At 45.0% G+C, this 72,089-nt stretch overlaps 1 non-coding gene across 1 annotated transcript; it reads right to left on the reverse strand.

The window, feature by feature from the left end:
• Positions 1–35,513: 35,513 nt before the first annotated feature.
• On the reverse strand, positions 35,514–35,675 carry LOC138462660 (U1 spliceosomal RNA). The gene has a single exon (XR_011265259.1). It is a non-coding gene; the product is annotated as a U1 spliceosomal RNA (small nuclear RNA).
• Between the last annotated feature and the right edge of the window lie 36,414 nt (positions 35,676–72,089).

The following is a 72,089-nucleotide window of genomic DNA, read 5'->3' on the forward strand; positions in this document are numbered from 1 at the left end:
ACATCACACTAATGTCATGGAACATCCTTGGTTTTAACAACCCTATCAAGGCATGCAAGGTTATTGCTTACATAAACAGGCAGGCCCCCAGAGTGGTGATGTTATAGGAGATTCGCGCCCAGGGGCCCACTAATGACTCATTCGCTAAAGCATGGGGAACACAACGATTGTACACTAATTATTTGTCTGAGTCCCGCAGCGTGCTAACACTGATCCATAGATCCATACTATTTAAGGAGACCAAACATTGCATAAATACACAGGGCAGATATGTCATCCTCTGGGGTGTCTTGGCGGGGGTAACCACAACTTTGGTGAGCACTTATGGCCCAAATACTGATTACCCACAATTCTATGGTCAGATTCTGGAGATCCTGCTCCGAGACCAGCACTCACACATCATATGGGGTGGGGACTTCAACCTGATCCTGGATTGCGTCAAGGACAGATCCAGGTCCACACAAAGGGACCTCTCTGCCGCAGCGCGAATGCTCCTAAGCGTGGCAGGACACTTGGGTTCGACGAATGCATGGCGGAATCGTAACCCTACCACTCGGGAATACACATTCTACTCAACAGTCCACGATGTGCATTCTGGGATAAATTTTGGGCTGGTTCCCACTTCGCACATGGGACGAGTAGTTGAATCTAAAATTCGTCCTCATACTATTTCTGACCACTCTTCTGTCGTCCTGACCCTGGAATGGAATCCACGTCCAACCTTGCGTCCGCTCTGGCGCATGCCCCCCACATGCCTGGCAGATCCAGCCTTTCTTGAAGCGCTTTACAATGGATCGGTTGAATTCTTCCTCCGAAACAGATGGTGTGGGAGGCCAATAAGGTATGGGTTAGGGGTGAGATCATCTCCACTGCCTCTGGCACACTTAGGGCAACAAGGTAGGAAATGGGTGTGGTGAAGGCCAATTTAAAAAAATTGTAAGACGTGTACAACAATACTCATGACCATGCCCTACTGGGATGCATTAAGGGGAACCTATTGAAGTTCAGGGAACTGGCTGATAGAGAGGTCCGGTTGCTACAATATCCAGTGTCGTTGAGTAGGTACGGTGAGGCCGTCAGGCCGGGTCGCCACCTGGCAAATGCGATCAGGAGTGACTCCGGAGTACAACATATCACTGGTATAATTGGTGCGGATGATACTACTCTGCATACTTCAAAAGAGGTGAATTCCGAATTCCATAGGTTCTACAAATCGCTGTACACAAACTCAGATGATTGCACGATAGCAGAACTTGAATCGTACCTGGACGAGATACCACTCTCGGTGATCTCTGATGAGGCCTGCATGGCCATTAATCAGCCGCTGACCACTGAAGATATCATTGAACCTATTAAATTCCTCCCCTCTAACAAGGCACTGGGACTGGATGGTCTTGGGATGGAGCCCTATAAAGAGTTGAGTTCCACCCTCGCCCCCCAGTTGCTCCGAATTTGGGAGGAATCACTACTGACTGGCAAACTTCCTCCATCAATGTCTGAAGCAGTGATCACAGTCCTGCTGAAGCCCAATAGACCAGCCTCAGATATGAGCCTGTATAGGCCACTGTCCCTAATCAACTCAGACACAAAGATTCTGGCCAAGCTGCTAGCCACTAGACTCCTACCACATATGGCAACCCTAGTGCACCCTGACCAATCAGGTTTTATCCCCGGGCAGACGACGGCATTCAACCTGCGCAGACTCTTTGGCGTTATTTCACAGCTCAACCCAAAGGCACAGGCGTTTGCTGCTTTCATGGGTGCCGAAAAAGCCTACGACTCAGTCTCCTGGCAGTTCCTATTCTCTGTACTGCGCCGCATGGGTCTGGGTGAATTTTACATTCAGTGTGTTCGTTTACTATATGCCTCCCTGGCGGCCAGGGTTCGAACTGGGTCTGCATTGTCCCTGATGTTCTTGCTGGAGCGAGGCACGAGACAGGGCTGCCCATTTTCCCCGCTGCTGTTCGCCCTTACTAGCGCCTCAGACACAAACATTGAGGTTTACGAATGACGGGCCCGACACACATTATCTCATATGCAGACGACTCCCTGCTTTATATTAGAAACTCTGCCACAAATCTAGGTCTGATTCTGGACGAGGTCTGTAAATTTGCTATCTGCTCAAGATATCGCATCAATGAGGCTAAGTCAGAGCTATTCTCCTTAAATGAGGCCACCACCCCTGCCCCTGATCTGGAAGGATTCTGATGGGCCCAGAGTAAAATTAAATATTTGGGTATAATAATCATACGCCAGCACCACTCACTGCTACTCGAGAATCACAAACAATATATGCACTCACTCAAGGACAAGCTGAACATATGGGCTAGACTGCCAATCTCACTATACGGTAGACTGTCCCTTCAAAAGATGATTATAGTCCCCATATTATTATACTATTTCACCAATATAGCAACATGGCCGGGGCACATATTCTTTGATAAACGAAGATCCCTCGCGGTGGGTTTCACATGGGGTGCTGATACACCATGACCAGACCATATCATCAGACTTTGAACTATACTATGAAGTGGCACAGGCACACTTCGCCAGACACTGGTACCCCTCACAAGATCGACCACTACATACAGGCCTGGAGGAAAACAGTGTATCCCCTTCTACATTGCGCACAATAATACTAGTTCGTATGACCGTCAATGCCTGGACCAGGATATTTAAGCGACTGAGCGTCGCAGTGCCCTATGCGGGAGCAATCCCCCCTTGGAACTGCCCGGGGCTTCCCACAACATATGACAAAACCATCCGAAACATGTGGGATCCAGAAGGCACACTGACGTTACATGACCTCTTCACGGAGAGCTCATTTGTTACAAATACACACTTTTCTAAGAAGTTGGCCACTAGCTCCATAAAAACACTATAGTACTATAGAATCAGAGCGGCCATCGAGGCACACTGGCCGTAATTTCCGGCAGAACTAGAGGAATTTAAAGTGTTAAATATGGTAGTGGCGGGTGGGAACCCCAGGGGAACCCCAGGGGATTAGTGTCCAGGATATATAAAAAATGCCAAGACAGACTACTCAACCCCTGAAAAGTAAAGAGAAATGGGAGGCGGACACTGGAATCACGCTAGATGAAACACAGTGGACCCGTTGGTGCCGCTTGACTAAGGAGGTATCTTTCAATGCCAGACACAGACTCATGCATTTAAGGTTCTCAACACATTACATTACACTCCTGCGAAAATTGCCAGGTTCGGACCGTCAACGCCAAGCGTGTATGTTAAATGTACTGCAGAAGTGTCTGATGCATATCATATGTACTGGGGCTGCCCTAAGGTAGCCCAATTTTGGCAGGACGTTGCAGCCCTTCTGCAGGAATCTACTGGCGTTCCCCCACATTTGGCACTCCCTAAATACCAGTTTAGGGACATAGGGAAGATATCAATTAAATTGAGACAGCTATTTAATTTGGGCTGCTTGCTGGTCAAAAAAGCATACTGCGCACCTGGAAGTCTAGAACAGCTCCAGACATTAAAATGTGGGTCCAGGAAATGACTTACGCCAACAAATGTGAAGAAGCCTATGTGTCACTTGTTACACCACACTGTAGACCTGAGAACATCTGGGCGCCATTCTGAAAATACTTAAGCACACAAAACAATGTCTAAAGTTGCCTGAATACTGTGTAAGCGTAACCATCTGTATGACTTGTATGACATTATCGTGTAAATGTACTAGACCCCTGGTCGTTCTGTAATTTGCAACCCTGCTGAGACAGTTGTGGAGGATGTATGTTTTGCACTGCAATTGAAAAATTACGTTTAAACAAAAAAGAACCCACACCATTTCAAAGAGACTTATAAAAAATCTCTGGTTACAGGCTGGGCTCAGGGAGACAGATGCTGTGGGGGCATGAAGCGGCCCTCCCACAGGTGGAACAGACACTCCCAAATTGACATTAAAAGACTGATTTCATTTTAGACATTTTTTGCAGCAATCAGAATAAGAATCAATTTTGTTTTGTGCTATTATTTCATGTAATTTCCAGGCGGTTTTAACAAGACTAATTGCATTTCCCTAGGACTTTGGGGACTGAAATGGCCAGTTAATACTAGTTTCGGGCTACTCGGAACATGTGACAATTATGAGATTTGATGGAAGATGAAATTAGGAACACGCTTGATCATTTGCAGAGTCATAACTATTGTACATTTTATGAAAATGACTAAAATGTGCCAAAGGGCCATGCTACCTCGTACGGAGTTGGTGATCGGCTTACCTAATTTCCTATCACCAACTAAAACCACATTTCTAGTTCATATGGCAGGGGCTAGTATAAGTATGAAGTTATGAGGCATGACTAGTTTTTGCAAAAAAGTTGAGCCGAGAACAAAGCAGTTTAATAAATGCAAACAGACAGATGGTGTTCCCTTGAACCAATCATGCCAGGTGGCGCAGAGAGGAATGGTAACCTGTCCTATCTGAGCAGCAGGGATAATTACAGGGTACTCCCCCTAGATTGTAAAGTTTGTGATGTCATTTGTGCTATATAAGGGGGGACTGTACTAGGTCAGGGGACAGACAGACACACCAAAATCCAGGGAGACAGGAGAAGGAGGACGGAGGGAAGGCGGCTGAACCTTACCATCTTTGAGAGTGCAGTGACCAGGCCCCTTGCCCTAGCTGTCCAGAGTGTCCTGAGATCCATCTGGCTGCCCTGAATCCTAAACCAAAGCTTGTTTTGTAAGTAGCATATACCCCAGCCCTAAATTGCATAAGCCCTTAATTTTTTTAGCATTTCATCCCATATTTCTCCCATTGAAAGCCCCATTGAAAACCCCATAAATTACCAGTGTAATTCAGTCACCTTCCCATAGAAGAATCTAGTATTAACCTGTGTATGTTAGTAGATCTCCTTTGAAAAACCTCTCAGTTGTCTGTGTAAATCCTTAGTATTTTTTTTAAGTAAATCAATTAATTTCCTCGTTGAAACTCATGGTTGCAATTCGAAACCAACCATCTTGTCCCTGGTGTTGTATTTAATTATTATAGTCATTAAAGAGTTGCCTCAAAATAATTAGTCTCCTTGTAACTGAAAACCGAATTTGTCCGTGTATTTTGTGCATTACCCAACAAATTCCTAGTTGCATCTGTCCTGTTAAAACCCAAACCGTTGTTCCATTGTGAGCAATCCCTTTTGCGTAGAAGTCTATCTATTATGTGCCTCTGTCCTTGTCATTGAGAACCGATTTTCCTATTTTAAGCTAAACCCCTTCCCCGTGCTGCCTGTCATTGTAAACCCAGTGTAAACAAATTTCCATTTGCCACAGTGTTTTTCCCTTGCATTTGCTTTTTCTCAAAACCGATTTTCCCACTTCAATTCTATTTTTGCCCTGGTGTGCCGATTAGTATTCTCTAAACTTTCCCTATCTCCAAAGTGTAAGCAATCCGAATTTCTTTCTATTCTGTCTCCTAGCAGTTGTGAGTAAGAATCAAAATTCCATTCTGCCGTTTTTGCTCCAAAAACAGATTTTCACTTTCTTTGCTATCTTCCCATTTTGTGGTGGTGGGCTTTACCACAAATCCGATTTTCTCTCTGAAGTCTTACTCCTTGCCTTCCATTCAAAGGGATCAAGATTAATTGATGTTTGGGGGCGAGTGTTGCAGGGGGGAGTGCTAGAACCGTTGCGCTATCACTTTCAACCTGATGGTATTTTCCTGTTTTGTCATTAAAACAAAAATGAGTGTAACAGTCTGTTTCAACCTGATTGTATTTTCCTGTTTATCATTATAACAAAAGTGAGTGTAACAGCCCATTTTCACTTTGTCACTTTCGATAGAATATTTCACTTGTGTTGCCACAGTTTTGGTGGCTGCTGTATATTGATTATTTTCTTTTTTCATTAAATAATAAATTAATAAATATCTTATTGATACACACCGGCCTGCTTCCTAGTCCATTGTGACATGGGGTGTTTGTGGATGTTGGGTGCGAGACGGGTTGGAGGCCTACTCAAAACGAATCCGTAGTATTTTAAAATAAAAAGCGCTTTATTGTACGCCACATTCATTGTCGAGGAAGGAGTCCCTAGCTGGGGCTGGTGCACTTCGCCTTTCAGATATACCGCCAGGATATAGATGGCCTGCTGGTGCAGTACACAGACCTATTCGAAGGAGGGGGCTACCTAAAAGGACAGGAGGTGCGGTTACACATGGATCCAACCATCCGACCAGTGGCGCTGCGCCACCGCCATTTCCCACTTCACATGCAGCAGAAGGTGGAGGCCGAAATTATCAATTTGGAAAAGGCTGGCATCATTGAGAAGGTGGAAGGGCCAACACCTTGAGATTCACCGATTTTCGTGCTGGCCAAACCCAAGTGTCCAGAAGATGTGAGGATTTGTGTGGCTATGTGGCTGCCCATTCGGGCGATTAGGAGGTAGAGGCATCCTATGCCAACACTAGACGACATCTTGGCTGACCTACGGGAAGCCCAGCTATTCTCAACGTTGGGTCTCAAGGCCAGGTACCACCAGGTCCCCCTACATGTAGACTCCAGGGCCATCATGACATTCTATTCACAAATCAGCCTGTTTCGTTACTGCCGGCTAAGCTTTGGGGTGTCGTCAGCTGCAGAGGTCTTTCAGCACACCATAAGGGGAGTGTTGGTGGGTCTAGCAGTCACTGTTAACTTGAGTGACTACGTGCTGGTGTACTCCGCGTCGCCGAAGGAACACATGGCCAGGCTCACAGCAGTGCTAGAGAGGCTGTCCCAGCTGGGACTCACCCTGAACCGCAAGAAGTGCAAATTTATGGGGCCCTGGGTAGAATTCCTTGGCTTCATTTTTCAATATGGTGGACTGTCACCCAACCCCAAGAAGGTAGAAGACATCAAGGCAGCACCCGCCCCAAGATCACCCTCAGAAATCCGCAGCTACCTCGGCATGGTCAACTTTTACGGGAGGTTTATCCCGAATCTCGCCACCCTCACGGAACCCCGCTGCATCCTGACAAAGAAGGACCAGGACTGGAACCGGGGCAAGGCGGAACAATAAGCGTTTGACGCCCCTAAAAATGCCCTCACCTCTGACACCACAATGGTGTACTTTGACCCTACGAAGGAATCACAGGTAATGGTGGATGCCAGCCTGGTGGGGCTAGGGGCGGTGCTCCTAAAGGTGTCTGAATCGGGTGTATGACACCCAATTGCCTTTGCAAGGCACTCACGGACATGCAGCGAAATTATTTGCAGATCGAGCGGGAATTGCTGGCTGTCCTGTGGGGGTGCAGGAATTTCCACATATACATTTAATGGCACCCTGTTACCATTGATCAGGCTTGAACGCTGGCTCCTTGAACTTCAGGAATACGATGTGATGCTGACCTTCCGGGTGGGTGCCGGAAACCCCTCAGACAACCTGTCTCGCCACCCGAGAGGGCCGGCCGAAGGAGAGGAGACACCTGTGGATAGCACTGAGGCCACAGTGGCGATGGTCACGGAGGCGGCAGTCCCCAGGTCGGTGTCAGTATCCGAAGTTGCCGAATCGACCCGACAGGACTCAGGCCTGCAGGAGTTGGCCGATCAGCTATGGTCCGGACGGTGGAAGGACCTTTTAAGCATCACTTAAACCCAAACATCCCAGACGCAAGCCTTTCTTCGAGGGCTGTGGAATGTGAGGAGCGAGCTCACGGTGGGGCCAGAGCGGGTGTTGCTCAGGGGGACGCAACTGGCAATTCCCTCATCCCTCCCGAAGTCAGTGATCGAAATCACCCTTTTGGGCCACCAAGGAGTTACCAGGACGGTGGCGAGGCTCTGTGAGAATGTGTGGTTCCCAGAAATGGAAAGAAAACTGGAAGAGATGGTTGCAGCATGTATCTGGTGCCAAATGGCGAAGTCTCCTGCCAAAGGGCCACCCATCACATCCCCAACACATGCGGATAGCCTGTGGAAAGACCTCAGCATGGATTTTGGAACTGTACTATAGTCTCAGCACTTCCAAGTGTTATTGGATACTTTTTCAAGGTGCCCGGTGTTGCACTCCATGGGCTCCACAGTGACCCAAGCAGTCATACCGATACTGAAAGAGACGTTTGGCACCTTTGGGTTCTCGGAGTCAATTAGGACAGACAACGGGTCCTCATTCCAGAGAGAGGAGCTTGCCACATTCCTGGCAGCCTATGACGTGGAGCACCACTGGATTAAACCGGGCACGGGTCAACAGCGACGACGAGAGTTATATGCGGTTGCTCAACAAAGCCTTCTGCATTACCCTAGAGAGGGGTCAGGCTCTGGAGTTCGCCCTCACAGAGCTCCTCATGGTCTACCGCACGATGCCACACTCATCCACAGCTGTATCCTGGCCGAAGCACTGTTTCAATGCAAAGTCAGATCCACAATCCCGGAGCACGAGGTTCAGTCACAGGGCATGGTGGAACCCACACTGATGAGAGAACGACAGGAGCAATCGAACGCCAGTGAGTCAGCTTGCCATGGCCTAGTGGAACAGACACTGAAAGTCAGCGATCAGGTGTTGGCCAGGGCCAGGAACCCCATGCACAAGATCTGCCTCCCTCATGACCAGATCCACTGGATGGTGGCAGCTCACCAAGGAACAATGGTCACGGCGACCCGTGAGGGCTAATCCCTCACCAGAAACTGCAGATTGTTCGGTCGCATCTAGGGCACACCGACAAGAGGCGATCCAGAGAGCGTGAGGAAGAACTGCCAATGGAGCAGCGACAACTGGAGTGACAACGCACTCGATGCAGACCGTGCAGGCCACGTGATGCCCAGCCCGCCGAGATATCCCCAGTGGGTGGGCCTCCGGCTCCCAGAGAAGCTGAGAGATTATGTGATAGAGTAGATGGTGGTGAATCGCAAGTATAATAAGTGACTATGTTCTGCAATGTTTGTTACCGTTATATGTTCTTGTTTTGGAGGAGAGTTGGAAGGTGGTGTTACAGTGCGTGTATGCACTATGTCGGGTGACCCAGCGCACCGCTGTCAATAAAAGGGGGAGGGCGTCCCGCCTCTGGGCAGTCACTCCCTGTCACACACTAAAGACGTCTCTCGTCTTTCTTTAGCAGACCGGAGCTATACATCCCCCCCGGGCCTAAAACAAGCACCACTTCTTCTCCCCCAGGCGTGGTGTGCAGTGATCCGGGTGGGAGATTTGCCTATCTCGATGTGGCAACACGCCGCTGATGACAGAGGTTGCGCCACACCGCTCCCCCCAGGCGGGAGCTCTGCATTTTTTAGTGCAACTTGCATCACTTCCATAAGTGCAGTGTCGGCAGACGCCATGCCTTCTCCCCCAGGTGGGATCTTCGGCTGCCTCAATGCAACAACGTCCTTGCTGTGCCTTCTCTCCCCCTTGCGGGAGCTCTCTTTGCCGAACGCGCCGGTAGCCGGGCTGCCCAACACACCTGCTGCCTCCTCTCACTCCGGCGGAAGCCTCATCTTCTCAGCAGCCATACATGCCCGAGCTCTCCAGTGGTTGTTAGGGTGTTTTTGGATGTCCCTGTCTGTGCTGCACACTGCCCCTCTCCCTCCTCCCCCAAACCCATCCTTCCGTGCTTTAAGAGTACAATACTCGAGCCCTGCATGAAACTTAGGTCCCCCACCCAGCCCATCTGAGCTTTTGACAAAAGTATGTCCTACCCAGAATGACGAGACCCATAGGTAGACCAAGATACCCCAGAATCGTTATCGAGAGAGAGGGAAAGAATTCCTTTCAGGTACTGGTGCCCCACGGCATACGACAACAATGTACAGGAATACATGAAAACGCGACAATAACTTAGGTACGCTAAAGTACAGTAGCAGCAGAGTTACCAGAAATGTAAATAAACACACCAGATTACACTGCGCAGTTATAACAACACTTTGACGCATAGTGAGCAGGTGGATGATTAGAGACATTAGTGATTTTAAACAGATTTCTTACCTTGTCCTAAGAGCCTCCGATCAGCACCACTTGTCTGGCAGGCATCTTTCCCTGTGTAGATTGATGGATTGTGAAGGTAGATGGGGTTTTGTTGTGGATGGCCTTGTATAAGATGCAGAGAGCCTCATCCCGAGTTTGCCGGTCCGGAAATAAGGGTGCCGGTAGCGACCTACCAGCATCCTTTCCGAGTGGCAAATTACAACTGTGCCTGCCAGGGCTGTTGCGCCCGGCAGGTCTGACCTGCCGAGCGCAATGACCCCGGAATGCAGAGTTGTCACAGAAGCACCGCCCCATTAGCAACGATGCTGGTGGTTCCGTGGACCCATATCCGTCCACGGGAATGGGGACTTCCTTATGCCGCCGCCTGATACCCCGGGCCGCCGGGACTTGTAAGGTCCTGGTGGCACCGGGAAGTCAGTCGGCAGATTCGGTGTTACAAGGACAGCGGCATCTAGCACCTGCGGGTTACCGCCGTCTTCGTAATGAGGCCCAGAGTCCTTTTGAAGAAATACTCAGGGGCATGGGGAGCATGTGGGCTTGGGAGAGAGCTGGGGTGATGTCTGAGTATGTGGGTCCGTGAAGAATGTTCTTCTGTATTTCAGCACAGAGAGTCATGGGTGGACTGCGGTATGGAAATTGTCAATGGGAAGGATGTATTTTATCTTGCATTGCAGTAGGTTGCATGCTTTGGTGATGGCAACTATGTGGTTTGTAAAGGATGGGTGGGAGTCGATGGTGAAGCTTGGGGACTTTACCGATATGGAGAAGGATATGTGTGGGCTGTCTGTGGGGAGTTCTTTGTTCCAAGGGATGAACTTTGGTTTATGCATGAGGGAGCACCTGAGGGATTATTTAGTTTTGGATAGGTTCAGTTTTTATATGTCGGTGGCCATCCATGTAGTAATGGCAGAGAGACAGTTTCTGAAGGTGTAGAAAAGGGTACACATTTAAATCTACAAGTTAGAAAAAAAGTCACTCACTCCCACAATTGTCCACATGCACACAACACAAGATTTATTTACTTGCCAAGTGTTAATTATCACTCGCCAAAGGCTAGTTTCATCCTAAGGGATAGAATGATTAGGATGATGGTTTGGCCAATGGTATTGAAAGGTGCAGAAGGGTTGAAGATGAGTAGAAGGGCTGTCGGTCCTTTGTCAGTGATGTGATATGGTTTAGGTAGTCCAGGATGTGAAGCGTTGCAATCTATGTGTTGTGGCCCAGGCAGAAACCTGATAGGAATGGGTTGAAGAGGTTGTTTGTGGTGATGTGATGTTCGACTTGGCTTGCCACAAAAGTTCCATTATTCTGTCGAGGTATGGCAGCCATTTTATGGGACAGCTGCGTTTGGGGAGCGCGGTGGTGAGTGGTGTTTTTTTCAGCAAGGAGAGATTTGTCATGCTTTGTGTTGGGGAGTATGGTTCTCTGTAAGATACAGGAGTTGATAATGTTGGCCCAGTGTGGAGCCATGGTGGGGATGCAGTTAAATGCAGCAGGAGCGTCGACCAGGAAGTGTGGTAGGATTGTTTTGGCTGTGATGGTGATGAAGGGATCTTGAATAATAGAGTGCAATGTATCCTATTTGTTTTAGAGTTTGGGATTGTGGGTCTGTGGAGTGGAGGTTATGTTTGATATTGTGTGTATTGGAGTTAAAGTAGTCCATACAGAATTGTATACTGAGGTGGATGGCTGCATGTTAAAGTTGTTGGTGGTTTTGACAGTGACTTGATAATGATGAAAGTTTTGTTTGTGAATGGGGTGGACTGAAGGTCTGATGGGTATTGGGCTGGTTTGGTGCAGCATATGGTCATCTTCTATTTGGATCAGCACTCTCTGAGGGGCGTCCTGCGTGACAGGGACAAGGACTTGACCCTGTTGGGTTGGGATAGCCATCCCTCCCAACCTGGGGTAGGCAGCCTACCGGGGCATAAGCAGGAGCTGATACTGTCTGAGTGGTGGGATTGTTAGGGACAGTTTTTCTAAAGTCCAACTAAGGGCTTCATAAAAACCATATCTGAGGTACTATACAACTCCACTCTTAGTATAAGGCTGTATCACCTGAGAACATTTGGTAGTGTAGACAGAGCAGCCAGGCCTATCCTAGGAGGGAGAGAGGGCTGTAGTTTGGTAAGAAGAAATTGTAGCATACATATGGTCCAAATAAACACTGAAACACTACGTATTGCAAAAATATATTTTTTATTTAAATACTTGGGTAAGTAAGTACTATAACATATCATATAAACACAATTATAAAAGCCAACTAAATACTTTTGGTATACAAACCAAAGTATAATCTTATTTAGATAACAATAGGCAGTCAAGGCGAGTCAAACCTAAAATACATTCAGAATGGCATTAATCTATTCTTGGGGAGTAAAACCACAATAGTTAGACTTTTAGAATGCCATAAGTAATTCAAGGGCAGCAGACCCTGTTGGTCAGAATATACAGTGTTATTCAGTTACAGAATCACTTAATTAGAACAACACTCTTACAAGTCTATCTTGCAACATGTGTAGCTTTCTTCTTTCAAGAATGGATACAGTTATACACCAATGTTACCTTTAGATCACAGTTCAGAGGGAGTAACTTAACTTGTATATTACCTAAAGGCCTAAACCTACTCAAAGATACATTTACACACAGTGAAACCATTTTAGAGGTTCAGGGAAAGCACAACCCAGTGTTACAAGTTTAGAATAGCAGTAGCTGTTCAAAGTCAGTATAAACTATTGGTACATACATTTTACGCTATTACTAATCCAGAAATAGATATCCATCATACCACTCGCTAGCTGTGATTCCCAATCTTATGTTTCTTTCATCGGAGGTTGCGCAGGTCTGGGTGAAAAGGGCAAGGGCGACTCCCTATTCGACGTCCTTTTCAGGTCTTGCCACCTTTCTTCTCGGTTTGAACTGCCATCCTGGAATAGCTGCTTCCTCAGGTGTTTAGCTTTGCTCAGTGCGTGCTCTTGTGTTCCGCCTTTTATCCCAGTGGGGAAGGGAAAGGGCAGTCTGGTGTGTGTAGTTGTCAGCAATTTCCTGACTCTGCCTGACCCTTGTGTTGGGACACGTCAGGTAACCGGCTCTGGTATCAGTCTGTTGTCGCTCACGGTGTGAGAAAGTGTTTGTGTTGGAAAAGGGGGGGGTAGAGTTTCTAAGTACCCTACTGGGCAGGATGAGGAAAAGGTGTCACAAGGGAGGGGATACCACGTCTCACCCTGCGGGGTCCCATCCAAATGATCCTCCGGCACTAATCCATCTCCAGGAACGAAATCCAATAGCAATGACCATGTCCTGGCCACCTAGATGACAGATCTCTGGAGACTAGCGGGTGAGACACCTTCAGGTTTCTCACAGATTACACTGCATTGAGAAGCTGAGTTGACCATGAGTCTCACTCCTTCTGCACATTCATATTACTGACAGGAACACCGACTTCCCAGGGCTGAAGGAAGGAGATGCACATGGCCAACACCAACTAGACTGGGCGGCAGAAGCCCAACAAAACACCCATGAGCAAAAAGGGGACGGTGCCATTGTGACCCAGCCACCATGAAAGGGCTTGGGTAGATTGCCTAGAGTTGTCCAGTGAAAAAGGGGAACGATGGGAAGGGGGAGGAGGCAGAGAGCAAGGAATGCCTGGGTATAAAAGACCACACTGAGATGATTGGATGAAAGGTGTTCAGGTGAGGTCAGGAGGAGAGTTGGTGGACTGAGAGACCAGGCAGAAGACAGAAGTTGTAGCAGAGTGTTGAGGAGTTGCTGTAAGTACTGGATGAGAGTGGTGCCAAGCTTTAGAGAGCTGAGTGGTTGTTGTGAGAGTGTATGTTCGAGTGTGTGGTAGTAGAGACAGGTATGTTAGATAGGGGAGAAAGTAGAAGGAGAAGATAGATCATTGAAGGTAAGATTGTTACAGAGAGAGAGAGGGGGTGTGAAAGAGATAGGGAATTGGTGTAGTGCAGTGAGGGAGGTTGTATAACAAGAGCATGCAGTAGAAGGGAGAGAGAGGGGAGTGTGGGAAGATTTAAGGGATATAGAGGCAGAGAGAGGTAAAAGGGAGTAGTATGAGGTAAATGGTGAGAGAGAGGGGAGGAGAAGAGGACGTATAGAGCGATGAGATAGGAGGGGAGAGATAAGTGAAGATAGAGTAGGAGAACTGGAGAGCAAGAAAAGGCGGGCAAGATCACGGAGAAGAGAGAGACAGGTATGAAGGAGAGAGAGGGAGAAGGTACCATTTTAAGCATTATTTAATTCAGTAGAAATTCCTCAGAAAGTCCCGGATGAAGTAAGGCCCTCAGCGATAGAACCAGACAGTATGGACTTACCTATCACTAGTCTTTCATTACGACCTGGGCTAGGGTGGAAGTAGTCCCACATGAGTTTGAGGGGTAGACCAAGGACCTCCATTAGTCCTTCATTCCTGCAGGCAGCCATTAGCCAAATTGTAAAATCTGTTAATAGAACATGTGTAGAAGGAGATAAATATTTCTCTAAATAATAAACAAGTGAATTCATGGGAAATTCATGGGAAATGATGAAGGGGTGTGGGATATATTTACCCCCTCAGCAGTACTTCCCCACATCACCAAGCTGCACTTCAGCAGAACCAGCAAAATGGCTCTGCTGGCTCCTGTGAGCACCATTGCCTCACACCAAAACTGCATTTTGCAATGACAAAAAGATGGCTGCACCACCTTGTCAAGCACATATTGGGCAGTATGGAACAAGGGGGCACACTGAAAAAGCCTGCCAGTATGTTGCTTACATGTACAAAATAAGAGTGAAAAAGCAGCACTGCTTTGCTGCAAGGCAAAGTTCCCATTGAAAAAGGGAATATTTCAAATTGAGAAGGAGGCTGCTCTGACGCTATTTTCATCTGTGTTTCATCAAACTACTTTTATTAATAAGGCCTTGCCATGCCCATCCATATCCACATTGTGCTTCAGCAGAAGAAAGCATGATCCCTGAATCACAGGCTCTGTGCCAGCCAAATCTGAGAAAAGCAACAAAAGGTTTACTTCAGGTGCACGGAAAAACACTTAAACTTTTGCTACAAAATGCCAAAAATCACTTCTTGAAAAGAAATGTTAGCTTTCTGTGCACATGTCAATTTCATGGAGACCTTTGCCTTGTACAGACTGCTGCCTACAAGAACCTAACTATGGCTGCAAAACAATATTGGGAAGTCAGATGGAAAATTTGAAATTGACAGGAAAATGCTAGCAGCTGTCACCACATGTGTCAAAAATGGGCTTTTGCAAACCAAAGCAGTAAATGCCTGTTTTGAAAGTACTATGTTGAACAAAAACGTATCCTTGCCTAGCAATGTGAAAGGGGATTGAGCTGTGAAATACACATATGGGATGGCTTTATTCAGCAGGGTTTCTTATAATTCAGAGCAAACATAAATAAAATGAATTAAACTGTATTGGCAACCTGGCAGAAACCAGCCCAAGACAGGTTTCTGCTGGTGGGGGATGCTAGCAACAGAAGGCCATTCACAGTAGATCCTAACACACAAAGTCATCTTTGCTATCTTTCCAGACTTTGGTCTGTGCTCCAGTCTCATACAATTGCACTTCTGGGACACCAACCTGTGAAGTCATAAACCTTCAATCAAACTGGGAAACCCCCCTCCACAATGGGCTCAACTGACAGTTGGGGGGTAGCTGAAGAGAAGAAAATAGTTCCAGTGAAGGACAAAGGTTGCCCATTTGTTTCACAGACTATTTTTTAAATAAATCTGGTAAGACTTTTATCTTTGCAACAGGACTTCGCAAAAATGTAAAAGTTATACAGTTTAAATATGACTTTCGTGGCTTTCAAATAAGATATCTTGGCTGTCAATAGAATGGATGGGACACGAACGCCAGAAGAATGTGAATCATGGGGGAAGGACATATGATGGAATGTTAAAAATTAACAGAAATAGGCCCCATGATAGTATGTACACCCACCTAAAGGTATAGAATTTTAGGCCGAATGTTTCACATTAAAAATGACCAGCGATTATTAGAAGGGTGAAACAATGTGTTACAGACTGCAGAGTTGGACTGGCATGTTCTGCATAAAATATGTAACCTGCTTATGTAATTGTTAAGATGCCCCAACTATAAAAATTGGCCATTTATGGTAAAACTGGGTTTTGGCAAAATGGGCTGTGGGATGGCTTTTTACCTCATAAAATGCAACCTCATAAACTGGCACTCCTCCTCAAGGAGGCGATTAATTTAGGCTGACCTATCCGAGTCTTGGAGGTAGGACTAGCTCAGTTCTGCCCACCAATAATTCTGTGATGTCACTAGGCTCTATATAAGGGGTGGTTGACAGAACTCTAGAGATTCACTTTATCCTGAATTTCCTGCGCCTCCGTTCATGATCTTCCACATTCATCTTGCCAGACTCCAGATCCCACTGAAAAGCCAAAACATAGCTGATCCTATCCCAGCAAGGCCAAAGCATTTCTGACCATCCTAGCAAGGCCTCAATCCTGAAACCCCACTAGAAATCCCAATACCCAAAGGGAGAAGCTGTGGTATTCTTTTGGGAAGCAATCCTGAAACCAAACTGGCTTGCTGCCCACTAACTGCTTGCCCAGTAACTGCATCCAGCGGTACCTGTGCCATCCAGTGACCCGAATTGCCCAGCTGTACTTGCCATCCGGTGACCAGAATTGCCCCGCTGTTTGCTGTAAGGCGCGCCCTCCGTGTGGTGACCGGACCCAGTTGGCTGTTCCAAAATTCCAAACCCAAGCGTGGAATGTGAGTATCTCCTCATCCCAGAGAAACACATAGGGCTTCATTACAAGATGGGCGGAATTTGATTAACAGCACTGGTAATGGTGCTGGCGCCGTTAACCCATTCCGCCCTATTACGAGGTTCCCTCGAGGGACCCGCTCTGGACACTTGGTTTTACCAGATGTCCATAGCGTGTCCCGTGAGGGGACCAGGGAGCTAACAATGGGCCCGTTCTTAACGGGCCCGTTGTTAGCTCCCTCCTCATTCCCATTGAGCCCTATGGGTGCTCAAATGGGAATGGGGAAATACCGGGTCGGGTTCCCTGAAGGAGTTAATACCGGGCCCTCCAAAGTGAGAATGGCCCGGTATTTCCCCATTCAGGGAACCCTGACCCAGACACGGGGGGTCATTATGATTTTGGAGGTAGCCATGGTGCTATTAGCACCATGGCTGCCTCCAAATCCGGGTCCGGGGAAAGTCGGAATGGGGACTTACCGGGTCACTCCAACCTCGAGGACCCGGTAAGTCCCCATTCTGAATACTATTCCCTATTCTCATTTGAGCCTCCATAGGGCTCAATGGGAATGGGGAAATAGCGGGCCCGTTATTAGCTCCATGGTCCCTTAACAGCTCCCGCTAAGGGCGGCTGGTAAAACCAGACGGCCTTAGTGGGACCCGCTAAGGGACCTCGGAATGCGGCAGTAGGGGGTTAACGGTACCGGCATACCAGTGCCGTTAACCCCCTACCGCCATACTTGTAATGACCCCCACGATTTTGGAGGAAGCCATACCCTTATTAAGCGCATGGCTACCTCCAAAGTCGTAATGAGGCGGTAGTCTCCCCATATTGGCCCTTTTGTCTTTGTTTCCCTCTCTAAGCAACCCTGTCCATATCCTGATAACTTGTCCTACTGTCAGAATTTTCTATGCATCTTGTCCTTGATCTCCAAGCGTTAGCGCCACTTTTCTCTTAATTTCTGTCTTACATAGATCATTCTATTCACGGGTGGCGTTCCTCTTTTCTTAGCCACTAAATTTAGTTTAAGTAAAATTTGCCTTCCATTTTAAAACTGATTTTCTAGTGGAGTGTGTCCTCCAACGTATTCCTCATCTTAGATGTATTCCATCCAGCTTTGCTGCTCGTCGGAATTTTTATTTTTTTTATTTTTTTTCGGCAGAGGGCGCCGTGCGTCGATGTCGTCGAGTCGATGGTCCCTCGAAGGCCTCCATCGAGGGTGACGTCATTGGGTGTATAAGTAGCACGCACGGCGCCCGTTGGCCTCAGTTCCGTTTTTCCACAGGTACGTTGCTTCGGACATTCGACGCACCTCGAGTTCTGTCAAGAAATATAATATAACGAGAAGTAATTATGTCCTAGTTATCGACGCGGACCACGACCCCGAGATCGGGTTTTAAGAAATGCAAGTCGTGCGGCTCAAAAATGTCGATCACGGACCCGCACTGCGAGTGTTTGTGGTGTCTCGGGGAAGGCCACGACATGGAGGCCTGTTCGAAGTATCAGGCGATGACAGGGAAGGCCTTGCGAGAAAGGAGAGGAAAGCTACAGGTAGGTCGGAAGGATCGAAAAGCCTCTAGCCTCGGGTTGAGACCCCATGGGAAAAAATCTCCCTGACGCGAAAGGCATCGGTCTAGATCCCGAAGCGATTCTCATCGCTCGTCGTCTTCATCGAAAAAGTTGAAGAAACAACGCCATAGCTCTCCCTCCACCTCGTCGTCAGATGAGTCTCCGAAAATGAAATGCCCCACAAAACATTCGTCTACGGAAGAGTGGGAAGCATTCAGGGTCAAAATGATGGAGGTGTTTGAGAAGGCGAAGCCTCGGTCCGCGCCTTCTTCGGATGCTGGCCGGGAGCGTCATCGCTCCGACACTCGCGCGCCCTCGAGCCCGGGTGATCGTAAAAGGAAGGCTAGGGAACCTTCCAGGACGCCAAGCGATAAACGCTCGAGTCGAGTCAACCGCTCGAGGTCACCGACGCCGTCCGAGACCTATCACACCTCAAAGGGGAAACAGTCGAAGGCCACCTCGACGCCCTCGAAGCAGACCCTGTCGACGACCACTATGTCATTGACGCCGTGGACTCCTTTATCGACGTCAAGGCCGAAACCCTCGGCGCCAAAGGCTCCAACCAAGCCAGGGCAGCCAGAAAAAGAGAAGGAAAAAGTTAAAAAAACATGTAATTCCTTCAGAGCCTGGTACTACACCTCTTCCTCCTCCTCTCCCAGAGAAGGTTTTCAAGCCTCTCCCTAGGAAGGAGTATTTCAAATCCTTGACCTCAATTTTTGAGGAACAGGAGAGATCCGAGGAGGAAAATGTACCTTTTGGATTGGAGTATGGCACCCCAAATGTCCCAGAATGCTTGATCTCAGAGGAAAGCAGAATGAGGGATTTGGTGGAGTCTTTGCACAATGCAAGTGGCATTGACACCTCTCCTGAGAATGACTTCGGTAGACCAAATCCAGGAGAGCATGCCAGTCCATTTTACCGTCAGTTAATGACCAAGGTGGTAGATTACTTGGGATGGGCTAGACCACCAGCCCAATTAATCCAGGACGATTTAACAGACATATTCGTACATGATCCCACTGAAGACCCAGTACTACCTTTTCATGTAGCCTTACAAAACAGGGTGGCAAAGAATTGGGAAACTCCGGATTCTATTCCTCCGGTAAATAAATCCCTCGCATCAAAATACCGCCCAACCTGTAGCGACCCCGGCTATCTGTCAAAACATCCAACTCCCGAGAGTTTGGTCATACAGGCAGCCACAGCTTCCAACAAACTTGCGTAGCCGTCTATCCCTCCAGACAGGGAGGATAAGCGTGTGGATGGTTGGGCACGGAAGCTATTTTCAGCCGGGAGCATGGCATTAAAATCTGCCAACTCCACATGTGCCTTGGCAAAATTTTCGTACACTCTATGGGAGTGCATTGCAATGGCGGCGGAGCACATACCAGAAGGGGAAGAAAGGGAAGGTTTCCTAGCCATCGTTGGAGATGGAAAGGAGGCCATGCAGGAATCCCTTCAATCTGGATTGGACACTGCGGATAGTGTAAGCAGATCCATGGGCACTAGCACGGTAATGCGCAGGTTTGCATGGTTACGGAAGTCGGGTTTTGCACCGGACGTACAGAACCGCCTCCTGAACATGCCTTTTGACGGGTCTCACCTTTTTGGCAACAAGACTGAAGAGAGCCTTGAGAGGTTGCAGACCTCAAAAGCAGCGGCATAATCCTTAGGAGCTGCTATTAGGCAACCTCAGCCTTTTCGTGCGCAAGGGCAATCATGGAGGGGACGATCCTATCGTTATTACATCTCATACGGGAAGACGAGAGGAATGGCCAGTCAAAGGGGCCAAAGAAATGCCACTCGTGGTGGACGAGGAAAACCTGCTAAGCCAACTCCAGCTGCAGCCTCTTTGCCATCAGCAGCTGCAACATCCGCCACAAAACCACTTTGAGGACTTGCACCACAAAACACCTGTAGGAGGCAAGCTAGCGAGCCATTACTTCAGATGTTTGGGCTCTAGAAATAATAGCCCAAGGCTATTACCTTCCTTTTCTAAAGCAACCTCAAAGCAATCCACCAGAGAGACACCCGTTGAAACTTTCAAACCCGCTCCTACAGCAGGAAGTTCTAACTCTGCTGGAGAAAGGTGCTATAGAACCAGTACCTGCAGCGGAGAGGAACAAGGGTTGGTACTCCCTGTATTTTTTGATCCCCAAAAAGGACGGAGGACTGAGACCCATCTTGGACTTAAGAAACTTGAACAAGTTCCTCAGGAAGGACAAGTTCAAGATGGTTACCCTTTCTCAGATCCTTCAGGCCCTTCAACTCCAGGACTGGTTGGTGTCATTGGATGATTATTTTCATGTGCCGATTCATCTCAAACACAGAAAATACCCGAGGTTCGTAGTTGGCGACTCACACTATCAGTTTTGAGTCCTGCCATTTGGGTTGACCTCTGCCCGAGGGTCTTCACCAAGTTAATGGTAGTGGTGGCAGCGCACCTCAGGAGAGGTGGGATTCATGTCTACCCCTACCTGGACGATTGGTTGATCAGAGCGCGCTCTGCCGAGCAAGCACTGGATCATCTGAAAGTCACCTGCCACTTTCTCCACAAACTGAGCTTCTCCCTCAATTTCAAGAAGTCACAGATGACACCTTCCCAACAGCTTCAGTACATAGGAGCTGTATTAGACATGTCCTTGGGAAAGAGCTTGCCTCCCAAGTCAAGGGCTGAAGACATTCTTCAGATGGTTTCCAAATTCCAAAATGCCCAAAATCTCCAGGCTTACGACTTTTTAAGGTTGCTCGGCCTCATGGTATCCTGCATTTTTCTGGTGCCAGAGGCACGCTTGAGGATGCGATCCCTTCAATGGGCCCTAAAGACTCAGTGGTCCCAGTTCCTGGGTCAAATGACAGATCTTCTTCAGATTCCGAACAAGGTCAGACAAGACCTTCTATGGTGGACCTGTACAGAGAACATCCTAAAAGGAGAACCCTTTTGGCAACCATGGCCGGAGATCACAGTAGTGACGGACGCCTCACCCCTGGGGTGGGGAGCTCATGCCAACAATTTGACAATCAGCGGTCGTTGGTCTCCATCAGAGTCCAAACTACATATCAACCTTTTAGAGCTGTTAGGGGAAAGAATGTCCTGATAATGACGGACAACACAGTGGCCATGCACTACCTAAACAAAAGAGGAGGCGTGGGGTCACTACCCCTGTGCAGATAGGCAATGCAGCTCTGGTGTTGGGCGATTCAGGAGGGAATCTCTTCAACAGCAATTCATCTAGCCGGTGAAGAGAATATGACGGCAGATGCTCTGAGCAGGCAGAGCACGGTATCCCACGAATGTGAACTGGCTCAGGAAGTCATTCAAGAGATCTTTGCCCTTTGGGGAACCCCTCAAGTAGACCTGTTTGCAACCGGAATCAACCGAAAATGCGAAAGGTATTGCTCAAGGGAATTTCCCCCCAGAGGAGCCCTGGGGGACGCGTTCGTGGTGGAGTGGAATTTCCCACTATTGTACGCGTTCCCTCCTATTCCCGTCATTCCTCAGGTCATCAGGAGGCTGAGAAGGTTTCGGAGCCGCATGATCCTAATTGCCCCAGATTGGGCCAGGAGAACGTGGTACCCGGACCTTCTAGACATGTCCATCTGTCCTCCAGTACATCTTCCTCAGAGAGAGAACCTTCTCTCTCAAATGGAAGGTCAGGTTCCCCATCCAGAGGTCAAAACGCTCAAACTTCATGCTTGGTATCTGAAAGGCTGAGATACAGGGATTGGAAACTTCAAGATGGCTTTATGGAGGTGTTGCTTTCAACAAGAAGGCCAGCAACAAAGTCTCTATTCCGTTGCAGTTGGAAAAAGTTTTGCAACTGGTGCAGAGAAAAGAATTTCAATCCTTTTCTATGTTCTATTCAGAATTATCTTTCCTTCTGACCCTAGCACATAGAGGTCTGAATATTGGAACATTAAAATGGTTACCTTGCGGCGCTTTCCATTTTCAAGCGCTCATCGGAAGAATGCTCCTACTTCAAAATTCCTTTGATAATACAATTCTTAAAAGGACTCACTGATGTGTTTCCTCCTCACCCATTTCAAGTACCGATGTGGGATCTAAATTTAGTCCTAAAATTCTTAATGTGTGCTCCTTTTGAGCCTATGCATACGTGTCCATTAAGATTACTAACGTGGAAAACAGCCTTCTTTGTTGCTCTAACATCGGCAAGAAGAGTGAGCAAATTGCAGGCACTGTCATCTGGGCCACCCTATACGGTGTTCCATAAGAACAGAGTTGTGTTGAGGGTAAAACCATCATTTTTATCGAAAGTAATATCTGATTTTCATTTAAGTCAGTCTTACCCGCATTCTATCCTCCACCCCATCCTTCGAAGGAGAAGGAAAGATTACACAGGTTGGATCCGAAAAAGCTTTAAGCTTTTACATCTCTAGACTTTCCATACTTAGAGTGGACAACCAGCTGTTTATAGGTTACACAGGAAGGAAACTGGGTCAATTGGTGACAAAACAGACAATTTCACGCTGGATTGTGCGTTGCATTTCAGAATGCTACAGACCAGCTCAAAAAAGACCCTTCGGAAGGGTTAAGGGCTCATTCCACCAGAGGCATCGCCTCCTCCACGGCCCTTCAAAGAGGTGTTCCAATAAGATCCATTTGCGAAGCAGCAACTTGGTCTTCGCTACACACTTTCTCAAAATTCTATAACCTGGATGCTTCCCAGTCTAGGGAGCTAACTTTTGGAGCCATCTAAGAGTATCGAAAAATCTACCCCCTCCTCCAGAGGAATTGTCCATACTGCTTTGGTAGTCTGTCTAAGATGAGGAATACGTTGGAGGACACAATCCACTCGAAGAACAAGTTACTTACCAACTGGTAACATTCTTTCGATTGGATGTTCCTCCAACGTATTCCTCATCGTCCTCCCAGCCTACCCCTCTGTAGATTTTTCCGGGTTAATGCCATCTCAAATCTCGCGAGGCTCATACCTGTCTGCCGGCACAATCTACACAGTACAAGATCAAAGATAAAAAGGGGGAAAAACAGAACTGTGGCCAACGAGCGCCGCGCGTGCTACTTATACACCCGATGACTTCACCCTCGACAGAGGCCTTCGAGGGAGCATCGACTCGACGACATCGACGCACGGTGCCCTATGCCGAAAAAAAGAAAAAATAATAATAATTTCCGAAGAGCAGCAAAGCTGGATGGAATACATCTAAGATGAGGAATACATTGGAGGAACATCCAATCGAAAGAATGTTACCAGTTGGTAAGTAACTTGTTCTTCTCTTTTTCATTGCTCTATTTTCCTAAAAACAAACCTCATTCTACCTTCCAAATCTCTCTCAATTCACCACCTACAGCTCTCCTTTCACCTCTGTATTGTCCCTGGGCTCTGCATCTATTACCCTGGCCAAACACTGCATTCCAATTCAGTGTTTTTAACCCGTTTTTTGCAAAAAAACATTTTGACATTTAAAACTGAAAACAAAAAAAAATCCAACTTTTCCATGTGTGAATTGGCTGCACTGGGTTTTCCATTTCAATCTGCTTTGTGAATTGTATGCTTTGGTGATACTTTGTCTTGGGATTGTTGGTGTTTATACATTCATGCTAGTGTGAGAAATCATATTTGCCTCATAGATTTTACCGCACATTAATTATTTATTTTTTCAATTTCCGAGTGTCATTTTAGGCCTTTGCAAAGGGTTTTTCCCTCTTATTTTGTGAGGGAAGGTCAGATTTTGATTCTGTTCGTTGCCTCTCATCCCTGCTGCTTCTTTCCATCCACTCAGGATTTAATTATTTCTGGGTTGAGGGAACATTGCAGGGGAAACCTTAACTTGGGTGCTATCTATCCTAATTCCAAAAGTGCTCCTATTCAATTGTGCTTTGGATATGTTCATGTAGAAGGTTAACCAAGTGTAGTTCAGTAGTTTTATTGTAATTATCACCCCATTGGTGATTGCTGTCTAATATTAAAATGTGTGTTATTTTTGTGAATTCTAAATATAAATAAATATTGTATTTTCACCAATCGACCTGGTTCATGGTCCATTGTGACCCGGAGTATTTGTAAAAGGGGGTGAGAGATGGGTCCGGTATCAGCTCAATTTGAATTAATTGAAATTAAAGAAAAAGCATTCCTATTGAGCGCCACATCACAGGATAAGACCAAGTGTCCTGGTCCGGTGTGTGACTCCCAATTGGTATCCTTAAGAAATTGGAGGCCCGTCCGGGATTGAGTTTGTTTATTCACCCGTGACAGCCTAACACAGCAGACTAACCTGCAAAGTAGTGATACTTTGTGTAGTTGGAATACTGGGTTACACTGTAGAAGCGCCTCCCCAAAACAAAAATCCTAAGTACCAGGCCTGTGTATAAAATTAAAGTTAAAGCAACCACAGAAATAGACAAAAAAAGCAATAGAATACAGAATACCCTTCTATAAATAAATGAATAAAGAAAGAACACTTTCCAAAATGGCCACAGTAGAGATCAACATAGCTAGGGAGCACCTTTGCACAAAATGTTTGTCGGGGGAATGGCCAGAACAAGATGAAAAAGTCTGGCTAGAAGAAATAACGCAACAGGTCACCGCCATAGACATGGATTACATGGCAGGACGGTGGCCTATTACACCAAGCTTTGAGCGCGTTATACATGACTCCGAAAGTTAAAGAGGAGCAGAGTAAAATTGTCAGAATTGCGGCCTATATGTATCTTCATATGCGAGTGGTGCGAGAAAATCATGAGGATAATAGCACTCTTGCGCAAAATCAATCCAAACTTTTAGCGCAAATCCAGACTGAACTGAAATTAGCGGAACAAAAATTGCAAAAGAGCCAAGATTCTGAGGCAGAATCTGGAGATTACATTAAAAAATTAAAAGAGGACTTGGTCCTCCAACAACAGAATATTGTAGACCAAGAGGCCCAATTAGATGCATTAAAAGTAGACGGTCAGGAAAAGGTTGACTCCATGGAAGAGAGTCAACAGAAGCTGACTCAACAATTAATATATAACAGGGTCTGCTCAGGACAAATAACCATGCTGCAAGATCAGGTCAAAAGGTTGGAAGAGGAAAATAGTAAATTAATCATGAGAGACCTCCACTCCCAAGCAGAATTTGATGAAGAGCGCCAGAGATTAGGCGCCATAACACAACAAAGGAATGACCTGGCTGAACAAAGGGGCGCTCTTTATCAGGAGAAAGAAGCCCTCCACCAGGAAATGTGTAATATAAAATCCACTCTGGAGAGAAGGGAGTCAAACCTTCAGGGACTGACTGGCCTAAAAGAAGAATATGATAAAATAATGGGACATAGGAGACAAATGGAACTCGAGCTATAGCAGGCCTTAGAGGCTCTAAATGTGCAGAAAAAGGAGGTTCTCTTCCTGCAACAGAAATTGTCTCATTGTTCCCAAACCATACAGGAAGCGCAGAGAGACAATGAGGCCCTGAGAAAGAGGGGCTCCGCCAGCAGGTGGTAGCTCAAGTGTGAGTCATAGAGACCAGTAAAACCCTAATAGCCGAGCAAAAGGCTCAGATCTTTGCCTATTATCCAGAGATAGGGGCTGAGAAAGAAATACTAGCGAGGTTGGAGAAAGAGCATCCTAGATCTAATACAAACTGGAGGGACCCCGAACAGGTAGAGAGGGACAGGGCAATCCCTGATCATAGTATGATGAACTCTGTACTAAGGGACTCAAACCCATTTAACAACCCCTTTGTGCACTGCTGACTTCATGGCTACCGTTTCACATGAGCCGGAAACCATGAGGCCATCAGAATTAAATAGGCCTAGCATAAAGGAGCTGACAGGTCGGCGTCCCACAGAAATTTATAGAAGGGCGTCCCTGTATAGATACCAAAATATCTATCAAGTGCTACTGAAAGAATTAGACCAATTTGGAACAATTTCCGGCCTAGAAATTAACAAACAAAAATCTGAAATCTTGAACCTGACCGAGGACCCAGCAACGGTAAACAGACTGGCCTGAACTACCCAAATTAACAAAGCTACAGAAAGCATCACATACCTAGGGATAAAATTAACATCCTCAATTGGACAGATCTATAACGCCAACTACCTGAATCTTCTAACGAAGCTAAAATCAGACCTAGAGAAATGGAATGCTTTCAACATCTCTTGGTAGGGAAGAATGACGGTAATAAAAATGTCTGTCTTTCCAAAGATACTCTACCACTTCCAAGCTCTCCCAGTAAAAATTCCGAGAACATTCTTTAGGGCACTGACCAAAATGGTGACCACCTTCATATGGCAATGCAAGACTCTGAGAATATCGATGACAATCCTAACGGTGCAGAAAGACCAAGGGGGAATGACGCTCCCCCACTTTCGTAGATACTATGAAGCAGCACAACTGAGAGTCATAAAGGAATGGGTAGCTCAATCTCCCCAACACATCTGGACAAAGCAAGATGGGGCTGTGGCAGGCCCCCCCTTTCCAATCTTCTATGGCTACATAAACGCTACAGTCACCCAAACACCAAAATAAGTGAAGTAGTGGGTGCAGGTCTTGAAGCCTGGGACAATGCGATTAAAAGAGGGACCGTAATGACTATCCCGTCCCCCTTTACCCCGATGTTTGGTAACCCTGATTTCCAACCAGGCATGGACCAAAAATCATACAGCAGCTAGACGCAAGCAGGCTGCAGCAAAATAAGAGATATGTACAGGGGCCAATCCATCATGACATATCATGAATGTCAACAAATAGTGGAGATTAAGTCCACGGAGGAATTTCAATGCACCCAGCTAAAACACTCAATCTCCCCCCGCCCCACCAAACAAAGAAGCGTCAACCAGACAGCTGACCCCATTCGAAGTCTACATGACAACAGACACAGGCTCCAGAAGGATAGTCTCCAATCTGTACAAATTCTTGAACAACCAGGGAGAAGAAGTTCAATGGGGATACATGAAACGATGGGAAAAGACATTATGAGAGTTCATAACAAGAAACCAGCGGGTAAACGTCTGGAACAAAATCCCGAAGCTAACACGCTCCATTCAGATGAGAGAGATGTGGCTGGACGAGGAAGTTGGGTCATGGAAGTTGAAATCGTTAATGTTACTTATACTTTTATTTGTAAAATCAATACAAATATATGGAAAAAAAAGAGGTGCATTGAACATTAGAGAGAGCAAGTCCTAGACGTGACGGGCCATCTCCATGTTGATACATTTTTCCCCTCTACTGACAGGGTAAACTCATCTTGCCATTCATGGGTTTTTCTAATTTGGATGATTATATGAGTATTGAGTATTACATGTTGATGTAGCACTTTTTGTAGAGGGACAGGTTTTGTGAATAGCAGCAGATGAAGGCCAGGTAGGCCCTTGCCTTGATATATGGTTTTGCCTCCACTCCGGTGGTTATGGTGGCACCTCTCACAGGTAGCAGCCCTCATGGGTGGCATGTTTTCAAATTCTTTAAGTTTAATGGAATCTCCAAGATGACACTGGACATTAGCTCATGAAGGCACAAATGTTGATAGATATGTATAGGTTAACCTATGTTGTCTTTTGGGCAAACCTTATGTATTTGCCATTAGTAGCATGGAAAGTGTGACTAACAGGTGCTATTTATTCTGTGTTATAATATTGTTAGTTTGGCTTCAATCCATAGAATGTATTGCTCTTGAAGAAGGGGTTTTCCCCGAAACGCATCAAGCTAAATTGGATTGGTTTCTGGCCTCTGCATGAATTCGCATATTGAAGAATTGCTTTATTAATTTTTGTATTAAACCAATTCTGGTTCAGTGACCTTTTGAATCCATGTATTTTTTTTAATTCTGTTAACTAGAGTTCTAGTATACTCAACAGCTGATAATCTGTATATAGTGTGCAGGGGATGGGAGAGTTCATAGTACAAACTTTCTTTAGTAATTGTTCTTTTTTGACCTTGTGTCGGGGTAATTTTTCCTCCCCTGCACCTAAACATATTGAAAATTGATGCTTAATTTTGTATATGTATTGAGGTGTACACCAATAAGTGAATCTACAGTGTATCTTTCTTTGTTGAAACTACCCTAGCAGGCAGCCTCCTTTATCTGAGACATATATAGTTTGCTCTTTGTGTTCTTACCATTGCATTTTAGTACTGCATGGAACAAGCCTCACATAGTAGTTTAGTTTACACATTTATATAGCGTATCCGTGAACCCATAGGCATAATGGCGCAGGACAAAACATAAACTCAAAAAGAGGGGGAAAACCAGTGAAGAGAAGGGGACTAAGCCACCAGTCAGAGAAACAGCAAAGTTTTCAATTTCTTTTTGAAAGATTCCAGGTCAGGTTGGTCTCTGAGATTAAGAGGGAGGTTGTTCCAGGCCTTGGGGGCTGATAGATAGAGAGCTCCTTTTTCTGCCTTTTTGGTTCGACTTCTAGGAATGGTCAGAAGTATTTGATTATTTGAACTCAGAGAACGGCTTTGCGTTCTTTCTGAAATTAATTGCCTTAAATAGTCAGACATAGTGCCATTGACGCACTTCTAAGTAATCAGCATAATCTTGGACCCACCATAGGCACTAGCCTTAACATGAGAAGGTTTAAGGCTGATATTAACAAACTTACACTGCCACATTTCTCTATTTATTATAGTATTGTCAGAGCCAGAATCAATTAGCATCCTGACTGGTGTATCATTAATGTATAACCTTGAGTATGGTTTCTCGTCTACATTACAGTGAACATCATATACTTACCATGCAGCACCAGTGGACTCCTCTTCAGAGCATATTCCTTTCTGATGCTTCATTTTCAGTGTTGTCATTGCTCTCTTTTATCACTTTTATGGACAGACTGTGACAACATTTGGTGTAATGGCCCTTTCGAATGAATTGTTTCTTCCCAAGTATTCCTCATCTTATGATATCTCTGTATCCAGCTTTAGCTGCTCCAGAAAAGATTTTCTAGCAGGGGGGCGCTGCACGTCGATGCCCATCGACTTGATGTCCCACGAGGGCCTCCGTCTCTGTGTCGATGTCATTGATGGTATATAGCGTGCGCACCGACCGTTGTCTTCAGTTCTGTTTTTTCCGCAAGCGCTATCGCTTCGGATTATCGGCGCGCTTCAGTTCCTTGTCAAGAAAATGTCATTGGCATTGTCATTGGCATCTTTGACACTGAGATCGTGGTTCAAAAACTGGGGGGCGAAAATGTCCCTTACGGACCCCCATCGGGTGTGTCTGTGGTGCTTAGGATCCACTCATTTAACATCGGAGTGTGGGTCCTGTCTATCAATGTCAGCGAAAGCCCTGAAAGAGCGTAGAGGGAAGTTAGCTGCAGTTAGATCTCATAAATCCCCTTTGACAACCCTGTCAAAAAAGCAATCCCCCAACGATTTGAGAGATGACTCTCCTCGTCGGAAGAAAGCTAGAAGGTACTGATCATGCAGTGGTTCACACCACTCGTTACCCTCACAGCGGTCGAAGAAAAGGCATCACAGATTGCCATCTTTGTCGTTGAGTTCCTACCTGGAACGGGTCTCGTGCCCGACCAAATTGGCCTCACCTGCTGAATGGGAGAAGTTCAGACTAAAGATGCTCAAAGTATTCTAGAATGCGGCCTTGACCCCCTTGGAGAAAGATAAGAGCCATGCTCATGTTGACAAACACAACAAAAAGGCAAAGGACAAAACCTGTGCACCTTCGTGCCCGAGTGTGCAGGAGAAAACTCCTTGGGGGCCCTCAAAGGCTCCCTCGAATAGAGAAAAGACTAATTCAAAGCCAAAAACGTCAATGCCATCAGCACAGGTGTCGAAGCCCTCGATGTCAACGCGTTGAGGATTTCAACGCCATTGTGGACACAGTTGGCTAAACCTTTGAAGGAAGTCAAGAAAATGTTCACCCCAATGCCTAAGAAATACATTTTAAGTCTCTCTCCTCAATTTATAAGGATGAACCATTTTCAGATGAATCACGTCCCTTTGGGTTACAGTATGGGACACAAAATGTTCCAGAGGCATTCATCTCAGAGGACTCAAGAATAATAGACCTTCATGAAACCCTGCAATCAGCAAGTGGGTTGGACATTTCACCAGAGGTAGAGTTTGGCAGACCAGATCCCTCAGACCATGGCGATGGATCATTGAATATCTGGGATGGAAAAGGCCTGCACCACTTTTTGAGCAGGATGGCCTCACTGATATTTTAGATAAGGGACCCCAGGAGGACCCTATTCTTCCTTTCCATGTAGCTTTACAAAGAAGAGTTGATGCCAATTGGGAGACGCCGGAATTAATTCCAGCAGTGAACAAAAAGCTGACAAGCAAGTACAGAGCGTCAACTGTGGCCCTTACTATCTAACAAAGCATCCATCAGTAAATCATATCACCCGCCCCAGAAGCTGACATCACTACTCCATACAATATGCTCCACCTATTTTCATGACGTTAGTGGGCAGCTTAGCCAAATGCACCCAGTCATCATAATGGGCCTCATTACGACCCTGGCGGAAGACCATGGTGCTACTAGCACCATGGTCCATGCCGGTAAGCTACCGACTCCGCCATGGAGAAAGGGGGAATTACACCCCATTACAAGGTTGGTGGGCGGTAATTCCCCCTTCCTCCATGGCCCTTCCCCATTCCCATTTTTGGCCCATAGGGCTCAATGGGAATGGGGAAGGCGCTAAGTACGGTGCCGCAAATTGCGGCACCGTAATTAGCACCAAGGTCCTTTTGCGGGTCCCTACTTTAACGGCTGGTCTACACCAGCCGTTAAGGTCGGGTCCCGCAAAGGGACCTCGTAATTAGGCGCTACTAGTAAAAGGCTGCGGCGCCGTTAACCCATTAGCGCCTAGGGTTGTAATGAGGCCCAATGTCAGTTAACGTAGATCCCGGAGGATCATCACACACATCCTCTCCCAGCGTGTCCCAAATCGAATTTGCAATCAATTCTTTTAAAGAAAACATCAGTAATCTGCAATTTCGCAAGTACTTTTATTCAGCAAAGAACGCTCTAAAAACCACATTATCACGATCCACTGATTGCAATGATCCACTTATTGCAATAGTTGTGTGTCCTTAGTCTCGACGCACATGGTGTTCCTTTCCGGAGAAGATGTGTATTGGACGCATCAGCTTCTTGCTACACCGTAAACGATGACAGGTTGCTCCTTGTCGCTGGTACCGCAAGGGCATATCGGTCCCGGTCTATCGTCCCACATGAGGGTAATGCAAATCGAGGCATTTAGACATATCTGCCATTGCTGATTGAAGAAGCCTTTCCACGCCAGCTGAAAACTATGGCATTCGCAGAACAGTACAAAACATCTGTGTAGATAACAGAATAAAAATATATTTTAGTATCCGTTCTTTATTCAAATTGATCCTGTAATTCTGCAACGTAATTCTGCAACGGATGAAACCGAATAGCGAACACAAACCACACACAATGAACACACACAGACAACGTTGGGGGACTGTTTTAGGCTACGATGTGCATGAAAGGTTAGCGCTGTGAAGTTGGTATAGCTCCCAAAGGTATGGAGAAACTGATGCGGAAATGGAACAACAGACAGATGACATTGTAAAGGAACAGGGAATATTATCTATCGAAAAGCAAACCAAATACCCTTGGAAAATGTTCTGCCCCCAGCACATCCAATAATGCAACGTTGATAGCACACCCTGATATTCCATAGGACGAAGTGATTTAGATATCCCTAGCCTGCATACAGGTTGTGGTTTTGGGTCGTCAATGAATAATCGTCACAATATGCTCCAACTAACAACTCATAACAATGTCAGTAACCAATACCGCCCAAAAATCCAAACCTTTACTCATTCCTACTTAAACTAAACACAAATAACTATTTTTAGTAGACTTATAAAGAAACAGCGAGTTACGCATTTGTTTTTTTTAAAATATGGCACGGTATACGGAACAACGTATTCTGTCCACTTTTTATGTCAAATTGTATTTTCGCAGGTCGCAGAATTCTCCCATATGCAAACAGAACAATTTCCCCTTTTTTAATCGCAAAAGTATGATGTATAGTTCAACTTACATTATGCTCGGTTGTTCCGTTCTCTTGGCATAACATGCAGTGTCCGCTCTGAACAACGGTTTGCATGATTTGAAACTAAAAGTTCCACTATCAACTTTCAACACAGTAAATGTTACAATTTTTGCGGTATTCCACTGCTTCTGTTATTCTAGCCTGGCAATTTCTCCCTTTCGTCCAAGGTCAGATAACAATTGAAGCTTGTTTTCAGCGTGTATGCGTGGTAGATTTTGTTTTTGTGAAAGAATACCACAATATTAAAACATACCAGACAGGACGCGGCAGTGTGAACTGATTAATTTCTTCTATACCCACAAGCATCACTCACGAAGTGACCTTCACTCCATGGAGCGATGAGCACAGCTGACCCACGTGGCATTCGAAAAACCCATGAAAAATAAACGAATTGTTGGCTGGCATCCACCAATAGCGCGCGATCTTGAATACTGTCTTACCCATCACTAGTGCAGATTATGAACCTATATGTGATGTCATTCATGACGCTGTGGCCTTTCCATGGGCAAAATCATTAATTCTGGCATCTCAACGTTCACGAAGAGCAGCCACCTTTGATGATTGTTTTTTAATTTTGGAAATAAGTTAACCTTGTTAAAGCCTGCAAGCTATCTCTTTGCTTCTTTCCAGAGAGGTTTGTATTCATTATGTTGTGAACTGTTAGGCAGAATCCTATAGTGGTCCCTTAGGGACCACTACACACAATTAAGACTACACGTGGCAATACAAGTTTTACCTTTGGTACAAGCCTGTACTACTATGTCAGAGTGGTAGCAGTGGCGGAGCAGCCAGGCTTATCGCAAGAGTATATGAGCAGTAGCAGAGATTACACAAAGGGACCACAATTACTGTGACTCAAGCAAACACTGACTCAAGGTTTCAAGTAAAAAATATAAGTACATTTATTTTTAAAGCATTCTTTATAAACACAACACTTCTATTAAACTCAAATGAAAACCACACGTTAAATATACTACAACTAACCAATTCATTTTGTACAGTAAGTCTCAAGGTAAGTACCCTGTGTTTGAATGAGCTGGTGTTATGCCCAAAAACACTTTACCGCGAATACGATTGCGATCACTTTTTGACAGTTCGGTCTACTAAATAAACGCGTATCCGTGACATGAAATGCTACCGGGGCAAAAACACACTTAGCACCTGAGATACCCAGAGGGAGTTGGAGGCAAAAATCACAGGCAATATTTTGGTTAGGCAGGCAGAATCAAGAAACACTCAGAGACAGGAGTTCAAAAGTCAAAGGGCCGGAGCCAGGGTCGAAAGACACTGGGGCCTGTTGCCGAAGATCACACAGACAGTCCACGATTCCATGTAGCCAAAAGTACTTCGATATTGTCAATGTTCGGAAGCAAAAGTTATAAGAAGGACGGAAGACAAGGGGAAGCTTTGGAAATGAAGAAAAAGGGATTCACCCAGTTTCCTCAAGTAGAACACAGTACCTTGTTCCAATGGTGCAGCTGGTGCCCTGGCAGTTGTTCCTGTTGGTTTCCCCCAGACCCACGATTCCTGGAGCTTCATTGTGAAGGAGGACGTCTGAAGGGGGTCTGCCCCACACAGAGATGAAGTCGGCATCAGCGACGAGGAATAAAAGGTGCGCTCCTAAAAAACAGGAGAGACTCTTCAGGTGGCAATCCGGACCACTACAGCAGCGTGCAGCGATTTCGACCAAGGAAGAGGATACTCTGACTGTAGAAGATGATCTGGGTATCCCCACCAAGCTCAAGGGAAGAAGACTCCGGACTGGATCTTCTCTAAGTCGTTGAAGGGAAGATAGCTCAGGACTGCAGCAGGGCTTCACCGGGACGGGGTAGTTGCAGCAGCCATCATTCTCTCTGCTTCTCTTCGGTTCCTTGTAGTTCCGGTGGCGACTCTCTGACTTCTAGCCCAAGAGACCTGCCTTTTATGCGAAAAAAAACCCATTCACACAACCTGGCTGTCAATCTCCCAGCAGGGGGGTTGTCCAGCCCGGATAACTACCCTGGCCAATCATGACATAGTGCGACTTGGGTTTCCTAGGATACCCTGTGCAGGGGGTGACTACACCCCTCCCTCACATTGCGCCCACCTAGACACCCAGGCGTCTTGAGGAGGGCTTCTGAGTAGAAGCCCGCCAAAAGACAGTGAACAAAGAAGGCAAACCTAGTTTCCCGCGCAAAGTAAAACACAAGAAGGACTTTAACAAAAAGAAATGGCGAATAGACCCAACCAGAGCCAAAAGAAAGATGATTTGGTCAAGCGGGTTTATGTTCGAGGCTAATATAATAGCCAAGAAGAGTACCGCGTTTATCTAATATAATCGCGGTAGAAAGGTTAGGGTAGATAGCACTGCCACAAGCCAAGTCTAAATGTTAAAAGAGCGAAACAATGCTCTAGGACAGGCTTGTCCAACCTTTTTGAATGTGGGGCGACGGATTAACTTTTTGTCACCCAGTGGGCCGGCGAGCCAAAAGTCAACAACCTCACCCAAAGCAGGATATTAAAAAGCGATATTGTCTGCCCTTTGACACAATAGCATCACAGGCAGTGATAGCCATGAAGTCCCAAAGATAGCTTTTGGTGTCATGGGCAGTGATCAAAGGTTAGTTGCTTGTGATTTCTTTCAGTGTCTATGTGTTCATATTGTTATGAAATAGTGGGGGCGACCGAGCGTAGCGAGGGAGCTACAAGGTTCTAGGGAGGGTTTGGGCCCCCCCCCCAGGAATTCTTTTTCAAATATGGGGTTGAAATGGTGCATTTTACAGCAGAAAAGGTGACCAAAAAGCCATAAGTTTACAATCAGTTCTAAAGGGGAATATGAAAATTCCATGTCACCAACAGCAGAAAAGAACATTTTACAACACAACACATTTTAATGATCAATGTGTCCACAGTGTCAGACAGCACTGCCATTGATGTAACACATTGTCATGCTGGTTGTACCCAAAATATGCCCCTGTAGCAACATGTCTATGCTGGCTGTTCCCAATTTAGGCCAGCATTGTCCTGTACAAAGCATGATTGATGCTGCCTGAGCATGTGCAGTATGCCCAATACATATGGCAGTTTATCTCTGTAATACACATTACTTCTGTGGTGATGAAAGAAGCATAATTCAATTCAACAGATAAAATGTGAAAAAGCGATCACCCAAAGGTGAACTTAATTGAAGAAACGCAATGTGAGCACAATCTTAAAGTATGCAACCTAGCAGACCTAGTGCACACTTTACCTTTTCTTTCACCAATAAATCAGGGGGAGAGCGTGAACGCAGTCCCCCATTACCAGAAATAATGCAGTTGTGTATCCCGCATTTGGTAACATAGCAGGGGTCAGCAAATCTGATGTGCAATGGGTAAGCCTCACCCTGGGAGATCTGCCCTTGAGATCAGATTCTCCCCTGCCAGGTAAGTATGAGTTGCATACAAGAGGGCAGGGGTTGGGTCAGTTCTGGGAAGCCCCGCTAAGCGAGGGTGAGAAGGCAGGCCCTGACCCAGCCCCAACCCCCCACCTCCACGGGAGCTCTGAGCATCTGCAGAGCTGCCTGTCCTGCATGTAGGGGGAAGCTCCAGCAGGCAGAGCCCAGCAGAACAGCAGATTGTAGCTCAGTTCCTTTCTCCCATCAGGCCCTGCTCGGCCCGAGATTTGTATAAATAGCAGGATGGCTCAAGCAGGCCTGTTGCAGTCTGCCCACTGGCCTGTCGGCCCCACATGAGCCCATGGCCTTCCTGAGCGGAGCTGCTCAGCACTGGCCCCATAGACACCATCATAATCATCCTGGACCTCGACGCTCCACCACCCCTGAATCTCAGAGTTCTGCTCAATGACAATGCTGAAGCTTTGACATCTTTGCCGTAACCATATGCCATGTTGTGTCAGCCGAGCCTGCACAGCGCCAAAGGCAAGTATTCCCTTGTCCGGGCCCAGAGGTCACTGAGTCTTCCAGTGCCATCCACTTGGCACTGCCTACTGTTCCCAGCGTTTTCTATCCGCAAATCAGCACCGCTGCCAAACAGAACTGCATCATTGGGGCCCATCGCTGCTGCTCTCTGACTTGACCCCAGCCCAGCGCAAAGGCACCCATGCTTCTGGTCTGATGCTGAAAAGCCTGGCTCTGCTGAGATCCCAAAGACAAGAACTAAGGTATTTTGGGAACATAGTACTATTGTTTTTTGTGTTGCAACTGTATCAGCTCACACCTCTCGTGAAGGGTATAGGCTGCCCTCAGACTGTGCTACCAAAAGAGTGAAAATAAGTTATACCTGTTGGGCTTGCCTGTTTCACTTTTATGATTGGGATCACTGCTGCATGGGTATTAAGCGCGTTATAAATAACCTATCATATCAGATCATATCATAGATCACAGATCATAAGCAACTTCCAGAAACCTTGGCTGGTGGTCCACTGCGGCCCATTTGCAGGTTGCAGTGTGTTATTGGGGCACTACTAGGGTAACATATTGTGCTGTACATGTGGTATTCGCCATGCTTTGATACCCCACTGGCCACATCTATAATGTCCAATGTACTTGGTATAATGCATGGACATTTTCATCAATCCGCACTGTGCTTAGAGGTAAACGTAACTGAGCTCCCGCTGTTCTTCTTTGTCTCGAGACAAGGAAAAAAAGCTGATAAAGGTTCATCTTCGGTGACATTCACAATTCAAAAGAACGATTTTTGGGGCAGACGGGCTGTGTCGCCGCAACCCCTGCTAAACATATGTCCAGAGATGATAAACCTTGAAAGTAACTCCGCACGATGGCTCTCTGAGCAGCGGCCCACGGCTTATCAGGGGTTCAGGAATCAACTGTGCTGCCCACGCCGAGAGGAACTCCTGCACAGCACCTGTCCACATAATCCTTTGCCCGGGCCAGCACTCTCTTCTCCTCACCTCACCACCTCCTCCCTTCATCTTGGCTCGCCTTTTGATCCTCGGAGCACCATGCAAGAGAAGAACAGGCATGTCTGGGCCAGAGCCCGTTCCTCTCTTGCATGGTGGGTCCTTGCCTGAAATGGGATATTTAAATGCAAAATAATTGCTACTATATTAATCCCATTGTTCATAGTTTGTGGGAGTACTGGGCAATTGTATGGACCCGCGCTCACTGAAAATGAATGGTATTCCCGAGGTAACCCTCACTATGCTGTGATACAAATTAGTCTCTCCTTCCTCCATCATCAAGTCCCAAGATCTTCTTGACAAATTTATTTATTTCTGCAATGTTTGTCGGATATCCGACAAACATTGTATAATTAAATAAATTAACGCTTCGTGGCTGAGGACTGTAACTACCTCTGTTGACCCCATGGGGTCACCAGAGGAAGTTACAGTTTTGCACACAGGCACATTTAAAAAAAAAAAAGATTATTTTTTTTTTTTACTCAAGAGTTGTCCAACATACAGCCTCGCGGGCCACATAAAATGGCTTGGCGGGCTGCATTGTGGCCCGGGGGCTGTATGTTGGACAACCTTGCTCTAGGAGGTACAGATAAAAAGGGATACGATTTAACCCTTTACAGTACTCCATGGAAGATGGGGTGTACTGGATCTGTGGTAGATTGACTAAGTAAAGTTAATGGTAACTTTACCCTTTTCTGGGGGACGGTAGTCGCCTCAGAAATGGAGTCGAGGGAAGTCTCAAAGACAACCCTCTGCCACGGCACTGAAGGTGCTGTGTGACACACAAAATGAAGGGGGCTACTGAAGTGGTGTACTTCAGAGTCCACAATCATAAAAACAGATAGAAACACATAGCAAAACACAGGTAAGAGTGGGGGTAAAGCTATCACTCTTACCAAGTGGAAAGAATAAACTCCAGAAGTCCAGCAAAGCTGCTGGGGGACTCACTAGGTGAGGGAAATCAGCCATAGATGAGAATTCTCCCTAACACTCGCCCCCCCCCCCAGACTAAGGGACAGTAGGATTTAATCCACTCCTGGATTGACCGCAGAACTCTAGTCGGTTACAAATGTCCTAGAGAGACCATCATCATTTTGGTGGTGACTTCCTGCTCTGTGCTCAATGGAAAAATCTAATCCTTGTAGGCAGATTGACCATCTGAGTAATTTTGGGTTTTCCCCTTTCATTTGCATCAGCCATCTCAAGGGTTGGTGGTCAGTCTGAATGGTGAAGGTAGATCCATACAAGTATGATCTAAACTTCTTCAGTGCCGACACGACAGCAAAGCATCCTCTTTCTATTGTTGCCCACCTTGTCTCAGGATCCTTTAACTTCCTGCTGTAGAAACAAATGGGGTGTTCCCTACCTTTCTCATCCAGTTGACTAAGGACTGCACCTATGCCTACATTAGAAGCATCAGTTTGTACAATGAAGGGTTGGTGATAGTCAGGAGCTCTTAGGACTGGAGCTTGACAAAGGGCTTTCTTTAGACCTTCAAAGGCTTGATTGCACTCCTCATTCCACCTGACCTTTTTAGGAAATTTGGGAGAGGAGATGACATTCAAGGGAGAAGCTATGGTCCCATAGTTCTCTATGAAGTTCCTATAATACCCAGTGAGACCTAGGAAGGCTCTCACTTGGGTTTGAGTAGTAGGGGTGGCCTAGTTTTGTACAGCTTGTACTTTGCTAGGCGATGGCCTTATTTCACCTCCTTCTACCTCATGTCCAAGGTAGACCACTGAACTCTGACCAATTTGACATTTGCTTACGTTGATGGTAAGATGGGCCTGTTTAAGAGCCTGCAATACATAACCTATGTGTTCAACATGTCCTTTCCATGTAGGGCTGAACACTGCAATGTCATCCAAGTATGCCATGCAGAAGTCTTCCATCCCATTGAGAACTTGATTGACCATCCTCTGAAATGTAGCAGGTGCATTCTTTAATCCAAAAGGCATTACCTTGAATTGGTAGAGGCCAGCTGGGGTGGAGAATGCAGTTTTCTCCTTGGGATGGTCTGTCAGGGCTATTTGCCAATAGCCTGACGTTAGGTCAAATGTGCTGAGGTACTTGGCTGCACCAAGTTTGTCCACCAGCTCATCTGTCCTAGGCAAAGGATGGGCATCAGTCGTAGCGACTGCATTTGGAGCTCTATAGTCCATGCAGAATCTCAACTACTTGGATCCTGCCTTTGGTACAAGCACAACTGCGCTAGACCATGGGCTAGTAGAGGGTTCTATTACCCCGGGTTCAAGCATCTTGTTGACCTCATTCCTTATGTGGGATCTGACATTGTCTGACATTCTGTACCCCCTGCTTTTGACAGGCAGACAGTCACCAGTGTGTATGTCATGCTGGCCCCAAGGGGTCAAGCCTGGTGAAAGTGAGAACAGGGAGGCAAACTGATTAAACAGTAACTTGCACTCATCCTGCTGGTCAGATGTGAGACTGGAAGAGAGATTAACTCCTTCCACTTGCTCATCTAAAGGTAAGCCTCTGAGGAGGTCAGGCAGAGGTTCACTTTCCTCCTACTCCTGAGCTGAAGCTAGAAGCAAAGCTCTTATCTCAGGCCTGGAGACATAAGCCTTTAAACGGTTGGTGTGGAAGACTCTGGGAGCCTCCTTAGGATTGCCTAAGTCCACCAGATAGTTCACCTCTCCAAGTTTACCCACAACCTTGAATGGTCCTATCCATTTATCCTGCAAGGCCCTCTGCCTTGTGGGGCCCATAACAAGAACAAGCTGGTCTTGAGTAAACTCAACCATGTTAGCCATCTGGTCAAGCCAATGTTTGACCAGAGCTAGACCAGCCTTCAAGTTATCTCTTGCCTCTGCCATCATGTGTGACATTCTCCTCCGGAGACTTATCACATAGTCAGTCACTCTGACTGGCTTGGGGGAAGGAGCATTCTCCAACCCCTCCTTAATCAGGGCCAATGGACCTCTGACTGGATGGCCATAGAGAAGTTCGAAGGGACTGAATCCTACTCCCTCCTGAGGGACTTCTCTATATGCAAAGAGAAGGCATGGCAGTAGAAGGTCCCCCTTTCTTCTAAGGGGTTCTTCTAAAGCACCTATCATGCTCTTCATAGTTCTGTTAAAACTCTCTACCAGTCCATTGGTCTGGGGGTGGTAGGCAGTTGAGAACTTGTAGGTGACTCCACAGGTTTTCCACATGGTTTGCATGTAGTGGGACATACAATTTGATCCCCTGTCAGATGTCACCTCCTTAGGAAAACCTACTATGGTAAAAAATACCAAGTAGGGCCTTAGCCACAGCCGGAGCCGTAACAGTCCTCATAGGTATGGCTTCAGGAAATCTAGTGGCATGGTCCACTACAACCAGCATAAACCTGTTGCCTGAAGTTGTGTGAGGGTCAAGAGGACCAACAATGTCAATCCCAACCCTCTCAAAAGGAATGCCCACTACTGGGAGAGGCACCAAGGGTGCCACATTCTTGGATCCACTCTTGCCAGAGGTTTGGCAAGTGTGGCAGCTTCTGCAGAATTTGTCCACTTCTGTACCCATCTTAGGCCAGTAGAAGTGCAGAGATAGCCTTTCTTTGGTCTTCTTAATACTTAAGTCACCAGCCAAAGGTACCTCATGGGCTAACTGCAGAAACTGGAGTTGGTTCACTAGAGGTACTACAAGTCTTTTGTAGTCTCCAGGGGTTGACTCATTTGGTTCATAGTAGAAGAGGCCATCTTCCCAGTGCAACCTATACTTCCCAGGCTCAGTCCCATTGAGCTGAGAAGCTGCCTGTTGGCGAAGACCTTCCAAGGTAGGACACTCTCTTTGTCCCTTACTGAAATCTTCTCTGTTGGGTCCACCTTCTGCCAGTAAAGACTGCAACTCAGGATGGTCAACAGGTTCAAGATCTCCTACCAAGGTAAGATCCTCTTCTAGATCTGATTCCTCAGTATCTAGTTTGACCTTACAGGATTGAACCTCACACTCAGCCTCAGCTGGTGTGGGAGTCACAGGTGTAACTTTGGACAGTCTTGGAGATGTCCTTTTCGGCACAGGAGCGCTTGATGTTTTCTTGCTGGCAGACTTAGGTTTCCCCTTTGTTTTTTCTTGTCCTGCAATGGCACTAGGTAAGTCCTGTGGACTTGGGGTGATAGCTTCCTCTATCATGTCCCCAGGAGAGCCTCTTAAGGTTCTCTCCCTTGCAGACCTTGTGAGCTCTTGCTTCCTTCTGCTGGGGGTTCTGAGGGTGCTGGACACAACTCCAAGAGTTTTAAGGTCATTACCCAACAGGACCCTCCCAGGTACATTATTCTGCACACCTACAGGTATTCTTACAGTCATGTCATTACACTGGATGAGAGATGGTAACTGGGGAACCATTTGCACAGGGCCTCCAGCTAACTTGGTTAAGTGTGTGGGTGCCTTAGCAACATCCTCCACTTTGAAAAAACATTCATCAACCACAGTTATGCTGGCTCCAGTGTCTCTGATGGCAGGGGTCTCCTGATCATTCACAAGAACACTATCTTTATAATACTCTTTAGTATTATCTGGGATTGAGTTATAGACATCTAAGTTCTGTTGTTCCCAAAGACCCAAGGACACTAAAGAAACACTAGCTGAGACTCCCATAGGCACATCAGCTAGTAGCTGAAAGTTTCCACTGGCCATAGGTACTTCATCCACCTGGGAGAAGGCTAAGGAGACAGTTTTGATCCCTGAAGGTTTACCCTTACACTTGGGATCTCCTTTCACATGGCCAGGCAACCCACAAACAAAGCATTTCCCAAATGCTCTCTGGAATGGGGGTTTGCCCTGGCCTCCATCTGGTGTGGAACCAGTTCTTACACTAGCCTGATTCGGTTAACCTTGGGGCTTACCCTGGTTATGTTTGGGGCCCTCTTTTGGATTGGAATTATTGGAATTCTCTTTGTTGTCTTTCTTTGGCTGCTTCCCCCTCATCCTTCTTCTGAGTATACCCAGACTCCTTGTGAGTAGCCCTGTTGGCAACCCACAGGTCAGCAGCCTTAGCTAGCTTTTTAGGATCTATCTCCCTTGGATCAGCCAAGTGCTGTCTAAGCTCAGGAGAGCAGACATCAAAAATAGACTCCAACATTACAAGATTCCTCAAACCTTCATAAGTGTTCACTTTGTAACCCTTAACCCAACCATCTAAGTTTTCCAAACATTCACACACCCAGGTAGCCCAAGGGGTACCATCATTGTTTTTGAGGGTTCTAAACCTCTTAACATACTGGGAAGGGGTCTTCCCAAACCTAGCTATTAATGCTAGTTTCACACACTCATAATCCTATTTATCCTCCTCCCCCAACTCCATTACAGCATCACCTGCAACAGGGGGAGCCTAGAGAAAAGCCAAGGAATCAACTGATTCCCCGAGATACCTTGAATCCCATGATTGTGCTCAAACATTGCTAACCAATCCAAAATATCAAGTTTAGTCTCATACATACCAATCATTTCCTTTGGCATACGGGGTCTCTTAGGGCTGGAAGACCTAGAAGACTCTGGGTTTCTAGAGACAGTTTCTTCATTTCTAGTTCATGGTGCAGCTCCATTTCTCTGAGCCTTAACTCTTGATGTTTCATGGCAGTTTGTGCATTAATACATTTCACTTCCAATTCAAGTCTCATTTTCTCAAGTGCAATAAATTAAGGAGTAAGTGTAGGACCTGTGGGAGTCCCTGTGGACAGCGGTTGTGCATTCTGAGTAGGCAAGGGAGTCGCAGGGTTTCCTAGCAAGGACTCATCTACTTCTTCACAATTAACACTCTCAGAATCAGAAACATCAAAATCCACATTTGCTGGAGTGGTAGGTCCTTCTGACCCACTCTGCAGACTTTTTCCCATTAACTTTGCAACCAGTTGAGATTTATTTCCTTTACCAGAGATATTCTTATTCCTACACATGGTTCTCAGAACCTCAGTAGTATAGAGTAAAAGACTCTCTTCAGTGTAGTTTTCCATATTTGACATGATTTCTTAGTTAAATAGAATTAGTGGTGTTAGCCTTGTGGTTAGTTGAACCCAAGCAATAGCAGCACTCTAAGTGTAATCACTCTACTTACAAATCCTCACCGCTGTACACCAGTGTTAGGCAGAATCCTGTGCAGTGCCCTTAGGGACCACTACACACAATTAAGACTACAAGTGGCAATACAAGTTTTACCTTTGGTACAAGCCTGTACTACTATGTCAGAGTGGTAGCAGTGGCTGAGCAGCCAGGCTTATCTCAAGAGTATATGAGCAGTAGCAGAGATTACACAAAGGGACCACAATTACTGAGACTCAAGCAAACACTGACTTAAGGTTTCAGGTAAAAAATATAAGTACATTTATTTTTAAACCATTCGTTATAAACACAACACTTCTATTAAACTCAAATGAAAACCACACGTTAAATATACTACAACTAACCAATTCACTTTGTACAGTAAGTCTCAAGGTAAGTACCCTGTGTTTGAATGAACCGGTGTTATGCACAAAAACACGTTACCGCGAATACGATTGCGATCACTTTTTGACAGTTCGGTCTACTAAATAAACACGTATCCGTGACATGAAATGCTACCGGGGCAAAAACACACTTAGCACCTGAGATACCCAGAGGGAGTTGGAGGCAAAAGTCACAAGCAATATTTTGGTTAGGCAGGCAGAATCAAGAAACACTCAGAGACAGAGTTCAAAGGTCAAAGGGCCAGAGCCAGGGTCGAAAGACACCGGGGCCTGTTGCCGAAGATCACACAGTCAAGACAGTTCACGATTCCACGTAGCCAAAAGTACTTCGATATTGTATACAGTTTCCTCAAGTAGAACATAGTACCTTGTTCCAATGGTGCAGCTGGTGCCCTGGCAGTTGCTCCTGTTGGTTTCCTGCAGACCCACGATTCCTGGAGCTTCTTTGTGAAAGAGGACGTCTGAAGGGGGTCTGCACCACACAGGGATGAAGCCAACAGCAGCGAAGAGGAATAAAAGGTGCGCTCCTTAAAAACAGGAGAGGCTCTTCAGGTGGCTATCCGGACCACTACAGCAGCGTGCAGCGATTTCAACCAAGGAAGAGGATCCTCTGACTGTAGAAGATGAGCTGGTTATCCCCACCAAGCTCAAGGGAAGAAGACTCCGGACTGGATCTTCTCTAAATCATTGAAGGGAAGATAGCTCAGGACTGCAGCAGGGCTTCGCGTGGACGGGGTAGTTGCAGCAGCCGTCATTCTCTCTGCTTCTCTTCAGTTCCTTGTAGTTCCAGTGGCGACTCTCTGACTTCTAGCCCAAGAGACCTGCCTTTTATGTGAAAAAAACCCATTCACACAGCCTACCTGTCAATCACCCAGCAGGGGGGTTGTCCAGCCTGGATAACTACCCTGACTAATCATGACAAAGTGCGACTTGGGTTTCCTAGGATACCCTGTGCATGGGGTGACTACACCCCTCCCTCACATTCAGCCCACCTAGACACCCAGGCGCCTTGAGGAGGGCTTCTGAGCAGAAGCCCGCCAAAAGACAGTGAACAAAGAAGGCAAACCTAGTTTGCTGCGCAAAGTAAAACACAAGAAGGACTTTAACAAAAAGAAATGGTGAATAAACCCAACCGGAGCCAAAGGAAAGACGATTTGGTCAAGTGGGTTTATGTTCGAGGCTAATATAACAGCCAAGAACAGTACCACATTTATCTAATATAATCGCGGTAGAAAAGTTAGGGTAGATACCACTGCCACCAGCCAAGTCTAAATTTTAAAAGAGCGAAACAATGCTCTAGGAGGTACATATAAAAAGGGATACAAATTAACCCTTTCCAGTACTCTATGGAAGATGGGGTGTACTGGATCTGTGGTAGATCGACTAAGTAAAGTTAATGGTAACTTTACCCTTTTCTGGGGGATGGTAGTCGCCTCAGAAATGGAGTCGAGGGAAGTCTCAAAGACAACCCTGTGCCACGGCACTGAAGGTGCTGTGTGACACACAAAAAGAAGGGTGCTACTGAAGAGGTGTACTTCAGAGTCCACAATCATAAAAAAAGATAGAAACACATAGCAAAACACAGGTAAGAGTGGGGGAAAGGCTCTCACTCTTACCAAGTGGAAAAAATAAACTCCAGAAGTCCAGCAAAGCTGCTGGGGGACTCACTAGGTGAGGGAAATCAGCAGTTAATGAGAATTCTCCCTAACATGAACGTAACGGGACAGCCATTCACACTATCTATCCCACCTGAGGCAGCCCTATCTACGTTCAAGCAAGACAGCTTACATTGCTTGCCCATACCAAGCTGGGTGTATTCATGATGCGACTAGGCCTTGTGACAATCAGCTGCGCGTCTGCATAGGGTAATTGTGGACGGACGTTAGACAATTTTTTCGGAGTCGTTCCCTGAATTTCAAATGCGGACCTGAGAAGTCTGTAGCCTTGTGCTCAACATTGCATTTGTGCCTGAGGGCACGCAATCACGACGGTCAAGCAAAAGGCGTATCTTCTTGGGAATCCCGTAGCAAGTCAGGAAGGGGTCTGAGGTGATGAATAATTGGTTGCCACTATTCCATTAGGAGAGAAGTTTTCCGTGATTCCTGAGGAAGTACAGGAAGCATCCCGTTGGATGTTAAAGTCTAGAAGAAGGAGACTTTAACAAGGAGACTTGTTAATTAAGATGCATTAAGTAAGCATTAATGATGACCTTGGAGGAGTGGAAGGAGGCCAAGAGGGCCTCCTGCCGGATGCCACCAAATGGGAGAAGAAGAGAAAGGAGAAAGCACAGAGACCATTTGTAGAGTCCATAGGTGTGGTGAGGGAACGACAAAGAGGATGTCGGTGAGGGTTTGCCCGGAGGAAGCACTGGTATAGGTAACAGCGATAGGGAAGCGTGAGTTGGATACCAGGACGTCCTTCATAAACTTCTTCCTACCAGATTCAGTGAGGAGAGCAGGGTAGTTGATAGAGAAACAGTTTGAAAAGATAGGAGAGACACAGAGCATCATGGAGTTGGTAGGGTGAGAAAAGAAGAGGAATGGTGTTGGAGGGGGCTGGGAAAAACACAAGGGAAGGTGCATGCAAATCAAAACAGACGGTCACACTGTATGGCAACCTAGCAACAACAGGCACTTATTGCCAAAATGTTGACAAAGAGGATACATTCGAAAATTACATTTTGGACGCTATGGTGAGGGTACAACGTCCTTTCATTGCGGGACGTGTTTTCGTGTGGTTTTTTCGCGTGAATTTTGAATTTTTGGGGGGTTAGACAATTATATATATGGGATGTGGGTGTTTAGGAATAGATAAAAAATGTAAGGGAATGGGGGTTTGGGTGGGAACCCCCCAAAAATTATGTAAAAACAATTCGATGGGTTTTTTCGTTAAAAAAATTGCGTTAAACCCCCCCACCCCACGAAAAACCATCCTGCGATGAAATGACATGAAACAATGGTGAGCAATGGAGAACCAAAAAAAAACACACATCAAAAGACTGAAATCGACTGTGAGTGTGTAAAAAGGTGCCCACTCACCAAGGTGTTTGAGAAAATACTGCACTGCTAAATCACAACGTTGTGGAAGTTATGGGGTTGACACAGGTCAGGTGATTGACCATTGCTATGAACATCTTACCCACCATAGGCCTTCAATGCCAGTGCCAAGCACTGCATATGTGGTTTGGGTCTAGAAGAGGGTTTGACAGACACCAAGCCTCAGTGTACCATTGACTGATCGCAAATATCCATTTGCCCATCAGTATTTCAGCAACCCAAATGGGCAGTGCAGCACCGATTTGCTAGGGCAATTCTATTTTCAAATATATCACCAATAGCAACCTCAGACATGTGTCTTATCGATCGAGGAACAGTAATATCAATGAAGGGAAGGTAAAAGATATACATTAATGAATCATACACCAAATTTAATTTGCATAACTAAATACTTTTAAATACTTTTTATAGCATTGTAATTGAGTGTAATAGCATTCAATTGTTGATGTACAACGTACAAACATTGGGGAACATATCAAAAGTGTTATTGTGAGCAGATTATGAAGACAGCTACTAATTACTTATATTGGGAAGTCACCTTTTCTACAAGTTCCTCTTTGGCTTGCAATGTTTTGTGACACTGTATGTGTCCTAGGAACAAAATCAGGATCAATTCCATGGGTATGCATGGCCAACACATTCAATGTCAAATTCAAATTCCATTTCCTGGTATATTGGCTTGGCCACCCATTGTTTGCTTTGTTTTGTAAAGGCCATGAGGTAACGAAGCATCCCAAAGTTTCCAGCAGATTTCGCTTCTTCCCTCCCAACGTTCTTGTTGTGCGCAAGTGCAGCTAGTCTTGTTCTCGCCTCCATATCGCCTATGCCGAAAAATTCAACATTTTTTGCCTCTACTTTAGGCACATATTGTGGAACACCTCCAAATCTCCAGCGATCTTCTCAAGAGCTTTGTGTGGCGGTGAACATGGCACCAACCACTTCTTGCGTGCCTGCTCCTTCGATAAAGGTCCATGTGCACATTTGTGAAAATGTGGGTTTTCTGTACATGAGTGTACGTTGGAACAATGGTGCATCAATGAGCGCCATTTTTCAAGTAGAATTTCTACAGACCAATCACAACTTGGCGCTCCACCAAAAATGGTTGCTGATAGCAGCTGTAATTTTTTTATTGACTGATTTGGCAACGTGCCATACATCAAATTCATGACGAATGTGTGGAAACTGCTCTTGCATGGCCTTGGCTATCGTAAAATGCCTGTCAGTGGATATCAGGTCTATTTGCATTCCCCTCGATTGTAGATGTTTGACAGATTTGATCAAACCATGTTTCTCCATGGCCACAGAAGATGTACATTCGGACACCTGCTCTATATGTGAACCCACAATTTTTTTACTTTCTATGTGTTGAAAGTGGTATGTGCAGTGCTTTGCTGAAAATCCTGGCCTGTCTCACTGTCAGTTGCCAGCTTACCAGAAACGTTTGCCAGAGAATGTGCTTTTGATGGACATCTGTTACATTTTCCAGGCTTGTCTAATAGCGGGGAATAAGAATTCCCTTTGATATTTGTAGTACTGGGTTTTAGCAAGGAACTCAACTCGACAAATTGACAGAAACTGGAACTCTTACTGAAAGTAAACCCGCTGAAAAGTAGAGCTGCAGAACATAGTAGATTTGCAGCTGGCACTTTGCCCAGCATCGGTTGAGCGGACCATGAAAATGTATTATGGAGGTGGACACAGCTGGCTTGTATTTTCAGGTTAGTGCCTTGTAATACATGAGACACATTCGCCAATGGCTCCCCGCATATGCTCACCATCAATGTTTGGACACATTTCAGCATCTCTACAATCTCTAGCAGGCAGCTGTCGAATACAATGTATTTTTGCTCCTTTAATAGCCAGTCGTCCGGCATGAATGTGGTTTGTGACTCGACTGTGGTGGACAAATTGGCAATACTAGGCAAACTGAAGTTGAGACCTTTAGCAAGTTCCTCGGTCAATTGCGTTGAAGCTTCAGTCTCTGTTAGTTCAGATTGTGATATTTGCACATGAATTGGAGAAACCGTTGAAATCAACTGTTTTTTGGGTGGCACATTTTTTGTGGGTGTAGATTGTGTCAAGGGGCCTGCGAGGAATTGCAATACTTCTTCATTGTATTCAGTTTCATCTTGTCGAGTTTTCACATGGTAGCAACGGTCCATGGACACTTTGCATGGTTCGCCGATCACATTCCATTCAGTTTCTGGCCAGTGGGCATAAGCATCCCCAGTCTGCTTATTGACTGGACCACGCTGCGCCTCAAATATTAGTTGCCTCATTGTGAAATCCGTTTGGCAACCGACATCTTTGGTTTAATTTGTTGTCTGTGTCTTTATACTTCTTTTCCTTCTGGGCCTCTAAGAGATGTGTTGAACAACATGATCAATGTATAGCTCACAAACAGCACATACCAATTTAAAAAAGAAAAGCATATGAATAAAACACCAGTCTAAAAACTTCTACAAACTTGTTTGTTTGTTACCATTGTTTTCCTGATTTTCTTTGAAACCATGGGATTCTCTTCTCGCCCATGTTCCTCATTTTCTAATTCAACAGCTTGTGTACATTCCTTGAATTGAATATTCATTAAAAAAAAGGGAAAAGTCTATCATACTGGAAAATAAAATCTTTCTTCGCACAGAGCACTTACACACATAGCCTCGAATACAGTGTACATTATTTAGTCATAATATACATTTCAGATTTCACCTGATAACCTTCCGAGATGTCACATGTACTTGATCAAAGATCGCTGTGGAAAACATACTGACTGTAATGTTGACCTCAAACTTTTTTTTTTTTAAATGTATTCTTCATTATGGAGGAAGTGTAACGTTCGAACCGAAATCAGTAAAGTTTGAAACAGTGAACGGTCACATGCATTTCACTCTCTAATAAAATACTTTGTAGCATTTACTTTCATTCTTGCAAGGGAACTGTAAGTACGCATACCTCATACTCTGGACTGGTTGCAATGGAGGAAGTGATTGTAGTTGAAGTTCCCGCATAAGCCTGTAACACAGTACTTGTTTTAGTACGGATGAAAACAGCGGAATGGAACTGAGACAAACAGATGCAGACTATGGTACATTTAGAGAGAAACCCATACATGCCACTTAGTGTTACTAACCGATAGCACACATAAACATTTTCATTTTATTTCAAATTGCAAGCATAACACATTCTCATAAAGGACAAGTACAATAAAATTACTTGATAGGCGAATTAACTTGATGTTGACTCCGGAAAAGAAATTGATGCAGAATCTTGCTCCTTCATTTTCCATGAATTGTCATAAAGTGGAACAAGGGGAAATTAAAGTTGTATTAGATATGAGGGCAGATCCAACGCTCGAGAATATCACTTTGTGCATGCTGGTAGGACTCACCATTGGGACACTGAACTTGTCAGTGGTTTTGCCACTTGTGACGGTCTGTGCTTCCATCACTGTGCTCTATGCAAAAAAAGGGACATGTCAAGCAACCGAATACAAAAACATTATGCGACTTTTAAAGGGCACTATGGCATTGTTTTATAATGGTCATAATTGCTTGATTTATTTGAGACTCAAGAAAGCCGGGACCAATGTATTATAGTAAAATGTAGTATAGTAAAAATTCAATACAATCTGATAGCTATGGAAACTTTAATAAGAAACCTTTGAAGTAAATATACACAGAAAGCTCAAAAATACTGATGAAGTTACCATTTCAGTACCCTACCAGATTTAGATTGAGAGATCATAGATAGTACTTATTTATGCAGCCCATCATAAGGACTCACCGGAGGCAGCGTGTGCATACATTCGGTTGGAATTGCATTTGGAAGCAATTTATGAAGAATTCTGGGTCAACGCTTTTTTGTGCACTTGTATTGTTCGTACATCTCGTTGGTAAAGTGCCGGCTGCAGATGCGGAATCGATTGGCCCTCACTTCCTTTAAGACATTCTGGGCTATACTTTCAATCTCGTCCACGGGAAATCCACAATATTTAACCCATTTTCTTATTAAATTGATATCCTTCGGGAATGTATGCAGGACCATGCCCAGACATTTTGCATGGCTCATAGAAGGGCAACCGAGAACCATACAAGCATGCATTCTTGACAAGTCAGTAAGATCTGTATAAAAATACATATAAATAATGGATAAAAAAAACTGTGTGCATGTAATTGATTTAATTATATTACAGCTCTCTATGCAATATTGCTTTAGTCAAAGAAGGAAAACCTCTGCAACCTTGTCGAATGAACACAGCGATAACTGTCTTACAGAAAATGATTGGTATACCGCAAATCGTAACATGTTACTCATCCGTTGAATGTACTGTAATGCATCAAAAGGGAACATGCTTACAAACATGAACCATGAAAGATTCCATTCTATTACAATGGACATTGATGCAATATTCTATTTTTCTAGATCAAAATACTAGAAACATTAGACAATGGGGAGGTCATTGAGCTAAATGAACATTACAATGCTCGATAGGTGCAAACAGAAAAGAAAATTGAGATCAGCATTCAGTGAATATAGAGAAGTAAATCGGTGACCTACCACCCTTACCTGGACGAACAAACAAGCTGATTCATCAAGCAGGGGAGCAAGTATGCGGGGAACAAGTTGCACGATAAACAGATATTTTACAGAGTACAGAGATGTTCTGTAAAATGTCAAGGTGTTTATAAATGATTAGAAAAGTGGGTGTGTATGTGAATGTGTGGCGTGTTTGTTGTGGGGTCTTGCAGAGGGGAGCCTGGAGACACTGGGTCTGGGGAGGCCATGAGAACAATGGTCACCATGCAGAAGAACCCTTTTGAAGTGTACATGGTGTTTGGCACCTTGGCCGTTCACAACCACCCAGCCCCCTTGCGAGCGCATGGCTACAAGTGCAAAATGCCATTGATACTGGAGGGGGGATGGATGGGCATGAGGTGAGCGCAAAAGGTCTGAAACACAGCAGAAGGGAGACACATGTATGTGGATTGCTGGGTTGGGGTCTTGAAGAGGGGAGCCTGAAAACACTGGGGCTGGGGAGGCCATGAGAACAATGGTAAGGGGACTATCTTTGCCCCCCACCCTTGAATCACTCCAGAAACACAACATATGTAATAACCAAGAGAGGAGGCGTAACCACCCCCCGCGGCATTCTATTGCACCACAGCCCATAGAAAATAGCCCATACTTTATATCCCCCTGCTCAGCCATAAGAAACAATTTTGAACTAGTCCCAACGCCATCTTTTCTACCAGGCCCGAAAATACCTCTCTATGTAGAAATGCAGCTCTCATCCATCATCCCCAGCGCCTCACACATCCAGCCCACACCATCGCCTCCCACTTGCCAGCTCTGAGCGATTCCTGTTTTCACAGAAGTCAGCCATGCCTTGTTACAATCATGTAGTATGATTTCAGAAAGAATGTACTCTGCAAAGAACCTGAGACAGTGAGAAGTCATAAGCCAAGTGCCCATTCATCTCCACTAAACTGCCTGTGCCCTCTCAACCCCCACCCCGCCATGCCAGAGCCCACCAGCTCCGCCGCCCCAGTTCCTTTTATGCTGATACCCATCTGGCCCTCCCACGCCCCGATCACTCCATGACCCCCACCACAGCCCTAATCCTGTGTGGCAATATATTTTCCCAAAAAACAACAAATCTTATTTTATGAGGACCCAAGCGGGCCAGATGGCAGATCAAACCTTTGGGGTCGGCACCTGGGTGCAGAGTTTGCAGTATCAAAGAGAATTCAAAAGTGTAAAGATTAGAATGCCAATATATTAGCTTATGCGACCTGATTACCCCTATCCATCCAAGATTTTATGTGTGCCATTATTTCTGCATCATCAGATCCTGTTTTTCAGTTTAGTTAGAAAGATGTGTGCTCCCTTGCCCTGACCTTCACACCGCGGAGATGAGCATGAAGTGAGCGCAAAAGACCTGAAACACTGCAGAAGGGAGACACACTTATGTGGATCACAGGGGTGGGGTCTTGAAGAGGGGAGTCTGCAGACACTGGGTCTGGGGAGCCTAGGGGAACAATGGTCACTGTGCAGAAGATCCCTTTTGAAGTGTACATGGTGTTTGGCACCTTGGCAGTTCCGACCCACCCAGTGCCGGAGTGGGGTATAATAGAGGGGGGGATGGATTGTTGCAGACCAGGTGAGCACAAAAGGGCACCAACCATTCTTTCATGTCCCTCATAAACGAGTGAGCGTTTTCTTGATTTACTGAAAAATTTAAACAACTATTCACATATGCTCATTTGTATTTTATTTAGTTTGGTGATGTCGATGGCATAAACAAACTACAAATTGTATGCTTGAGGTTGCAGCACAGTCTGTAAAAATCCCCTGTACTGTCCGCTGTCACTGGGGAATTTGGAGCAAATGGCTCCAACGACACAGGCGGGTACTACTCGTCGAACATGGAATCCAACCTCCCATAAAGCCACCATTTAAACGAACAGTAGGCTACCAGCCTGTACCACCTGTGGAAGAGAAACCTACATACTGTAATTGAATTAACATATAAGTGTACCACCATTACTTGAAAATGCATCCTGAATTGTATGGCATAGTTGGCCTTACAAAAGTTACCTCATGGATAAATGAACTTGGGCTTTGAAGTCTAGACACACTACAAAAGTGAACACCCATTTAATCCATAAAAAGGTTTGGGCCACAGAGAAGTATTGTTTGACAAACATGAAATGTTAGTCATCTCAGTGGTCAAAATAACATCACACCTAGAGTACACTTACTCGTTACTTGGATTGCGTGGGCGAACTGTTGCGCGTAGTTCGTGCAGAAGAACCATCATAATCCTCAAAATGGACCTTGTGAGGCAGGCTGCCCTGAAGTCATGCAGTTTGGTAACTGTTAAGGATTTCAATCAGGCAATACACCCTGGTCCCAGCCTACCATGTAGTGCGCAAATGAAATACTTATTTCATTGTGTCTATAGGTTCAATATTCTGAGTGATATACCGCCCATATCACACCCCTTTTTAAAATACCCCCAGGTCACAATGGACCAGGAGTAAGACTGGTTGGTAAAGGTAATATTTATTTATGTATTTAAAATTCAAATCAAACATATGTTTTAATATATGGGGCAGCAATCACCAATGTGGTGACAATACAATTGAGAAAGTAGTTAATGCAGTTGAATTCACTTTTAAGCAACACAGAATATAAAACACAGAAAATAACAGTTGTAGCTTGTTTGAAAGATAGCGCTTGAGTTAAGATTTCCCCCTGAAAATTTCTCAACTCACAAATAAGCAATTCTACACAGATGTAAGTAATCAGCAGGTAATCAGGAAGAAAGAACAGTCAACAGATAACCTTCCCTCCCCAAACAAGAGAGAAAAACGGTTTGGAAATCTTACACTTTTAAAATGATATTCGAATAAGGCTGAGCAAAACAATGAAAAGTGGGCAAAAGTCCTTGAACCAATATACAACTCTATGGGAGCAACACTGAAAAGATGCTAACAATCATAAGCTATAGTATGAGTAAATTACACACTTTGAATCTTAATGGACGTGTAAATCTTTGCAGAATTGCGAATTCCCGCTTAAATTTCACTAAGAGGTTTTTAAGAAAAATGGGTGAAATACACTGTTTTGGGATGTTTTTTATGTGTCAGAGAGGCACATCTTCACCTCACTGATGAGGCCATACAATACTGAAACACGTATATGGGGTTGCTGTTAGTACTCTTGTTCAGAAAGGAATTGCCATAGCATTTCGGTGCTGGACTGCCCATGTGGGCGGGAAAAAGACTGATATGCAAATAGTTATTTCCCATCTGTGAAAGGTACAGTGAGCAAAAAGCAGATGGCTGCAAACTCTCAAAGTGGTTAATAACCAGTGAACAGGTTATTATGCCGTGTTCTTTCGAGAGAGGGGCGCCTGCTACCTTTTTTGTATTTTTGGAAGGAAGTTGGGGTTGGTCACCCCAAGTTACCTGGGGGCAACCAGACGTGGACTCCCTGCTCACTGTGCTCAGAGAGCAATAGCTTCACCTCACTGATGAGGCCCAACAAGGCTGAAACACGTGTATGGGGTTGCTGTTGGTACTCTTGTTCAGAAAGGAATTGCCATAGCATTTTCGTGCTGGACTGCCCATGTGGGTGGGACAAAGACTGATATGCAAATGGATATTTCCCATCTGTGAAAGGTACAGTAAGCTAAAAGCAGATGGCTGCGAACTCTGAAAGTGAACAGGTTATCATGCAGTGTTCTTTCGAGAGAGGGGCGCCTGCTACCTTTTTTGTTTTTTTGGAAGGAACTTGGAGTTGGTCACCCTAAGTTAACTGGGGGCAACCAGACGTGGACTCCCTGCTCACTGTGCTCAGAGAGGCACAGCTTCACCTCACTGATGAGGCCCAACAGGACTGTAACACGTGTATGGGAATGTTGTTGGTACTCTTGTTCAGAAAGGAATTGCCATAGCATTTCGGTGCTGGACTGCCCATGTGGGCGGGACAAAGACTGATATGCAAATGGATATTTCCCATTTGTGAAAGGTACAGTGAGCAAAAAGCAGATGACTGTGAACTTTCAAAGTGGTTAATAACCACTGAACAGGTTATCATGCCGTGTTCTTTCGAGAGAGGGGTGCCCGCTACCTTTTTTGTATTTTTGGAAGGAACTTGGAGTTGGTCATCCTAAGTTACCTGGGGCAACAAGACGTGGACTCCCTGCTCACTGTGCTCAGAGAGGCACAGCTTCACCTCACTGATGAGGCCCAACAAGGCTGAAACACGTGTATGGGGTTGCTGTTGGTACTCTTGTTCAGAAAGGAATTGCCATAGCATTTTGGTGCTGGACTGCCCATGTGGGCGGGAAAAAGACTGATATGCAAATGGATATTTCCCATCTGTGAAAGGTGCAGTGAGCAAAAAGCAGATGCCTGCGAACTCTCAAAGTGGTTAATAACCAGTGAACAGGTTATCATGCCGTGTTCTTTCGAGAGAGGGGTGCCTGCTACCTTTTTTGTGTTTTTGTGTTGGAATGTAGCTAAAGATCTTATGTTTAAGTCAGAGTTGAATTTAAGTCTCTAGCTATTAAATTGGGGAAGTTATGCCTTGTTGAATGAGAGGTGTTTTTAGAAAAATAGAACAGAGAAAAATAGAAAATCGGTTTTAAAATGACAGGTCAATGTTACTTAAACTAGATTTAATGGCTAAGAAAAAGAGAATGCCACACGTGAATCTCCGCATTTACACCGCCGCTTGTAACCCTTCACGTGGCAGATACCCCGTTTTCTGTATGGGACTTACTTTATTTAATCAAAATCACTAATGGCTTATGGTCTAGTAAAACAGAAATGAAGAGAATATCGGGCTAACACTTGGAATCATAAACAAGGTTGCAAGAATGGTTCTGACAATATTATAGGTTATCAATGTAAAGACAGGATGGTTGAGAGATTGGGATAGGACAAGGTAAGGGCAGATATGCTATGGATTACTATGATTCTTATTTATACTTACAGTCCACTTTATTTTACGATTTTGGACCGTCAAGGGTTCTGGTCATCAACTTGGGTCGGGTCTAACAACGGACAGCAGGGCACATCTGGCGGAATTGGATCAGCGAGGCGGTTCTGGTCACCTGGACTGGCACCTCGGATTGGACTGGACTGGATACGCCCTTCTGGTTACTGGATGCTGTAGATCAGTGGGATGGCGAGTTTGGAGCAGGCAAGCATTAATGGTAGCAATGGCTTATGGTCTAGTAAAACAGAAATGAAGAGAATACTGCGCTAACACTGGGAATCATAAACAGGGTTACAAGAATGGTTAGGCAAGATATGCTATGGATTACTATGATTCCTATTTATACTTACAGTACACTTTATTTTAAGATTTTGGACTGTCAAGGGTGCTGGTCATCAACTCGGGTCGGGTCTAACAACGGACAGCAGGGCACATCTGGCGGAATTGGATCAGCGGGGCGGTTCTGGTCACCTGGACTGGCACCTTGGATTGGACTGGACTGGATTGGCCTTTCTGGTTACTGGACGCTGTAGATCAGTGGGATGGCGAGTTTGGAGAAGGCACGCATTAATGGTAGCAAGCCAAACTGGATCAAAATTGCTTCGCTTAAGTTTTGGGATTGCTTCAGGATTTGGGCCTAGCTGAAAAAGAAGTTCAGCAATGCAGAGGCCTTGACTGTTATGCTCACCTGACTCCCACAGGGGCGTCGATCTGAACTGGACAGCTGCAGTCTCCACCAATGTGACGCGTAGTGCCGAGATGACGGACTGGACTGGCCCACCTAGCTTCGTTTGCTTGGCCCGTAGGAATATTCTTCTGCAATGAAGAAAGGGAATTAACCACCCGTGGAGTAGAGCGTAAACCCTCCAACCCCGCTGTTCTCCCCACTGATCACCTTTGATGTCCCCTCTTATAGTCTCACCTGATGGTTTGTAAAGATGAGCTCTCCATCCTGCATTGAGCGCATGGGCACGTAGATAACCAGTTGCTTCACTGGTTCGAAAGGAATTGGTGAGTTCCAGAACATGAGATTTCCGGCAAGACGCCGTAAGTATGTAGTTCGTAAGAGTTCCAATGTCTGACTTTCACTCTTGTCCAATTCCTTGCAGGTTGCAGCTTGACCCTAGTGAAGAGTTCCTCGTGGCAACCGGTAATATTCAGGTAAGGATTTGTATTATCCAACACAGTTCGATAAAATAACGTCAGTATGTAACCTGTTGCTTTCTCCCTTATTCAGGCGCTGAGAGAAAGTATGAAGTCTCAGGGAATAATGCCTCCGGCAGTAAAATTAGTTAAATCTATTGTGGCGAGGAGGTTTCCTCTTGTTTGTCCCTTTGTTTCACCTTTCTGTCCTTTTGTTCCCCTTAGGGGCCAGGGTACGGCGAGGATCTGGTGAGGCTGCGCCGACCCGTGAAGAGGAATAGTACCCCCGGTGGTAAAATCAGGTAAGTCTATGGGGGGTAACTAATATTGCCTCTGTTTATTCCCTTGGCTCACCTTGCTGTTCTTGTGTTCCCCTTAGGTGCTGGAGTGCGGCGGGAACATGCAGAAGGATGCGGTGGATAATGAAGATGTTGCGAAGGCCGGTGAGTTCGGGGCCGCGCTGCAGCAGGCGAGGTGATGCGCATAAAATAACTTCTTTCTTCCAGCTCGAAGGCGCAGTGGATCGGGAATTCAGGTAAGGATCAAAGGTATTGCTCTTGTTCTAACCTTTTCTCCTTCTTTCTCCCTTTTTCTAGGAGCTCCAGACTCGAGACGGGGCGTGGCAGAAGACTGGATGCTGACTGCAGGCACGGTGAGCGTTATGCTGCTGGATGCAGAATAACGTGAAGCGTGTGCTGCTCTTCGGGCGTGGTTTAAATAGCCTCCAAAGTAGTTGCAGGTAAGTATTCCTCCCCGACCCCACCCGAGTAGAAAATAGTCCCAAGGTAAAGTAGTCCCTTTCAAGCCTCTTTTGGCTTGGAGCTCTTGCAGCATGGTCTGCATCAGGTAAGTTTGCAGCATGGTCTGCATCAGGTAAGTTTTAATCTATGAGCCTGGCGCCTATGGCACCAGGACTGACTCTCCATATGAGCCTGGCGCCATAGACGCCAGGACTGCACCAAAATGGCCCCTAGCAGGGGTTGTTGGGCTTGCTTGGAATAACTTGATGCCTGCTTCCGGGGCTGCTGGACTTGATCTGGATCCCTGGGGGTAGGCATCATGACAGCGACTTTGCAAAGAAATCTGGAGCCAGGGACAAAGATGGAGTATTCAGGAACAGGGTGCTACGCGGAAATCAGGATGGAGTCAGGAATCAGTGTGTCCTTGTGTTGTGAGGTTCCCTTATTTATCATGCCAAATGACATCATTAAGTTTATGGTAGGGGCAGACTTACAACCCACACCCACAATGCTGTGATTGGTCAAAGGCACAGTTCCTGCCTTGCTCTTTGCTGGTAGGACGACAGAAAGCTGTGTCATGTTTTATGATTTGATCTGGAAACCAAAATTTAACTTTCCCACAAATACATATTTATGTAGTTATGCCCTCTAAGAAAATCAGATACATAAATTACACATTTCGTGGGTTACATTCTAATCCAACTCCCAAGTCATGGGACCTGGTTTCGTCTTTCTGTTGAAATGTGGCAATTTTCACCATAAAAGTTTTAGCCTAACATTTCCCAATTCTGTACATATGTGCACAATAACCCCTAGAACATGGGTACACAATATTACATTTGCAACATTAATAGTTTCTGTGCAATTGGTCATTCTTCATAACTTCAGTTCCTTACGCAGTAAAACAATCTACCAAGTTTTCAAATGAGTAGCAGAAATTTTGATTCAGATGTATGTACTTTTCACTATTATTCTTATTCTTGCAGCCAAGTTAAATGTCTTGAAGTTCAGTGGCAAAATAAGCATTTTAAACCCAAGAATCACATGTCAGTTTTTTTTCTTTCTTCCCAAGTGTGAGCAAATTGCAAAACCTTTGAAGTTGAATAAGGGGCCTCTCCCAGGAGAGTGGAGTTTCCTGCCCCTCCCCTGGAAGGGTGAGTGTCCAAGCCTGCCATTGTCTTCGCCTGGGGCCCAGACAAATGTCTAATGAGGTCCCTTGTCATGAGTATGTGAGGCCTCCCAACAGCAATTAGACTTTCCTGCCAGCAGTGGAGGTGTCAACCTTTCCCAGGCTCAGAGCAGAGTTGTTTTTTTTTTCATTTAGTTAATTAACTCAGACTAGGTTTAGCTTTAAATTTCACCTAAATATTTAATTTAAACATATAAAATTAACACAGTTTATAGGTGGATTTTTTTAACATTAGCAATCCTTTGACATTCTTAAAGAATTGAAGACTTTACACATGAACATACTTTAAAAACAGGCGATTTTGCTTTTCATTTATGAAAACGCATATTAAACTGATCAGTTTAAATCTGATTTTCTTCTGCAGCAAATACACATTTTAGTCAGTATTAGTTCTTCCCTTGAGTGCTGGAAGTGTGTGCAGCATGGATACATGTATCATGCCTTTGTTTAGAGTTTCTCTCTGCACAGATGATTCTGATATTTGTTGCAAAGTTTAGCCGCGTTTTCCAGTGGAAATCAAAACAAGGGTTCCTGGGTTGCTTTTTCAAAGATACATTTTGTAGAAGCTGCCATTAAATGAGGTCCAGTTCCTCTGAGCCACAGTGGATGGTCCTGGGCATTGCAGGTCCCTTTTAATCTCAAGGATTCAATAGAAATGAATGGATCTAGCGCCAAAATAGCACTTTTTTTAAGGTTGCAAAGCTAACATTGTAAAAGGCATTTTCGGTTTTCAGCACAATCCATTCACCTTTGCTCCATGTTGACTGTGGCAGAGCCCACTGGCATGCTCCTGCAGTGAGAACTCTGTTTTCACCCCCCCTGACTATGTATGGCAGGGTGTGCAGCGTTTTTCTGGTTGTGCCACAAACGCAGTTTCAAGATTTTAGTGCGCACAGGAGCGAGCGTGGTCATTTTGGGCTGTTTCCTTCACCATTTCAGTACCGTGATGTAGTGGGGCACATTGGAATGGGTTAAAATATCCCACATAATGCATAGCGGTGGTGGGTCTTCTTCTGATATGTATGCAGAGCATCCAGAGTTTTCTTTGCAGCAGCAGTTCTCCACCTCGGTTGGCATGACCTTGCAGCGATTGCAGATACACCAGGTGGAAAAGTCTTCAATGCAACTAGGCTCAGGCTCATGCTCCGGTGATTAATCTTCCCAACTATCGTTCGATTCCCCATTGTTTCCCCATATTTCTCTTTCAATTACTTCCTGCCCGGAATACTCTGGCTTGCACTGGTAGGGCTGTATTAATGCCATTAAGCGGCAAATGTTTGAATAAAACGGAAGTAACGATTGAGATCACTAGTAATGCTAGTGTAAGTATCTGTTTGCATGGGCTTTGTGCTAAGAAAGTATCTGAACAGAGCAGAAACGAGTCAGAGACAATAAAAAAAAACAGTCAACGATTGAAAAAGCATCTCTGATGTTGTCTGATGAGAAGGGGTCTGTTTATACTTATTGAGGGAAGAGGCGTCCATCCATTTCCATGGAGACACGTCAATAGCTTGCGCACAGAGAACCTTAACACGAGAAGTGCATTGGCTTTGTGAAAAGGGGCGTAAGCGTCTAGTGATGTCAGCTTCAGGGGAGAGTGATATGATTTACTGCTGCGAGGGCACTTGAACATAGGGCGATGGATCAACGGATAAGATTAGCAAAAGATGGCCGCGCCCAACCCATTGTTTTCGCATTTGTAAAAGTGAGGAAAATTAAGGTAAGATGCATAGGAAAGATTTTTACGATTGATCACAGTATGCTGAAAAACACATGCCCGAACGATCGGGACAATAACATTTTTGAGTGCACTTTCCCTTTAAGCTCTTTCAGGGTGAGTAGCTGTCGGGCAGAGGATAAACTAATACACGTATAAATGAAATTGAAGCCAGCGGTTGCTGCGTGCGCTATATACCATCAATGAGGTCGACACCGAGACAGAGGACCTTGAGGGACATATAGTTGACAGAATTTGACGTACAGCGCCCCCTGCTGGAAAAAAATGTCCAGAGCAGCTGGAGCTGGATATGGAGATATCGTAAGATGAGGAATACGTGGGAGGAACATCCAGTCAAAAGAACGTTATCATGGGTAAGTAACTTGTTCTTCTACCACATTTACCACATTGTGTAAGTGCGGGGCAAGAAGCGTTACTGGCCAGGTGTGTAGAGCTACCACATATATACACTTCTTTGAGGATGAAGACTTTGTAATGGCAGGTTTTTTCTTGTCCATCTTGCTGGAGACTCTTTTCTTTTTTACTCTTTCCTTTGTGGTAGGAGATATGATGCAAACAGAGTCTTTATACTCTTTGTTTTCTAGCTGTTTGACACATGCAATCGTATATTCAATTATTTTGGCAATCTCTAAAGCTTCAATCAAAGAGGGATCTTTTTGCCCATATTTCCTCCCTTATTTTAATTCCTTTACCTTCAGCATGAATTGTTCACGTAAACGCGTGTCATAAGATGGGCCAGATTTATCTTTAGCATGCTCCCTTTTGCTGACGTAATATTGTTGCAAAAAAATACTTAAACGTTTCTCATAGTGTTTGTCAAGTTTCTTAATAATAATCTTGTAAGCAGTGGGTGCATCAGATCCTTTACCAGATGCCTTTGAGGCAGGAGGTAGGTTAGGGAAACGTGGATGGCAGTGACATAGACTAAAAAGTCGTCCATCCATGTTTCCCATGGTATTGTGGGTTCACCTGCATTTTGTAAAACGTGAGGAGGTGGGTTTGTCATGCTTAATGACCGTTAGTAGGGGCCTACTGGGGACAGGTTGTTGAGGATGTAGCACAGACAGGAAATGCAGTATACAGACTGTATGCAGTTAAGACCTATGACAAACACAATAATAATAACTTTCCGGATGGTGAGGCAAAGGGAATATGGGTTAGAGGTGCCTACGTTCCAGGTAACTGGATGACTGTTAGGGGCTTGTAAAGGTACAAAACAGTATTTTGAATCACTTGAGAGGGTGTATTAAAACACTAGTAAGGTGAGTATCTTAAGTATATATCATGCAAAATGATTATGGACATATATTGGTAACATTGGTGAATGCAGAGGTAATATAGCTCAGCATAGTGTCTCAAAGTCAGCTCTTACCATGAACAATGATGAGAAATTATAATGAAGAAGTTGCTGCAAAGCGGGGGAATCTGTCTTCTCTATGAGAGCAGAATGCTGGTTGCTGAGCTGTAGGATGTTCTGTGTAAACAGTGAATAGAGGCTGTGTGTGACGTTTGTGATGCTCGGTTGGCAAGTAGAGAGACCTGGATGGCAACGTTGGGCATGTTGAGAAGATAATCACATCTGGCGGAAGGTCCTTTTCTTCAAACCGCCTTATGAGGCAGGGGGCCAGTAGTAGGATCGCCCGGGGGGAAGTCAGTAATGTGGTGCCGGGGGGACACCAATGAGAGATCCCGGGGCAGCGGCAAACAGGAGCTGGCGCGGCAGCCTCCCAAGTCTGGAGGGGAGGCTCGTGGGAAGTGGTCCCGCCGCTCAATGATGAACGGGGCACCCAAGGAAATTTGCCGGAAATATTACACGCCGAGCCGCTGCAGCCATCTCAAGTTTGGGTAAATGGAGCGCACCCTAGTGCAGGCAGAGAGTCTCCAGAGGTTCACTAGGACAGCAGGGGCTCAGGAAAGCGGTTCGGGTTCTGAGCAGGAAGCCACAGCAACCTATGAGGAAGAGCAGCAAGAAGGTGCAGAAGGGATTCTATTCCACTTTAGATCGTCACCATTCTGAAGTGAGGGATTTCCAGGAGCCAGGTAAGTTTCTTCAACTAAAGTATTTATTTTCATAAATAATGGCACCCTCCTGCTGTATGTGGTGCTCAGCCCCAGAAGCCTGGCTCGCACATATATACAGTGCCTTGGAACATTGTGCATGTTTTATATCTCCAAGGAGATTACAACAAAAAAATGTATTATGATTTGCCACAGGCATGGCAACACAAGAAAGATGCAACTTTAAACCATGCATGAGGACACAACATGTTAATCTGTACAGATGTAATAACAGTCATAACTTGATTATTGGTCAGTGTTACCAAATTGTTTATGCCTATATATGGATTTGGAATCATAACATGTTCATGTGCAGCAGTTATACATATTAATGTATCTGTTTTCACCAAACAGTAACCAATGCCCATATAAGGCAAACATATGCATTTTATTATTATACATTTGATATTTGATAGAAGGATATAACAATATTGCTTTTTAACAGAAACTTGGCTCTTATTTGCACCAGACCCTGATTTGGCTTTAGCAGTGCCAGATGGGTATTATGTTTTTAACAAGGATAGAATTTCTAGTGTTGGTTGAGAAGTTTCTATTATGTATTGCAGGTCGCTGCATATTCATCAAGTCATCTGCTAAAGTTATCATTCATGGAGATTTTAATTTGTGGTTGCGTGACTCTAAGGATCGTAGGGTGGCCTCTATGAATCAGGCTTTTATGGATCTTGGTTTCGTTCAGACCATTTTAAAGCCTACCCATGAGAACGGCCATATTCTGGACTGGTTGTACACCGCTGGCATTCCAGTTGAATCCCCTGAGTATTCAGTCTGCCCTTGGTCAGACCACTCTATTATCCTGTTTAGGCTTGACATTTTCAGCTTATCTCCACACGTTTACCCTCAATTTGAGATGGTGGCTAAGCGTAGTATGTTACGCCACTCACTCTTAAACCATTGGTGGAGTCTTCAAGCTCTATTCCTACCTCTAATTCTCTACCTGAGAATTTGGCTTGTGCTATAATCACAAACTATCTTTTGCCCTTGATATTATTGCTCCAAAGAGGATCTGTACATCTACCTCGGTGGAAAGACATAGCAAACCTGGTGTACTCAGGAACTGCGCATCCTGCAGGCCCTAAAAAAACAAAGCTTATCGATGCTGGCAAAAGTCATCTGCTATTGATAAAGAATCTTACTCTCTGATTGCTAAGTAGTATATGAATGCTGTTATTCAAACCAAAAAGCAGCATTTTAATAATCGTATTAGTCAGGTTGCGTCTAATTCTAAGGAATTATTCCTGATTCTGAGTGAATTTGAGAAACCTAATGTTAATTCATCTGAATCTGTACTTAAGGATCGAAATTGGTCTATCAGCATCCAGGAGGCCCTTTTTGAGACGGTCTCCCTACTTAATATAGCTATTTATCAGAAGCAGGCATATTTGTCATTACCTTTAGTTTAATCTGTTTCTTCTAGTCCGATCACATTATCCTTTGATTTTAGGGATGTGACTTTGTCGCAGGTTGAAAAAGTGATTAACGCTCTAAAGCCTACAAATTGTCCTGGCGAGCGATGTCACTCCAAGATTATAAAGGCATGAGTGACTGCTCGTGCTCCTATGATTGCTGAATTTGGGAATGCCTCCTTTCTGTCAGCCTCAGTGCTTACTTGTATTAAACAAGCCTTGATTATGCCTCTGATAAAATAAAAAACTTACTGGACCCTAACATCTCTACACACTATAGCCCTATTACAAGTGTTCCATTCCTATTAAAGATACTGGATTGCCTTGCATATCTACACATACATGCTCCAGACAATCTGGCTTCAGAGCCTATCATCGTACCGAATCTGCACTTTTAGCTTGAAGAAGAGTATGACCCAAATCATGGACAATGGCCAGATCTCCCTTCTTGTCCTTTTGAAATTACCGGCGGCATTTGATCGTGTGGATTTTAACATTTTACATAATAAGAGTTCAGTCCACTGCCTTCTTATGAGAAAAAGAGGCTGATTGGGTTTTGTCATTTTTATCGGGCAGATCAGCAAGAGTCTTTCATAAAATATGTGTGTCACCCTCCTGTTGAGCTCCTTTGTGGGGTCCCTCAGGGATCTCGTTTGTCGCCCACTCTTTTTAATCTTTTTATGAAACCATTTTTATGAAACCAGAGAGGAGAGGAGAGGAGGGGGGGGGGGTCGCTATAATTTATGAGTCATGTTTGACCATTTCACATATGGAGAAACTAGACTGGAATGACGATACCCAGTTTGGAGAATTCTCAATTTTGATGTCTCCTACCCAAACAATTAAAGTTCTGTTGGGCTATAGGCCACCTGGACCCTTATTGGACTTTCTGGACAAATTGGATGCTCACCTTACATTGTTGGGGAGTAAATATAAGGACATATTATGTATGGGAGACTGGAACATCTGGTTAGAAAGAGATAACTCCCACCTTTACTATATGACGCTGATGGAACTTCTGGACAACCATGACCTGGAGCTCATTACCAGGGAACCGTCCCATAAGAAAGGAAATTGTCTAGACCTCCTAGCTGTAAGAGGGGGAACTGTCCAATTTGCTGAGACTGTCCTGTTGTTGTGGTCAGACCACTGTCTACAACGGGCAGTACTTAGGGAAATAGGACACCAGAGGGGGAAAGGACGGGAGAGCATGCCTGTGTGGAGCCGGATGGCGGCTGACCTAGAAAAAAACCCGGGAAGGAAGTTGAAAATGGACTGGCAGTTATTGATACCAATCTGACCTGTGAGGAATTTTTCAGTAAAGGGGCAGACCTGATAAAGGATAGTTGTGACAAATATGCACCACTTAAACTTAAGTCAGTCAAAAACTCCAAAACCTGGTTCAATCCAGCATTGAGCCTAATGCGTAAACAAGTATGCCAGGCTAATCAAATCTGGAGGGCCTCTAAATTAGAGGCAGATGCAGAGATGGCGAGGATTCGCCTAAGGCAATACAAAAATGCCATCTTCACGGCAAAAAAAGACTTTCTCCAAGAAGAAATCAAGTCAGCAGATAATCAGTCGAAGGCTTTATTTGACGTAGTATCTAGGTTTAGGAATCCTAAATGTATGTCAATACCGATAGCTAACTCCCAGGAACAGGCCAATAAGTTTAACAACTTTTTTTAACAAAATATTGTGGATATTCAGAAGAATATTAATGAAGTATTGGAGGTAGAAGAATAGGGGGATGCGGGAGAAGAGAAATTAGAGGCAGCAAAACTGGAAACTGGGGAGATCTTCAGTTTCCAGACAATCGAACAGGAAACCATTCTGGCTCTAATACTCCAACTAAAACCGACTAAAGATCTAGCATTTCCTATGCCAGCCTGTACTGCTATCAGTCTGGCGTCTAATCTTACCCCATTGATAACAACTTTTGTGAACAAATCACTTACAGAAGTCTATGTTCCTTGTGCACTCAAGAGCGCACTGGTAAAACCCTTACTGAAAAAAACAAATTTAGATCCTAAGGTACTTAAAAACTATAGCCCGGTAGCCAACTTATGTTGGCCCACCAAAATTCTGGAGAAAATAGTCTGTAATCAATTCCAACAGTTTGTGGACAGCAGAGACATACTGGACGAACACCAATCAGGATTTCGCCCTAATCATGGGACAGAGTTGGCTTTGTTAGCAGTACAGGATGACCTACTGGAAGCAGCAGATAAGGGAAGCAACTCAATATTGTTGATGCTCGACCTATCTGCAGCATTTGATACAATCAATCACAAGACTGTCCTTCAACGGATTAGAAATATTGGGAGAGCAGAAAAAGTAGTTGTAGACTGGTACGACACCTTTCTACAGGATAGAATACAGCGGGTAACTCTGGGAGCATTTCTCTCAGAATTAAGACAACTGAGGTGCGGAGTCCCTCAGCGGTCAGCACTCTCTCCCCTGATCTTTAATTTATATATTCAACCACTATTTGATATCTTGAGGAGACACTGCTTACGATTTCACTCATATGCAGACGACACTCAGATTTATGTGGAGACAGACAATCTGTCGGAGGCATTTGAGATGATAGACTGTTGCATGCAAGATATAAAAAAGTGGATGGCCTGCAATCAATTACAACTTAATGCTGGCAAAACAGAAATAATTCTGTTTAGATCAGAGAAGAAAAATAGAGAGGAAGATACAAACTATAACCCGCAAATCCTGGGAGTGAGCATTCCATTCTCAAGAAAAGTGAAAAATCTCAGGTGCATCTGGCAAGAAAACTTGGCCAGTGAAGCCCAGACAGGGGCAAAAGTAAAATCAGTATATTATTCCTTGCGACTGCTCAGAAATGTGCTCCCTTTCTTAACATCTCAAGATCTTCCAGTAGTGGTGGGAGCTCTGGTTAACTCCCACCTTGACTACCGTAACAGTCTTCTGACAGGGATCCCGAGGAAACAAATGCTAAGACTGTAGAGGGCCCAGAATGCGGCCGTCAGGCAAATAGCTCACCTGGGCAAAGAGATCATGTGTCCACAGCCAGGAAAACGCTGCACTGGCTGATGGTGGAAGATCGTATCAAATTTAAGGTGGCATGCATGGTGTACAAGTGCTATCACAAACTTGCACCCCGATATTTGAACACCAGAATTCGACACTACTACCCAACCAGAGCCCTCCACTCAGAAGATAAACTGCTGGTATGTGTTCCGAGGACAAAATGCACCTCAAAAGGTGACAGAAGGTTCTCTGTATTTAGGCCTAAGCTCTGGAACCAGCTGCCCTTTAGCATCTGCTCTTGCACCACGCTGGAAAGATTTAAAAAGGAACTGAAAACCTTCCTATTTAAATGATCCTACCCCCTTAGGGTCGTTGTTACTCCAGACTTTCCACAGTGATATGTTCAACGTTTAGTTAACATCTGCGCCCGAATGCAGTTATCTGCCTGGTGCGCTTAAGAAATGACTCAAACTCAAACTCATTATTTGATCTTTTAGATGACCAGGACATTTTATATACAATTGACGCGGATGACACACAAATCGTCATGCAGATTACTGGTGATTACTCTGCAGATGCTGCGAGAGTAAATATCTTCAACTTCTGGTTGATGCCCAGCAAAAATAAGCACAATGGACCTTGGTAATGAGGTTGGATAGCCACTACTAACAACAAATTGTCAAACAAAAACTCAAATGTATTATTAAAAAAAAAAGTTTCTTCCACAAATCTATCAACACTGTTTGCTCATCGAGCATATGGGAGGATTGTCTCAGGAGGATAGCTCAGGGGCAGCGTGCTTGCTCGATCCCCGGGTGCCGCACTTCGAAACCCCTGGGTATTAAGCGCGTTATGAATAACCTATCATATCATAGTACATTCATCCATAAACATTAGACATCATCAGATTCATTCTATCATGCATACTCAAACTTACTAAAACACATCCAATGATAAATTAACCAAAAATGGGTTTACCCTAAACATGGGACCCTTCATAAAAATCACATCAATATATCATTTCTTTACACCTATGTAGACTACCATTGTGTATTTCTGTTCAATATATTAACATAATCTACACATGTTTCAGTCGTTACAAAGTGGCTTTCCAAAATTAGCCTTGCATATCTTGACCTTCTTCAGGATATGGACAGGACGTCAATATTGCCTGACCCTGGTGACATAGTCCAGTGGAAGATGTTGTCCAACAAATAGTCTAAAAACAACTAATTACTAACCAACCTCCTTGCATTTTGTAGACACAACTCAATTGTGTATATACATCTTTAGTGATTATATTAGTTCACACTCAACTCCAGTCTCAATTTATGGGGGTAGTGTAAACTATGGAACTAATCCTCAATGCTTCAAAGGTATAAGTTCAGAGACGCCTGAAAACGAGAGGAGACACAAGCACATAGTGAGCAAGGAGCTCTCACTCTATGAAAAAAACTGTAATTGTAAATGAGTTCTGTTCCTTACTCTACAATCCCACTACTTACTTCTGGTTATGCAGAGTGGGTTTCTCACATTCCTCTTGTAGATCGGTGTCCGTTAATTTCACATACGTGCTTCGAATGCTGGTAAATATTATCCGGTTACCTATAAATGAATCATATTGTGGGCACGCTTTAAAAATCAATCAATTTCCTCTAACTACATTGAGTCCATTGCATTTTATCAATGAATTCAACCGATTTAATAGCCTGTCAGAATTCGTGCCAGTGAGGAAATGTTTACTTACAAACGTTGTAACCTAAATCCAAGCTTCCAAAATGTCTTGCTCTCTCACTGAGGCTGCAGGCGCCTGGTGCTAAGTATTGCTTTCTACAGTTTCTAAAGTGGGCTCAACCGTATGTGTTTGTCTCTACTGGAATGAGAAACAAAGTGAACACCTCATGATTGATGGATCATAGCAGTCTTCTCACCACGCTATTACAATTCAGATCTAATCATTTGCCTAGGCTACGCGCTGCACCCCGACCAAATTGATGTATGCACTTCACCTCAGTCCGCGATGACTCGCTTAATGCTGTATGACTGGGGAAAGTTTGCGTATGTCCGCCTACGCTTGGTAAAACCAAGTATACACTTGAATTCTATTATTGATCAACTATGGCTCGGACTAGTAAAGCAAAATCATCTTGTTGCATCCTCCATATGACGATATCGTGCCCCAAAGTTACGGGCGCACATGCACGAGCCTTACCTGTGATTTCTTTCCTGCTCCCGCTTGCGTTTCAGCCCCAATGGTTGTGTCAGGATGCTTGCCAAACGGCCAAATGAATATAGACATGAAGTAATGTTGTGGCTCTTGATGGAAGTCGAAAGAGGACTACGTTTCTACCGTTAGACCCAGAGGTGGACTGGGAACCAACAGAGGCCCTGGAAATAATGTTCAAAATGCCCCTCCATTACACATGTTCCGTATGCCCAACCCTTTTCCTATGGGAACATTTGGAAATACCACACAGCAGGGACCCAGGGTGCCGAGGCCTAACGGGAAACCTCCAGAGTTCCCTATAGGCCAGTCCACCCCTGGCCAGGGTGCAGAGGCCTACCAGGAAACCTCCAGAGTTCCCTGTGAGCCAGTCCATCCCTGGTCAGTGTGCAGAGGCCTACCGGGAAATCTCCAGAGTTTACTACAGGCGAGTTCCCTATAGGCCAGTCCATCCCTGGCCAGGGTGCAGATGCCCACCAGGAAATCTCCAGAGTTCCCTATAGGCAAGTCCGCCCCTAGCCAGGGTTCAGAGTCCTACCGGGAAACCTCCAGAGTTCACTATAGGCCAGTCCATCCCTGGTTAGACCATATCTCGATGCATACAAGCACTCGCTTTGCTTACTCCACAGTCATGTTAAAATATATTGTGTAAGCATCTTCAACGAAAAGAGTATTCTTTCTTCTTTTTAGAGCACCAATTAAAATGGTTGCCCATTCTCAAGGGCCGCTCATCCCTACTTCGAGATGACCGTCCTCTGGTGGATCAAGAATGTGGATCCACAGGCATATTATTTCCCAGCAGTCACCTTAACGCACAATAGTTTTCCTGAATAAAGAGAAACAGATCTCTCCTTCCCTAGCATCAACTTAATCTAGTCTCCACCAACTCCCTACTGCGCAGCAATAAGGGAATCCAGCATCCTATTGGTACAATAGGGGAATCCAGGACCAAGGTGTTTACTGTTCCACAACCAGTTTATTCCACTCAACAGATACATTAAGGCCACATCGGACCCTGTCCAAGGAATATATCCATCTTTGTTCCACTTTGTGCAACATGGTGGATATGTCACTTACTTGTGTCAGCGCTCTTAAGGTTTGAAGTACAAACCATCCCACATCCCGATCTGTATGGCCAGCTCTGCCAAAGTGTTCGACCAAGGGTTTGTCTTGCACTTTATTTCTTATGCAAGATCTATGTTCTGAAATCCTCTGCCGAACCTGTCTTGTGGTTTTACCCACATATATCATATTACATGGGCAGACGATTATATAAATGGCATTTTTTGTTAGACAGTTGTATGCTCCTTCATTTGCCATTTGATTTTTCCTTCATTTGCCATTTGATTTTTCCATGTTCAAAAGAGCGCCTTGTCGCTGTGAAAGGACATGCGGCACAATTACCGCATTTGTAATGTCCAATGATGGGGGGTAGCCCCCATTGGTTCCTTACAATGTGTTTGGTCTCACTATACACATACGTGTGGACACATTTCTGCCTTAGATTAGTGTTTCACTTAAAAGCGAACATTGGTTCAGGCCTTTGTGCAATTTCATTATGCTCAATTAAACCTAGTGTTGAGAAGTTTGCTTACGAATACTTTGTATCAATCAGTTGGGACAAGCGCAATCAACAGGATACAGACGGTATAATCTCATCATTTGAAGCTTCTCTGCCGCATTAAGCCTATTATTTCTAAGTAGAACTGTGCCAATCTTGCCCAATCTATAATTGGTGACAAAATTGATTATTGCGGCAGCCTTCTTGTTGGCACTGCACAGAAAATATTTGCTAAGCTCCAAGTTCTACAAAACAGTGTGGTTAGAATTGCCCCTAACCTTGACAGAAGAGCACACATTACACCTGCTTGTAGGGCATTACACTGGTTGCCGGTAAAAGAGCGCCTGTACTTCAGAATCCTCTCTATCACACATAAATGCATTTATAGCAAAAGCCCAGCTTACCTCAAAAGGGGGATTCAAGAGCGGCAACATACACGATTGCTTAGATCCAATGAGGGTAATGTGCTGGCGGTGCCTCGGGTGGAATTGGAGAGGGCGGGGAAATGCTCTTTTAATTTCATCGCCCCCTTTTTATGGAATAAGCTGCCTGTGCGTGTGCTTTAAGAAAGCCCGTAAGACTTTCTTCTTTACTTGAAGTGTTTTAGCTGGCTCTGGTCTGTTCTATACTGCTGATTTTATGGCGTCGTTTACTGTTTTTATCACTGATTTTAGAGATTTTATTATTCTTGCTATTATTTTGTTATGCTATTTTATGTCTTTTGTTTTGATTATTCTCAGCTGTTTGATATCTTTTTTGTTTTTGTCATTTGTGCGCCCGTTTGCCTTTGGGCATATGGCGCGTTACAACATTTTTAAACATAAACGTTTTG

The sequence above is a fragment of the Ambystoma mexicanum genome, chromosome 1p, assembly GCF_040938575.1.
Source record: "Ambystoma mexicanum isolate Mex_15411 chromosome 1p, UKY_AmexF1_1, whole genome shotgun sequence".
NCBI classification, from domain to species: Eukaryota; Metazoa; Chordata; class Amphibia; order Caudata; family Ambystomatidae; genus Ambystoma; species Ambystoma mexicanum.